This window comes from Cucumis melo, chromosome 2 (genome assembly GCF_025177605.1).
Source record: "Cucumis melo cultivar AY chromosome 2, USDA_Cmelo_AY_1.0, whole genome shotgun sequence".
Taxonomy (NCBI): Eukaryota; Viridiplantae; Streptophyta; class Magnoliopsida; order Cucurbitales; family Cucurbitaceae; genus Cucumis; species Cucumis melo.
In genome coordinates, this window is record NC_066858.1 from 21,633,353 (window position 1) to 21,705,441 (window position 72,089).

Below are 72,089 nucleotides of genomic sequence, written 5' to 3' on the forward strand. Positions count from 1 at the left end.
TCTAATATTCAACGTGTGAGAGATTGGAACCCACTCTTGAAGGGAATCAAAGGACAAAGGAAAAGGACAAGAGACCAATTCAGATTCTAGTAACATGGCTACTAAAACAAACACTCCTAAGACCAATTTCCAAAGTTTAAGATGGAAGGTATTGGAAAGTTGTGCTTAATTAGACAAGTATGTATGGGAAAAAAAATAAAAAAGAAAGAAAACCTGCTGCCAATGCTTATATAGAGATTACAAATGATGTTGTCCTCTTCCTCAGAGAATCCACCATGTTTGATATTAGGTCTCAGATAATTCAACCATCTCAATCTGCAACTTTTTCCACATCTCTTCAGCCCTTCATTTATCAACCAAAAAACAAATATATCTTTTTTAGAACCCTTCAGAGATGTAAACTTTTGAGAAAAAGAGAGATTTATAATTATATGCATATACCAATTTTTTGAGGAAGAGCAATCCAATTGCCTCCAGTTCCATGCTCTTCAATATAAGCTTTAAGCCTTGCATCTTCTTCAGGTGACCATGGTCCTTTCTTAACATTAGCTTTATCACAACAGGGAGCTCTACCCATCTCTTCAATTTTATCTTCAAATAATTCAATCTCTTGTTAGGGTTGGGTTTTTTGTTTTGAAAGAAAGTGGAGGAAGAAGACCATGGCTTTATAGGTTGAAAAAGTGGGGAAAAATCTGTTTGATATATCCATTTGTTTATTTGTGATTTTGGTAGGATTAAAAGAAAAAAAAAAAAAAAGAAAAAGAAAAAAGTCTTCACTCTCAACCTCTCCCCTTTACAACCTCTATATGAATTGTGGAGTAATTAGTCTCTCTCTTACTTTTTGGATTAGTTCGGTCATGGCTATGTTTAACAATTGATCAAGCCACACAACACAAATTAATTTTAAAACTTTCTCTTTGCTTAATTTAATTTGTATTTTTAGTATATGTTAATAACAATATTAATGCACTTTTGATTTTTCAAATCAATTAATTTAATGATATAGGGAAGGGTGAATGTAATAGAAGCTCCTTCATATCCTGTCCATTTGTCTTCATTGTCTTCGAAAATGTTCCATCATAAATTATATGTTTGAACTATGATATATTTTAAAAACAATAATTTATATTTATTTTTTAACTATAATATATTTGAAAATAATAATTTATATTTCTCTTATTTTAACTTTGAGTGCATAATAATGGGAATATTATGATTAAAGTTTGAAGGAAAAAACTCATAATTGTTCACATTGCATGGCATGGCCAGCTATATATATATATATATATATATATATATATATATATATATATATTAAGTTCTATGTTGCTAGATTGCTGCATGATCAAAAGTCTGTCAAGTTAAGGTCATTTCGCTTTGTATATTTCTTCAAATAAAAAAAACGCAGTTGGACTTCTTTGGAAGGACCTTTCTGGAGCAGCCTATTTACATGCACTTTTTATTGGAATGGTTGGGAACTCAGTGATTACAAAGCTGTTATATTTGAAAATAAGTAGTAGTTTTAATAAGTGATCTCGAGTGTTAACGCATCCTCATCAATGCCACTAGTGAGACTAGGAAAAAAGATCGAACTCATTTTAATTAACTAATTAACAAGTTTTTATTCTAGTAAAAAGCTTTAGAGTGTTTGTGATTGAAATTGAAAATTCTTTTAGGATTTTTTTTGCTCAAGTCTTGTACATGTTTTTTATTTTTATTTTCCTCACATCTTCTAAATTTATGTATAAAAGTGAGAGAGTTTCTCACTACATAGTCTTTGATCACATTTTGGCCACTAGTTTTATTTTTAAAAGAAGTGATATGTTTTTAATGTAATAAGGAGTGAAAAAGTGCGATAAGGAACGAAATATTATCAAATTTCTTGTCATGCCAATTACTACTAAACTAAAAAATAATATGAAAAAGTTTAAAAAACAAATTATGAAAGATATTATGTTCCCAAACCTTCTTCCTAAACTTCAATTAAACTCCTACGTTAGACGCAATGGTATAACCCCACAATCTTAATTAACAACTATCTTATTATTATTAAATAATTATATAGTAGTTTCGTTTCCTTAATTCCTTACTGTTTAAAAAATCAAACCCTCTTTTTACTCCAACTCCAATTTCATTGGTCCACGTGTGTCTCACTAGGATATACCATTATTAAACATAATTGCAATTTGTCATTCAATTAGAGGGAGGAAGAAGAGTTACGGCAATTAATATTATTAGAAAAGCTTTGAGAGTGATGACGTTTCTCATTGACCTTTGTTTTTCCTTTAATTTCAAAAAATATTTTATTACATTTAATTTTTATATATGTCGATGACTTTTTGGAATTAAGAAATAAGGAACCACACCTATTGAGAAATTACAAGTAGAAAACAAACAAATTACTAAATAAAAAACTATTTTCTTTTTTCAATATTTTCTTTTTTTTTTAATAATTAAGTTAACCAATTTGAGTGAGATCTTTATGGAAAATTATAACATCCTTCTGCTTGTCTTTCTCTTCAATCACAGAATCTAATTGCAATTAAATGACTTTAACCTAATTTCTGTTTCATCACCCAATTAGGACCCAGCTAATTTCAACACTTTTGAGTTTTGAGTTTTTTCTTTTCAATTTTGAGTTATTGTTTATTATATATAAAAAGGAAACAAATTGCCTTTAGATAAGATAAGGATAAGTATGAGTACTACTCCTTATTCTTCAAACAAATTAAATAAAATAGAAAAATATATCAATTTATTTCTAAAAAGAGTCCATCAATTTTAAACCAAAACTTATTAAAAATAATTAAGGCAAATATATAAACATAGCAATTTAAACTCGGTATTAACTAAACTCTAAGTTATTTATATTTTAAGATATCTAGGAACGTCAATTATCTCAAGCTAATGGTGTGTCAATTTAATTTAGATATTTAGGATCTTTTTACATTGCTTTTTTATAATTATGTGTTATTTATTATTGTAACAAATAAACCCTTAAATGTCCGAGAATCAATTTAACTCTGATTCGTCTATTTTATAAAAGGGAAAAGACTTAGGTGCATATGAGGTTTTGACAAAAATTCTTCTTATTTATTTTTTGAAATGTTTATTGAATTTATTTTTATGCATGTGATGAGAGATTGTGTTGCATAAAGATTAGTGCATCTTTAAATATAAGCCCTTTTAAACAAAAGCCGAAATGTTTAAAGCTATGGAACTACAATTATAATTTGAAAACAAATTAGATTTGCTGCTCCATAAATATACTCGAGTATTGTTCTTTTATAAAACAGACATTCGAAGAATTCTACGCATGTTTAAGAATTAACATATCGATAATATTATAAAACAGTTGTAATAAAATGTCTAAATTGATTTATGAATATTTTAGAATTCAATTGACACAAATTATAAGTTTCACACGATATACAACAAAAATTGAAAAATAGATACAATCATTAGTCTAAAGTTTTAAAATTTAGAGATATAAATCAATAATATTGGTCTAAAATAAAATAAAGCAAAGTAAGAGAAACAAGAAGAAGAGAGAAACAAGAGATATAAAGTAATTGATGTGGAATATTTGGTGGCATTATTATAATCATATATCCTAACTTTTTAAATTCTTAAGTTGATAAAAGTTGACTAATCAGGCTTAGGTTATTTCATATCCCAAGTTCAAACATCCCACATCACAACAAATTAAATCAAATTTTGTTTTAGTTTCTATATATACTTATTTATGTTATTGCCCTACCAAAGTTACCAACCCCTTCTGTTTTGCTAATAATTATGCACTGTTTGGTATAATGCGTCATCAAAGCAAGGATAATTAAGAATTAAGAAAGCTGGGTTTTTCCTTGTTTAAAATATTATGGTCAACACGTCTAATCGTGATTTCAATGACTTTTAGATGTTCCCAAGATTAATTTTAAAGATAATCAATCCCTAAACAGTACTCATATTGTCAAACAAAGAGGGATTGTTTATTTACAAATTTATATATGTATGTCGTCCCGAAGCTTCTGTAGCAATTAAGGAGTTGTTGTGTTTGAATTAAACAAACAGTCAATATATTAGTTTTGGTGCATTATTAGGATCTTTTTTTTTTTTTTGTTCAAATACAATTATATATGTGTTGGCGGGAGAAAATGCATTCGTTATTATTGTCGTGGGCCTCTTCTAGGATTATTTGCCAACCTACTTCTTCTGTTTTGATCTTACTTTCCAAATTAGCATGCATGAGAATTTTTCGTATCGGTGTTGTGTCAAGTTTATCATTCTCCTGAATTAAGTTGGTTGCGCGTACAGATTAGTCGAGTATATATAAAAATACGATTAGATGTCTTCTAGGAGATTCTTTTCTAGAGTCGTCATCGATATAAATATTTATAATATCGATCCATATGAGATGCACATGTAGTTACTTAGCTTGCAACTTCAATGATGGTTGTGGTGCGTTGTATGTTGAGCATAACTGTATAGAATATCAACTCGAAACTCTAACTTTTCTCCTTCAACGTGCTTTGTTTTCTGATTTAGCACTTTCCCTTGACTTTAATCCATCCATGGGTTTTTGGACTTTACCTGGTATAACTCTTACGCGATGCATGTACACAAATATTGATTAGTTTTCATGTGTATAGAATATGATCAAGATTAATAATTTGTTAACTTTTAAACCTGACGTAATTAATTAAAAATTAAAGTAATATAATTATTAGACGATCCATGTAGTTTAAGATTAATTAAGTCTTTTGCTGTTTTAAAGTAAGGAAGGACTAACAATTGCCAACCATTTTTTCCTGTTTGATTTGATTATCTTCAAAATTCGTTAACCAACCTAAACACTAATTTGTATCCAGAGTTCAAATATTATAAATGTTGTTGCTGTTATTCATCCTTTTTATCGTGGTAAAGTAGTTTCAATTATTTGCTATTCACAACAATTTCTCTCCATTGAATGATTACATTTTCGTTCTAATTCGAAAGATATATTTTTTTTCTTTTGTAAAAGATTATAAACATTGTTTACCAAGTTCTCAGCAGAATCGATCACAATTGAAGTGTTTAATTGTTGTCACATATATGTGTATATATATATGTGTATATATGTATATATGTGTATCCATATATATATATGTATATATAGTTTTTTCCATACTAAAACTTGTTATTAACGATGAATTTATAATGTTTGGAAGGAATAGAACAATCAACTTGTACGATAGAAAAATTATCCTTGCACTTGTGCGATATTTGGCCACCGATAACACTGATTGAAGTCATATAATAGTTTAGAGGGAGAGGAAGTTAATTTGCTATATTTAATATTTCAAATAATTAATTTGACAAAGTCCATCCCTAACTTAACGATCTATTGTTACAAATGAACTGGAAAATAGTTGACTTAATAAACAAACACACTAGCTTGGTCATGACTAACAATCATATTGGTGATCGATCTCTGCATGTACTTGTAAGATATTTTTCTTTCCTGCTCGGCACTATGAATCCATCCTTATGAAGTCCACATAATTAGAGTCGCTCTATTGCCTTCTTAACTTTGGATGGTTAGATATATTATGTTAAATTTTCTTTCATCTAATCATCTAAGTTGTTGGATCAATTGATGATTTAAGATGGTATGTCAAAACATGCAATCTATGAAGGTCTTGTGTTTAAGTTCATGTATTGTTGTTTTCTTCACCCAATTAATATTTATTTTAATTGTTGGAATTTTCACCTATCAACTTAAGCTTTTGGATTCATGCATGGTTATGTAATATGTCATTTCCTTCCCATTTAATATCAATTTCAATCACTTATTGAATAACCTTTATCATATTTCGAGCTCATAAGTAAGGGAAGGGTTGAGTGAAAGTAAATCTAATTATATATCATTCAACAACTTTCGTGATTGACTCTAAAAACTGCATTTACTTCTTGTGTTGATCTTATGACCATATAAATTGATCTGTCTTCAGATTTCATGGTTGAGCCGATCGGCCATTATCTGACTTGAAGCTAAATAAAACACACTTCTTTGAATGAGTTATTTTATCATACTTAGTTAAATATTTCTTAACCCACCGCACTGTGTCACATGGAGTATATATACTTTATCTATTGAAGAATGAAAACAAAAAGAAAACAAGAAAGAGAAGTGTAGTATTAAGGGTAGTACACGTAGTAGCAGAGGTCGTTGAAGTGGGGGATTTGTTGTCACAGAGTTCGACCCTACGAATGTAGCCAAATGAACATATGAGAATTTTGGTAATATAGTCATTCATGATATCAACCTCTCTCTCTCCAACCTAAAGTCAACTCTTTTGAAAAATAACATTAAAACTGATATAATATATGCATGCATATTCTGATATATATCAAATATTGGGGGAGACTAGGAGTGGTTGGAATAATGATAATATATACATTGCATATTCTTTTTTATTTTATTTTATTTATCAACCAAAACCAACAATGGAGTAAATCAATTTGTATTTCTTTTAGTATTATCTTCACTATTATCAAGGATGTTATTTCCCTTAAATTGAGGTTAGAGAGATAATAATGTACCCTTCTAGCTAATTCCATTTTGCCCCTTGCACCGGTATCCACTTTTTCTTTTAAAGAAAGAAGTGATAACTCATTAAAAAATTAGTAGATAATGATGAAGGGTTAAACAACATAATTGAATATAACAATTATGTCTAAAACATTAGCAAGTATAATACAATACAAAATTATAAAAAGATTTTGAATTAGAAATTTTGGAACCAATTACAAATTGCCACGTTATTTATAATTGTATGTGGGATTAATTAAAAATCAGATAAACTGGACAATTCTAATGATGTCACATGTCTTTATTATAATAATTGGATCAAATTAATTATTTTGCATCAATTAAATATTATTACAACAATTCGATCAAAATAAGCTTAATTTAGTATGGTTGATGGCTCAGACCAGATCCAAGTCCATAAAAGCCCACCAGGGAAGTCTATAAATAGAGGAGTTCTCCTCATTTGTGGGGAGGAAATTTTTTGACTCCAACAAGTCAATTCTTAGATTGAAGGTCTAGAGAGAATTCTCTCCCCTCGAAGATTGAAGCTACTTTAAAGATACAAGCTTTCTTCCAAAACTCTAATTTCAAGAACATCACGTGCTTCGCTTTCTCAAATCAAGCGTTGTTGTAATTTATGTCATAAAACTCATACTTTGTTATTTCATTCAATAAAATTTATTATTGAATGCTATAATCTTAAAACCAATAAATTTAAGGTCCCGAAGTTATTTACTAGTTTGTCATATATACTTGAGCTTTATGTAAAGACATAAACATGGATTAAGTTCAAGTTAATAAGCCCAAATGGTCTATAGTGTATAAATAATGTTGGGCGCCTTATTCTAGATAAACACTATGGATGCGGCCCGCTTCGTAGTTAGTACAAACGATGTAATCCTGAATCGTTCATGTAGAGACATGAGAGTGGGGGCGTCCTATGTAAATGGTTTGCATAAGACTGGAACCACGAAGTAGTCACTTTTAGTTATAACACCGTAAACTATAAACTGACTATTTCATTTATGATGACCTTGGTAACTTGATCTTAATCATGAGCTAACTATGAACTTCTGTTCATTCGGTAGTATCCTTAGATCTGCATAGATGAGAGCAACTCAACATCGCTAGCTCGATAAGCCTCCCATTTCAGGGGTAAGACCGAGTGGATAGCTACGGACATAAGGTGCAAGATGGAATTCACTCCTACCCACTTCTGGGATAGTGTTCCCTTAAGGACTGAATCCAAGTCTTGAACAAGGGGCCCCACCTTCTCATTGGTCCAAGAAGGATTCTGGTTTATAGGTTGGACCTTAAACCAATTGTTCAATAGTGGATCAATGGGTCTTAAGGAGGAAGATGTAATCTCGGGGGTAAAACGGTATTTTGACCCAGCCAAGATTACGAACAACCTGTGAAGGATCGACTTACCCATTATGGTTATATCAGGTGGACAGAAATATATCTATAGTGAGGGGAGTGCAACTAAGAGTCTTTAGTGGAATGACTCTTTAGTTAATGAATGTTGATTAACTTTGGTCTAAAAGAGTTTAGCCAGTTAATCTCAGATCGTTGGAACCCATGATCTATAGGTCCATTGGGTTCCCCTACTAGCTCATATGGATTCAACTAAGAACAAGTATGTTGAAGTAATTCAAATTGTTCGAATTAAGAAAAGAGAGAGAAACTGACAAATATATTAGATATAAGTTGGTAAATATGAACTTTGAGCTTTATGTTTAAATATGATTTAAATAAATATGAATATAGATTCATATTTAAAAGCTTTAAATGTTTGGAAACGGTTAAAGTTGTAAAAGTCAACAAGTTGATTTTTAACTTTGAACTTTGACCGAATTTATATTCAAATATGATTTGAATTTTAGAGAAATGAATACGGATTCATACTCAGGAGGTTAGAATTAGTCAAGACGGGAAAATTAGTAAAAAGTCAAAAAGTTGACTTTTGACTAAGAAAAATCAAAGTTTGACTTTCCCTAAAGTTGGTCAAATGACCAAAATGCCCCGTTGGTTTATTATTCTATTAATTAACGGTCAATGGGAAATGTGGCAATTAATTGTGAATTTGATGCTACTAATCCCATTGGTAATTAATGGATTAATGAGGTGTTGAACTTATATGAAATAATATTGCATGTAGATTTCATATAAAATTTCTCATTACCGGATGAGAAAATGATGAACTTTTTGCTTTTGTAACACCTAAACGATCGACTCCTATCTCTCAAACTTTACTTCGCATAATCGAGTCCAACAACTCAGTTCTTGGTCCTGAGCATAGTAGGTCAGTTTGGTGGTTGTCCTTGCTCGTGATTTTCAGGAAGAGAAAAAGTTTTGGATCAAAGAAGAAGTTGAGAGCTACAAAGGTAAGTTCACCGTTTACCTTCCTCTCACTTCGTTTAGGTTTATCGCATGGTAGTTGCATGTTAGCTTTTAAATCGTTTAGATGCATATAGAGTAAAGCATGATCTTTAACTTCCGCTGCCGCATGGCTCTGCTTGGTTTTTGTTTTTTCATTAAGCGTAAGCATCCAGATGAGAGAGAATGCGTAAGCATTCGGACGAGAGAGAATCAGATGATCAAATTCTAGAGATCGAACTACATCGTACCAAATCAACATAAATACAACATCAACACAAGCTCAACTCCACAAATCAAATTTCTCTGGAAATCTCGTGTGAACAATGATTAAGTCTAAATTTAGCTTGTAGATCTATCGATGGTAAATTATAGTGAATACTGATAAGAGCCTATTGATGATAGAATTTTATTATTAATAACCCTTAATTATTAATAAAAAAAAGTATCATTTAATGTAATTAAAAAAAATGATAGTGGCAAATATATCCATTATATTCAAAATAACTAAATATATAGCAATATAAAAACAGTTGCAAATATAACAAAACCTATCGAAACCTATAAGTGATAGAGACCATAAAAGTCTATCGCTGATAAATTTTACTATATTTATAAATTTAAAATATGTTACTATATAAATAATTACCATTCCTAAAATGGATACCTTAAAGAATTTTCATATTTGGTTTATGCAAAAATAGTATAAGCCCATAGAGGGTCAACTGTTCCCTAGAGCCCGCATTGCGAACATTTTCTTTTTTCTTGGGCTAAAGGACAATAATTTCACGTATCCATCCATTTTGCGTCATGGGCAGTATAAGTTAGTATAAATTGGCTTGAAAAAGTGCATGCTTTGAAGTTCAAAACAAAACTACCACATTCTAGCTTGAAAACCAAACAAATTTGGGGATGCTAACGATATATTCTATGAACCATCACATTTTGTAACTACAGTTTATGTTTGGTTCTCTTTAATATTTGATGTTAAATAAAATTTAAACATTTTTCTAAAAAAATTTAGAAATCAAAAGTACAACAAATCAATATGATTGTATAATAGAACATAATTAAAATACAAGCAAAGCTCTTTCATTCAGTTAGGATTTTGTATGGACTATATTTGTTTAAGTGTGTTTTGGAGGTTTTCTCAAATTATGGCTTAGAAGATATCTTACTTGAAATATACTATGCATTATTCTCTCTAGTATGCTTTTTTTTTTTAATGGTTCGTCCAAGGTGAATGAGGATATTTTTAATCTTTTCTATTAGTTTTGCTATTTAAGACAAGAAGTTGTCTTCCTAAGGTTGCTGCTTTTGCTTGGTCGTGCTATTTTTAAACTTTTGATTTACATGGTAGTTGAATGTTGCAACTCCTATATCTTAAATTATATTATCATTGATCCTAAAGTTGTTTATCTAAATGATCATTGAAATTCTCTGAGAAGAAGATCGCCTCGATCTTAAGAGGAGCTTAATTAGATATCAACATTCAAGAATGGATTCTTAAATTTAGGAGGAGCCTAAGTTCTCTCAAAGAAGGTGTGTGTTCACAAAAAAGAAGAAAGATGACGTTGAGGTGAGAGAGTGTCAAACACTTACAGAAGAACTCATGTTCTATTGACAAAGTCTCACATATAGAAAGAGCCTAGGTAATTAAATAAGTTAGGTTTTACATGCATTATTATAATCACCATTATTTTACATAAATTGCTTAACTTTTTCATATTAGTGAATTTATCTCTCCCAGTGCTCCTCATACGTACGTGGTAATATCACCTAACTAGTTTGCCAAAACTTTGTGTGTACTTCTCTTGATCTATTGTTTGTATTTTACTTGATGTCTAAATGATTGCTAGGACATATTATTTAACATTTGTGTTATGTATAACGAAATCATCTTAAATTATGACTTTCAAATACAAATTACAAAATATTAATTAACTTTCTTGATCTTAGTTATCTACGTCTTGAATATGACTTGTGAGACTATCCATGTCTCTCAATCGAAGGATTATAAGATTATAGTAGTTTCAATCTTGGCTCCATTTTGATTGTAAACAAAATTATGAATATATATATATATATATATATATATATATCCTAAACTTTTAGAAAAATAAACACTCATAAGTTGGTGACATACATTCATGTACAGAAGTCCTATTGGATCTAAATCACAAAAAGAAAGAGAATGAGATCTATTTGATTATATTTACTACAAATTATGCAATCATGATAAAAGACCTATTGATATTGCTTACTTTCAAAACCATAAAGTCATTTTTATATATCTAGTGAATTAAATTATGGTAACCTAATAAAATAAAATGGTATATGGATTGAAACTCTATATACTTATATTCAAAATTTTATATTTTAAAAAACAACTTTAATAAAAGTTAACTAATGCATAATATTTAAAACTAAAACAATAACTCAAATTTCAATTTAGAAAACATAATTTTTCTTTAAAAGAAAAACACATAATCTTCCTATAAATACATTGAAAAAAAAAAGAAAATGACGGTAAACAATAAAACTACTGAAAATATTTATAAAATATAACAAAATTTCAAAATTTATCAACGAAGAACACAATATCTTCTTATAGACTTCTATACGTGATATAATGATAAAAAAATAAAATTTTTTGTTATATTGTATAGATTTTGTCATATTAATGATAGAAACTGACTTCACTTTTAATGGCTATCATAGATAGAATTTAAAATTTTCTTATATTTAAAAACACCTCTTAAAAATATATTTTCATGCAAAATCCACTGTTATTTAATTTGGGTTTAATTTATTCTCACATTTGGGCAATAAATTATAAAAAAATTCACAAATAAGAGATAAAAGATGATTAACACAAATGTGGGAAAGAAAAAACGTGAATGTTAAGAAAATGCTAACTTTTTAATTATGGATAGTGATATAGATTATTAATAGAAATTATCAATATAGATTACAAGTGGTACTGATACTGGTCATCAACATGAATATTGTAACCACTATCGATACATAGATACTGATATTAATTATATTATCAATATAGATAACAAAGTGTGAATCATACATAAAGAAAAGGTGTGAATCGCATCTAATAATCAAAACAAAAGTAATTAGATGGATGGTTGTATCACATTTCCGAATTTTTATTTTAACATTTTGGAAATTAACGGTTCCATCTCCATCCTCCGCTTAGCAAAAAATCACTCCGAGTTCGAGCATTCAAGGATGAGGACGAGAGAGTTGGCCAACAATGTGAAGAAAAATAAGAGCTGTGGGACACACTGAGATAGCTGCTGCTTCATCTTCATTGTATATTCATCTTCCTTTCCTCTGCTTCTCATTGTTTATGGCTAACCTACTTTCACCTCTTTCCTCTGCTCCCATCTCTTTCCCTCCATCTCCCTGACTTCAACCCCACCACCATCATGCTTCGCCTCCGCCGCAACTTCCATTTCTCCCGCCACTTTCTTCTCCTCAAACCCTTCTCCACCGCCGCCCCTCCGCCTCCTCTTCACCTTCCACTCTCCCACCCCACTTACATTGTCTGGGGCTCCAATACCTCCGTTGGCAAAACCTTAGTTTCCGCTGGCCTCGCCTCCTCCTTCCTCCTCTCCGATTCTCCTTCCCATTTCCTCTTCCTCAAGCCCATCCAAACCGGCTTCCCTTCCGATTCCGATTCCCGTTTCGTCTTCCATAAGCTTTCCTCCCTATACCGACGCCGCCACGCCCGTCTCTCTCTTCTGGCCTCCGATCATGTTCTCAATGCCTCCCTCCCTGTACTAAACACCGTCTCTGGTTGCGGAGATGGGAGTGAATTGGCAATGTGCGAACTGGGTCGGTATGAAGAACAACGATTGGTGGGGGAGGAATCGGGTTTGGGTTCGAGGTTAATTTGTAAGACCATGTATGCCTGGAAGGAGGCTGTTTCTCCACATTTGGCTGCTGAGAGGGAAAGCGGGGTGGTGGACGATGCCCTTGTGATACAGTCGCTGCAGAGTTGCTTAAATTCTGGATTGGGAGTGAGTGGCGAGAGTGAGGGTGCAGAAACCAGAGCCATGTGTCTCGTCGAGACAGCCGGTGGGGTTGCTAGTCCAGGCCCATCTGGGTCCCTTCAGTGTGATTTATACAGGTTCCAATAACATTCTATCATTGTACCATGCCACGTAGTATTGATTATTCTATTAGTAGTCGGTACTGCATTACCATCTTTAATGTTTCTTTCTTTTTTTAAATTAAGGGTGGAGCACACCTTAGGAAGACTTCTACTGGTTGCAAAAATGTAAAATGCCATGGCTAATTTTGGCTTTCCGAAAGAAAATTTCACTTCTTTAGTTAGATTTCACTACCATGGGTAATCGTCAAATGTGTAACTAATCTGAATTTGTCTCGGTTGGATTCTGGATCTTTTGTAGATGTGCCAATGCCAAGTTGGAGCCTTTTGTAGATAACATTTTCTCTTAACGTGTTAGTTACTTAGTTTACCAGACCTGAGCACTCCGTTGCTTGCATTGTCTGTACACCCTGTTGGTTGTAATGAATATTCTGTATTTTCTTATCATGCAAACGACATCTTCACAGAGGTTTTTCTTATGCTATTATTTTCTGTGCCTCTAGATTTTTTCCCATTAGAAAACTTCTCTTTGAGTTTCCTTTATCTTGTAACCTCTTTTTGCGGCTGGGCATTTCAGTTAAGTTTACTGACCAGAATACGAAATGCTAAATTTATTTTGTTTTATTCTTTATATTCTATGCGACTCTGAAATCCATAGATGAACTTTAATGAGTAAGCAATCGTGATAAAGAATGAGTTGTTTATATATTTTACAATTTTCTCGGAGTGACAGTTTTAAATCATGGTTTGTACATATGTAAGTTTACTTGAGTCCCGAGTTTCAGATTTTCATTTCTTTCTATCAGGCCTTTTCGTTTACCCTGCCTTCTTGTTGGTGATGGCCGGCTGGGTGGTATTTCTGGGACAATTTCAGCATATGAGACTTTGAAACTTAGAGGCTACGATGTTGCTGCCATTATCTTCGCTGATAATGGCCTTGAAAATGAGGTGGTGCTAAGTTCTCATCTTCGAGATAGGTAAACTGAATTACTTCTTCTAATTGTTAGTGTTACTTCACAGGAGGAAAGAAAACACGCAAGTTTCCGACAACGTGTTACTCTATGGCATTAATATTTTCTTAATAGGAAATATGAGTGTATCAATTAAAAATGGGTGCAGAAGTGGAGGGGATAATACCTCACCCAAGCAAAGCCCTTAGAGGTTTAAAATATGGCCCTCAAATGGTGTTATTGAGGGGAAAAAAAGAAGTGCTAGAAAGATATCTAACACTAACATGAAGTTGAGAAACCCATAACCTCTCTCTCTCACGCCAAATATTCTATACGAGGGCTCCACATGCATTCAAATAAACATTTTAAGATTTGCTTTTTAAGTATATTGGATACTAAAATCCAGTATATTTTTTGGTATGCACTCGCAAGTTGCAACATGAAAAATAAACCAAAATTTCTTTTAACTTTAGGAAATTTAACCATTCAGATATACTTTACCACCCATATTTGAGTCCCTGTTGGTAGGGCCTATTGGTATTGCTGATAATCAACCAAGTTCTCTGTTACCACAGTTCCGCAACGTAGTGGCTGCTAGCATGACGTCGTTGTTATTTCATTTTCACTGATAAACCATATTTTTCTCCTCTACCGTTGTAATTTTTTTGCACTTCAATTTATATTTTAGATTTGAGTTGAGGCATGTTCATTTATTTTTTACTTTTAGGGTGCCAATTCTTGTGCTACCTCCCATTCCTGTTGATATAACAGACGACCTGATGGATTGGTTTGATAACTCTCAGAAAGTATTTGATTCTCTGAAGGAAATAATGTTATCAGCTTATTCTAAAAGACTTAACGGATTGCGAGAAATGCCAAAAAAGGCAAAGAATATTTTTTGGTGGCCATTCACCCAGCATAAACTTGTGCCAGATGAAGCTGTTACAGTAATTGATTCTCGCTGTGGTGAGAACTTCACTGTTTTCAAGGTGCAACTCGGAGTTTCTGTTTGCTAAATGATATATTTGCATGTTTTTTCTGCTTATAGTTTTACTCAGAGTTTCTCTTTTCGTTCTAGGTGCATATAGTTTAATTCTCCATGCATATATGTGGACTTGTAAATTTAATAATTTAATATTATTGAAATAAAATTTATCCAATAAAAATCTTATATGAGCTTACAAGTCTATATTTTGAAAATGTTAACCACTTTCCCCATTATTTTTTTGTGAAGAAATTTTAATTTGTAACATCAGTTAGGAGTTGAATTTGTCTGGCCCTGTTGAAAAAACTGTATTATTTTAACCTTTTGACTTCATTTATATTAAATGTTTTAATTTGCTGACCTTGAAACTAACATTATCTTGATTCTGCGTGCATGTATGATTTTTACACTTTTTTTTTTGTTCCTCTGAGTTAATTTTATAATTGATTGGCACGTAGCATAAAAAGTTATAGTAATATATTATGTTTGCTTTGCATGTTCCATATAGGATCAGGGTCATGAATTTATGACTCAACAATTTGATGCATGTGCCAGTTGGTGGACACAGGGTCCTGATGCTGCTCTGCAGGTTTATTCTTGATTCTTATTCCCTTCATATCTCTATGCATTTGTTGCAGTTAATGTTTTAGTTTCATTTGTTTTTCAAGCTTTGGCCATTCTCTACCACTCTCACTCCTACTGTTCCAAAGAGTTGGATTAGTATGCTTATCCCAGACCATCCATTCAACAATACAAAAAAAAAGTACTTGGAACAGCATTCGTGCTGCTATTTTATGGAAAATATGGGATAAAAGAAAAGCTAGGATTTTTAGCAACAAAGCCAAATCCACTGAAGAAGTCTTTCATTCCTCGTTTTCAATGCTTTCTTTGGGTGTAAATCTTTATCTGCACTATAAAGATGTAGTTTCTCTTTACTTGGGAAACATCTTTTGTGTTCCCTATATCATCGAAGTCTTCTGTATACATTGAATATTTTCATTCTATCAGTAAAATTGGTTCTTATCCAAAAAAGCTTTGGCTAGTCTCATCTTTAATCGAAATAATCATTATGGAAAAAAAAAGAAAAACTTATCCAGCACAAGAATGATATCCTTTTAAGAAGGTTTTATCTCTTCATCAACAAATACCGAAATCCCTGTTTCCTCATACCCTCTTTTTTGTTCTTTTTTTTTTCACAACTATGAATGTTGATAGAGTTTGTAAGGGTGTATGTAAGTAGTTACCTAGTTTGTATGTCGTAATAGGAATAATGGTTTCAAATACAGTGAATCAGGAAGGGTTTGGAGGTAACTCTAGAATGATGTTACGAGTCAACTGCCTAACTCCACAACATTTGATTATCCGAAAACTCATCAGATTTTAGTATCTTAGGGAGGTAACCATCATAGAGTTTAAACTCATTTTTTCCAAATCCATTTCAACTCAAGATGGTTAAATTTTCAAGTTACTTTTCACTAGTCATTCCTGTTATAGGTTCATAATGTCCTTTAAGGCGTTTATGTTAAAATACTTGCCCCTTTCAATATCTTTTATCATAATCTAGAAATGGTAAATACTGTGCTTCTTTTACGATCTTATGTTATATTTATTTATTTGTATATTTCTTTGTTTTACCTCCCCATGATTTTGCTTTAACGCATCTTTTGTTTAGGTGTTTTCAGACTGAGCTAGCAAGTGATATGGGTTATGCTGCTGCAAGATTTGGGCATGTGATGTTTCCAGAGAATGTGTATGAACCAGCTTTGGAATGTGCTGAGCTTTTACTTGCTGGTGTTGGAAAAGGTTGTTAACTCCTTATTTTAACCTACTTTTCCATACAGCTATGTAATGTATTTATTAAATTCTGCACACATATTTCTCCATGTTCCATATAGACCAATTATATATTAGGTTTTTCGGACTCCTAGTTACCATAGTACTCCTTAACATAAAATTTGACTCAATTGTTTGTCAAGCACCCATAATTGAAATAGTTGGCCATGGAATTCATATAAGATTAATCAGTTGTGCAGTTCAAATATTTTATGATCTCCTTAGTCAGGATAAACTTGAAGATCCTATGCCCGAAGAAAAAATCAGACTCCATATCGTAACTGTACCTTGTAAATGGACCTCTATAATTGAAAGTCAATGGATACAATAAGAAAGTAGGTAGGACTTAGGAGAAATGGAGAACGAGTAAGGCAGAGGTTGTTGAATGAGAGATAAGGTTTAGTTCTTTTATTCGATTTTATTCCTTTTTTTTTTGTTCTTTCTCCATATCTTCCTTTACTTGGGATAGGTATGTTTAGTTAGGTTATCATGTATATTATGGGCAAATAATTCTTAGAGCTTAAAAGATTATGTTATTCTCATCGGCACTTAAACTAAAAGTTATGAGTTCGAAAGATTTGAATTTAACTTATCAGAATTAGCTTCGATTCCATTAAAAGTTTCCACATCTATAATTTTTCTGGCTATGGTAATCTATTTGTTGTGCGCTTAGCACCACAACAGTGATTAATGTGTGAAATGTCAACCCATTTGCTTCTTAACTTATGGTTTGTTATATACTTTTAACTGTCTACTCCAATGATAAAAATTAAAATAAAACAGAGGTGAGAGTGGTTGAATGATGAATCATTGTTCACTAAAGAAGTGATTTGAGGTTTTTGTAATCTAGAATATGTGTTTTTTTCTTCTCAATAGAAACAACTTTCATTAAGGAAAAAAAGAAAAGAAAAATGTAATGTCGAATATGGTGATTGGTGAAGTTATCTAAGCTATAGCTGTTCCAGAGGAGGGATGTGTTGATCTTGTCCTACTTTCTAACTGTTTCAGTCCTACTTTCTAACTGTATCAAATAGTTTGTACTCCTGTACTTTACGCCAAGGTTCCATTTTTTGCAGATTGGGCTTCAAGGGTGTATTTCTCAGATAATGGATCTACAGCTATTGAAATTGCACTGAAGATGGCTTTTCGGAAGTTTTCTATTGATCATGGAATCCTTGATTCTCAAGAATGCAATGCAGAAGCACAACGTACTGAGCTTATGGTAAGTTGGTGGTAACAATTCTACGAGAGAGTTTTTGATTATCTCTGTATTAGTCATCTTGATCCAAGGAGTACAAAGAGCTCTCTTGAAATAGTGCTTACAAAAAAGTAATTGAAGATTATTATTGTTACAGACTTGACAGAAATAAAGATTGATCATAACAATAAATGGTTACATAAACTATCTCTAATGGGTACAACATATATGGCAAGTACACTTAGGCAGTGAGTGACTATGCTGCCATCATTATTGTGTTAGGACATCTAGTAGCATGCTGAAAAGCATCGGGATGGGCGCACTTTCACCCTCTATTGCCGAGATAACCTTTGTGTAAAACATTGAACTACTCTTTTCATTTGGGTGCTAGTTAGTTGTTGAGGAAAGACTTCTTCTAAAGAAGGTTGCTCTTGGTGCTAGAGTTCCTTGATTGTAGAGGAAGTTTTCCTGTGTTAGAAAAGGGAGATTATGATCGTCATTTTGTTTCTATCATATTCTATACAGAATCTTCTTGCTGTTCCTCTAGTTGACTGGGAAGTAGTCCACTCATAACAAATATCAGTAATAGATGTATTCTCAATGGTCTATTATTGCAATAAACACCCTTTTTCCTATCTCATTATTTTTCCATAATCTACATTGTCAATGAAACAGAGAATGTAAGGTATTTCGGTATTACTTCCATGGTCTTACTGCACAAGTTTATTAGTGTATTCCACCTGTAACTGACTGTCGCCGACAATTTTAATCATGCACAAAATTTTGGTGCAAGTTTTTTTTTTTTGAAAGAAATTATAATTTATTGGTGACATTATCAAGATTTACCATTCCAGGTTTTGGCTCTCAATGGATCATATCATGGTGATACATTAGGAGCTATGGAAGCACAGGCACCCTCATGTTATACAGGCTTCCTGCAGCAACCATGGTATAAACTAGACCTATGATAGCTGTTTAGCTCATTCCAAAGAGTTTCAAAATGTTTGCTTTAATTTATTTTTTGGAGAAGAAACTCCTCATTAACTATAACGAAATAAAGAAATTTGAAATAAAAGAGCAAGTATTTTCTTTTGGACATTTATTCTAGATCAGGGTTTATGAGATTGGTTACCGTTGAATCTTCTCTAATAGTATCTATTTTTAACGTAAATTTTCTTGGGTTTTGCCAGCTACAAATAATGTGACCCATCCATTAGTGATTTGCTGCCAAGCATAATTCATCCATAATGGATACCATGGAACTGGAAATGTTTAAATTTTATTAGTATTTGTAGAAAAAACTTCTATCAATCAATGGACGTTCTTACATATGATCTTAAAAAACTAGATAGCTTCTTTGGAGGGTCTATATATATATATATATATATTTTAATGCACCTGTGTTTGTGGCGTTTTGAGCTGCTGTTGTGATTGTTGGTTAATTATTTGCTATGTATTTTTACTACACTTGATGCGATCCAAGATCAAAATTATTAGTAGCAAGCAATATTTTGATCTGATTTTCTTCCGATTTATGAAATCAGGGCAAAAAACTTTGATGTTGCTTGTAGGCTTTCCAACATTGTTGATGTAGCTAGTCATTTAGTTCTCTTAGCTTAAGAAAAACAAGTACCTTGTGTACCTTGTAATTCTTATTGCATGAAAGCCTCTTCTTGTAGTTCTTCTGCTTTTAGTCTCTTTTCATGCTTTTTTTTAGCTCATGACTTGTACTTTTATTAGTTTAATGAAGGACAATAGATTATGCTCGGAAGAGGATAGTAATGAAGATCCTTGGGTACATGTTAATATCATTTTCTTCATAATCACAACAGGTATTCTGGAAGAGGTGTTTTTCTGGATCCTCCTACAGTCTATATGCACGGAGGCAAATGGTATCTTTCCTTGCCAGTTGGATTGCAACCCGAGACCTTGAGACTTGAGAATGCTTGTAAGTGAATATACTCTTGCCCATTAAAGTGTATCTTGTTTTTATTTTATTAACGTAGTGTTTTTTCTGTCAGTTTTCAATTCACGTGATGAGGTATTTGATGAGAAAAGGGACGGTTCAGATTTGGCTGAAATCTATTCAGCATATTTGTCTCAACAATTATCATATTCTTCAAAGTCCAAGTCATTACTTGGAGCACTAATTATGGAACCAGGTAACAAGATAATTACTATCATAAATCTTTTCCTTTGTCTCATTTTGAGAATGCCATTTCATTTGGGGATCTCATTAAAATAAAAATCAGAGGAATGGGTGATTTTTTTGTAAGATTACTAATATTGAAGTGCGTTGCTTATTGTCGTTTAATTTTCAATTATTTTAAGGCTAATTCAGATGGAAAAAACGTATAATTAGTTTTTGTCCCTCCTATGGGAAAGGATTTTGAAATCTGGAGTGTTTATGACTTTGGTTTCATATTCTTAACTCTTAAGTAGCTTAAGTAACGACGAATGCAGTTCCTTTAACTAATTATTTTATCATCTAACCTGAGAATTATTATACAGTAATACAAGGTGCTGGAGGAATGCATATGGTGGATCCTCTCTTCCAACGAGTACTTGTGAAAGAATGCCAAGATAAAAAGATTCCTGTCATTTTTGATGAGGTTTTTACTGGTTTTTGGCGCTTGGGTACTGAGGTATGTAGCCATTCTTCATAATAAAATTTCATTATCTCACTGGAACTAAGAGCATGAAAAGGGGTAATTCAATCTATGGGTTCCTTACAGACTGCTGCAGAGCTACTTCATTGTGTGCCTGATATAGCCTGCTTTGCAAAGCTGATGACTGGTGGAATTATTCCGTTATCTGCTACATTAGCATCAAACTCTGTATTTGAATCCTTTATTGGTGACTCTAAGGTAATTACTGCAAGGGTTGTATCATTAGCTTACAATGTCTCTTAGTTATCATCTGTCTATGAGACCGATCATAATCTTATGACAGCTTATTTTGGTTATTTGTGTTTTTCCTGAGGCAGCACTGCTAATACATTGTCGATTAGTTTTAGTAGTTCTCAATCAAAATTTATCTGCAGACTTCTGTATGGTTAATATGTAGGATTGCATTATGATCTGCTTGGGTTTCCTTCACTCTCTTATCAAAGCTGAAATAAGCTTTGCTCTTACAATTTTTGGCATCCACCAAGTGGTTAAATCCCCTTTTCATGTTATTTTTATAGCTTGCGGCCCTTCTGCATGGTCACTCGTATTCTGCTCATGCTTTGGGCTGCACTGCTGCTGCAAAGTCCATTAAATGGTTTAAAAATCCTCAAACAAACCTGAATATCAATTCCGAAGGGACATCTCTCAGGGAGGTATGTGCGATCTATTTAAAGTTGTTCTCAAGTGGCTGGTTAAACAAGTTTTCATCAATTTTTTTGGATTATAAAGTTTGGGGCTAGAAGGTTTTGGATAATATTATGCATTAGGGAAGAAGGTAGAAGAAAATGATACTCCTGAAGAGAGTTGTGATTTCATAGTATGTCATAGAATAAATTGCATTCTCGTTAGTTATGATTAATACTTGCATTTAAAGTTATGTATACATTGTAGGTCTTGCTAAAATATCTTTCTGTTGGGATTCATTTGTTTTATCAACGCCTACAGTTATGGGATGAGAATTTGGTTTACGAGATCTCGTCACATCCTGCAGTGAAGAGAGTAGTAGCATTGGGAACTCTCTTTGCTCTAGAACTTCAAGCAGATGGCTCTAATGCTGGGTATGCTCGAACCGCCTTTTCAATTTAAAAAAAAACATTTTTTTTCTATGTATTATGTGGATATTGAGCTAGCTATTTCTTGCCAGATAGAACAAACAAAAAAGGAGCCAATTGTACTTCAGGAATTCTTTAATGGATACAGTAGGAATTAGGCAATGTAGACAATGTTTCATTCTCAATCTCCACGGTGGAATGTTGACTCTGTTGCCATAGATGTCCCCAATGCACCGTCTTCGTAATCAAAGAACTAAGAAGATAAATTAAACCACACATTCTGTTTGCTGGTCAGAGTGTACCCGTTTATAGTCTTACCAAACAAATTTTCATACTTTATTAGGAATTGCGATATGTTGGCAAATAAATTCACACCAGAATTCTTTGTAAATACGATTATTTTAGAGTTGATTACTGAAGTTGGTTGGTTTTGAATAGGTATGCATCTTTATATGCAAGATCTCTTCTATTAAAGCTTAGAGAGGATGGGATTTATACGAGGCCATTGGGCAATGTCATCTACCTTATGTGTGGACCCTGCACAAAACCAGATAGCTGCAGCCAATTATTGATCAAACTCCTTAGCGGATTGGATGATTTTATCAGCGAGTCCAGGGAAAACTTGGAATCCTGTCATTCATGAAAGACAGCAATGGTTATTACTCTCAGCTGTTTTTGGTTGCTGTATTAGTGCTGTAGCAACTCATGTAACAAGCTTGATTCATAGAAATGTCTTGTTATATTTAGTTTTTTGTTCTTACATTTTTGCTTGGACATGTAAAATTTGGAACTGTTTAGGTACGTTGCGAGTGAGGGATTGCCGATAATTGTTCTGCTAAGGCTTACTTTTGCCTAATTTATGCAATTTGGTAGTCCATCAAATTTACTGTTAGAGAAATAAAATCAATATTTGATTGAGAAATATTCAAAAAGCTGATCTATTTGAAATTATTTTAATATCACACTGATAATTTGAAATTTGTAGATTCATTGTGCAATCAAACAATTTTTTAACTTAAATCATATTTAAGAAAATGTTTTTGAACAAATAGATGTTATATTAAATTATGTATATAAGAAAACGTTTGCTGTGTATGTGCTCTTGAAAAATGAAATCCCATAGAACCATATAAACATTTGATGATGTGAATTCAACCATTGATCTTTGCACGTACTGGAATGAGCTATTATAAGAAGGCAAATAGGAGAAGATTTAAGAGGCTTTCACATTGCATCTTAGTCTAAATTCATGTAAAATGAGTCACAAAGGGATTGGAGTGAAATGACACAAGAAAAATCCTATAGTTTGAAAGATGATACCAAGCTATTGGTTGGAATCATTTGTTAACATTATTTGTAAGTCTTTGCAATGATTCTAGGAGAGCCCTCTAGCTTTGCATTTATCAAACATCGTGAGCGCTTGTCAAGATGTTAGGTGTAAAGTGAGATAACAATTTATATGTTTTTCCCCTTGTATTGCCCTAGACATGAAAACGTATAAAGGGTCACCTTATCAATTTATTTCATGATAGGTAATACACTTATGAGTTTAGGCTTTCTACCTTAGTTTTGAAGGTGACAAATGTAAATGGTAACATTTAGATTGATATTTACTGTACTTGAATTTTTCTGTATACAAAGCAAACTTTTCAGGTATCCTCTTCATGGAGGAAGAAGTAGAAGTAATACTGTAGTGATACATGACCATAATATTACTAAAGCTTGAAAACATATTTTCTTTTTTCATCATTCAACATCTGTTGTTGGTCGAGCATTGATGTCTTATACATTGAGCTATTCTTAGGTTGACAAAACTGACAAGAATTCATCTATGCAAGATCACGACTAATTTTAGGCCTAATGTCTATTCCTTGTACGATTAGGCCGCTCTTAGAATAATTGCAATTAACCTCCTTAAGAAAGAACTCAACTTCATCATCTCCACCATTATTGTGAAGCTCTCCCAACTCGAGTTCAAACCATCCATCATGCCTCTCTTGTGGCTGTTTTGCCCTTGACATGCTATTCCCAAGTGGATTCCTTCTCAAACACGGTGTACGTCGACGCTTCGGTGGAGCAATGTCTAGAAAAGGGTCCAAACAAACTCTACTTGAGCAACATTCCCCATCAACAATGGCCACTGCTGCATCAGCAGCAACTATATCAAACCCATAATACCTACGTTCATCCATCTTAAACACAAAATAAGCTGCATAAGTTGTTGCAGGACTCAACATTTTGCAGCTTAACTTTCCTTTTATTTCAAGCCACCAAACGTTGAGAAGAACTGCTACCTCAGCAAACCTAATTCCCACACCAAATTAGAGAAAAAAAGTATTGGGAGTAGATGAAAAAGAAACAAGATAAAAGAATGGGATTTGAGGCAATGAAATAGAGTTAAACACCTTGACTCAGGATGAGGTTCCCAAGTCCAATAGGTAGGCATATCACTCCAAATAATTGAAAGTTCCCTTGCTCCAAGCATTATGCATTTCTTACCACTCCATTTGTCCAATGAAAAACTCTGCCAAATACAAACTGAACCCACTAAGTATATATGCATATATATAGATACTGAATGGAAGATATGGTTTTGAGCCACTTGGTTTTCTCTGTTCTTTGAGAATCAAAATGATCAAACGAAGGTGTATACAACCAAATAATCCATACTTGAGAACTTTCCTATAGGAAGATATCAAACATGAAATAGAATCCAAGAAAAGTAAAAAAAAAAACATAAACACATGAAGGAAAAAAAAATTTAACATTTAAATCAAATTCTCATGTGACAACTTTTAATTAGGTGCATTAGAGAGTTGTATAATAGATGGTTGCAACTTGATTACAACTGAGGTTTTTCATTCTCCATGTGCACCTTTCAATTAATAATTTTGAAAACTCCAAAAAAAATTCGCTTGTCAAGATTAATTCTTTTTTAAATCTCGATAGACGTAATTCTCTTATCTCCATGAATATTCATTACATACCATAATAAAAGTTTTTATGTTCTTAAATTAAATAAAAAATATGTATCAAAGTACATGCTTGTGATTGACTGATTTTGAAAGTTTAAATTTCCTTGTATCACAGCATCAGAATTGGTTGTGCAAGATTAAAAACATACTTTACATATCACAAGTAATGCCAATTTCAAATATTTATTTATTTTTATCAGAAAAGAATTTGTTTTCTAGAAAAAAAAAAATCAAAGGGTATTATTTTGTACAAAAAATTTGATATTCAAGTTAAAAATAAAATTTAAAAAATAGATATAGAGGCATAATTGAAACTTGGGAGATAATTTTATATAAATTAAGTTGTAAATTTATAATAATTAATACCATTTTAGTTCCCATATCTAGTTAAATAATATTAGTTCTTGTTATTTTCAAATGTTCAATTTTACCCCTTATCTTAATAAATCTCAAATTTGAAAAGTCAACATTTTTCTTTTGCTGCAAAAGCTATTGCGTCCGATCAGTCCACGGCCGCCAAGAACTCACGAAACGCCGGACGGCTGCAAGTCACTTCGAATTATAGAGAAATTAGGGGAATCGAAAAGTTTACCTTGTTGCCGTCGTCAATTATCAAAGGGGTATCGCAAAGGGAGAAAAAAATCTCCTTCTTCGAACTCGAAATAGGATCAAAGTTGAGGTTGCTAGGTTTCCGACGAGAAATCAAAATCTCCCAATCGGTAGGCAGGAAGCTGTCCCACACGATGTCCGACTGCGCCGCCGCAACGAAAGTCGTGGAAACCACCGACGATCTACAGGCATCCGATGGAGTGGTGAACGACAAGATTTTAGCGACGACTCCTTCTGGCAGCGAAGAGAAATCAGAAATTTCTTCACCCTTTTCTTCCTCTTCCATCAATTCAAAGACTGAAGAATAATAACACTGAATTTAAATTTAAACGTTTAGGGATAAAGGGGTAGATAATATATATCTTCTTCCTTCTCAACCTCCCCAAAATGAAGAAATGATATATATATATATATATATATATATATATATATATATATATAGTATATATATATATTTAAAGTATATTCCACTTCCACATAATTAATTTTAAATATTGGTTATTTGGCAACTTGCTTTGAAAGCGTAAGGGTGTACCAAAACATATTAATATTAGTATTTGAAACATGTATGTTAATTAGATATTTTTTATATATTGAATATGTTATTGGATGTTGTATCAATCAACCACGTTTTTATTAACTTTTATTTTGATATATGAAAATACATTTTGACATTAATTTCAAAATATTAAAGAGATAAAATGTATATTTAATTCTGCTCTACGAAATAAAATAACAGTATTGAAATATCCTTTATTTAGTCTTTTTATTTGTGTTATTGATATATTTATTATCTTTTATAATCAATATATCTATTAAACATGAAATTAAAATTTTAAATGTTAGTTGATATTAGGAACTTGAGAAGTTATTATAAATTTTTTAACATTCAAGAGTATAAAGTAAAGTTCAAATGCTAGTTATAGTATAATTATGGCTGATAAGTAAATAGGATTATTAGAGTGGATATAAGTTATAACTCCAAACTAAATTGTTAGAATAATAGACAACTTCTAACACAATCTTAAAAGCTTCTATAACTATATAAACCAAATTGAAGTTAGAGCTCAAATTGTTAGAATAATAGAGAGAAATATGTAAGTTTAACCAACCATTTTTTGTTTGCCAAAATCTCAAATCTTTACTTTCACTCTTGGAAATTCTTCGAGTTTTTCCAAACCTATCGATTTACAAAATAATGTCTTATGTTTTATATTCTTGATGGTAATACCAACAACAATGCTGTATTAAAGTCGTCTATAACACTGGTTGGTTGGACTTAGTCCTAATTTCAATACCCTCGACAACAAGGCCAACCTTATCAGTAGAGCCCTTCGCCTCCATAAGAGTCAATCTCAACTTCATCATCTCCATCACCAATTTCAAACTCTCCCAATTCAATTTCAAACCACCCATCATTTTTTGCCTCTTTAACCTTGATAAGCTTTCATAACGTTGACTTATTATTGTCCACGATACATGACAGTGTCAGAAATTGTCCAAATAGGGATCCAAACAAATAATTTTTGGATGGTTTTTAGTGCCAAGAATTCCCACTATTGCATCAACAGGATCAATATTGAACCCATAGTAACTAGTTTCCCTCATTTTGAATACAAAGTAAACTGCATAAGTTGTTTTAGGGACAACATTGTGTAACTTATTCTTCCATGTATTGTAACCTACTACACATAGAGTAGCACAATTGCCTTTGCAAACGTTCATAACAACCAGATCCTCTTAACAAAATTGGTTAACACCTATGCCATCAGCTGAGAGAGCAGCAGGCAAAACACCATTCTTCACATCATACTCCGATAGCTCGGGGACTACAACATTTACTTTATTCGCCTTAGCAACGCACGACCGTCCACTTCATTGTCACTACTCGCAACTGACTCATCATCAAAAAGCGTTGTAGTAGGACTTCTTTTCTTCCTTTTTAGGAAATTTGGACACTCTGCTTGATAATGCCATGAATGCCTCACACTCTCAGCATCTGAAACTTCTATCCACCTTGGGATGACTGCTGCTCATACTCTTTTCACTCTCCCTTCGTCTACTTGGAGAATTCGTGACAAAGTTAGCACTACTATAGTTGCAATGATCTTTGTTATATTGACCCGCATAGTTACTAGAACGTTTATTAAAATGTCGTGCAACCTTCATGAACTGTTTTGTCAGCAAGGCAATAAAGTCCGCTAAATTTTCATCAACATACTTATCTTTACCCTGATGAAGTTCTTTGTCACTCATAGAGTGAAAAGCCAAACCTTTGTCTTTCTTGTCACTCTTATTGTCAACTATATTAATTCAAATGTGCATAGAGGTCCGAACAACTCATCCAATTTTAAGGTGCCGATATCATTCACTTCTTCAATTGCAGTAACCTTCATGTCAAATCATCTCGACAAAGAGCGCAATACCTTCTTACCTAGCTTTGGTTCTGCAATCTTTTTGCTGAGAGCAAACAACTCATTTGCAATATCTAAGACTCGTACGTTGTATTAAGCACAGTCTCAGCATCCATAAAAAATGATAGATTTAAATTTAGATGTAAGAACTTGGAGACGTGATGTCTTCATCTTAGATGTTCCTTTGTAGGCTTCCCTCACTATTCCCCATACTTCTCTAGAGTATTCTCCATTTTACGCTTTTCATTTTAAGGGTTCAACTGTTTAATTGGCAACAATTTTGTTAACTAATTATGGGTTGAGGAGAATTCTAATAGAGGTCTTATATGGCTTGTGAACATTAATATTAATATTAATAATGACTAAAAGAGTAAATGGAATGGGAAGAGATTACCATAAGACATTTTTATTAAATACTTTTCATAAAAATGAAAATTCTCTAACGTTTCATAAGAGTAATAAGACCTAAAAATTAAGGGTAATTATAATAGGTAGCAATTTTTAGAATAATTATTAAGTATGTAGCAATATTTTAAAAAAATTGCAAATATAGCAAAATCTATCAGTGATACACTTCTATCGTTGATAGACTCTTATGGTTTTAACTCTATCAACGATAGACCAACATTTGCTACATGGTCTATCGGTGATACACTCTTATCATTGATAGATTTTGACAGATTTTGCTATATTTGCAATTTTTTTAAAATGTTGCTATATACTTAACTATTTTGAATATAATTGCTAAATTTGCAAATATCCCAAAAATTAATTAGGTCGGTAGGAAAGAAAACCTAACATAAACTCCATGTACATTTTATTTCCTAATTTTTTTTTTCTTTTCATGATTGGACTAACCGACATTTTATATTATGATTTTCTGTTTTTGACAAAACTGGGGAGGTGAGATTGAATAATCATAACGTGTCTTAAAGATGGCCGAGCGAAAATGAAATTGCTTAGATGGTTTGAGTTTTGGTTAGTGCAATTCAAGTTTTAAATTTGAGTGTTGGTAAAATATTATCCTAAATATATTATTTCTCTTCTTCAGATGTGAGAAATGTAGAGTATGACTTTGATTTAATTTAATCTTTTTAACTGCATAACATCTGTTTAATTGTTATATTAACTTGTATTTGAAATTATTGAGATTATAAAATTATCTAATAATAACAAAACGGGTGTTAATGAGAAATTTGATTGGCCAAATTCAAGCATCTTATTCAATTTATATAAATCTCACTCAAATGTCACGGGCATGTGGATCGCACGTGTTCTTAACTAATAAAAAACAAATAGCAACAATCAGACTAAAATCTACTGTAGAGTTTCTTTTAACTTCTCTACATACAAAATAAAACAACGTTTTTGGATGTCCTGTCATGACACTAAAAGTCCTAACATGAGTTTGAAGAAGTTTACTCGAGTTCATCTATTCTGGGTTGATTTTAGGCCTAATCTCAATACCTTGAAAAACGAAGCTGTTCTTGGAAAAAGTACACCTAACCTTCTTGAGAATGATTTCAACTTCATCATCTCCACCTTTATTATCAAACTCTCCCAACACAATTTCAAACCAACCATCATGTCTCCCCCTTGGCCCTTCCAACCTTGACATGTTATTCGTTGGTAGATGATTGCTCCCTGCTCGTGATACATGTTGGAACATAATAACGTCATCCATATAAGAATCCAAACAAACAGTCTTCACAGAGTGTTCACTACCAACAATTCCCACCATGGCATCAACAAAATCTATATGGAACCCAAAGTATTTACGTTCCCTCATCTTGAACACAATGTAAGTTGCATACGTTGTAGTAGGAGACAACATTCCACTGCTTATCTTTCTACGTATTTCAAGCCAACATCCCCTTACAATAACAACTACTTCTCCAAACCTGATTCTCACACCCACATCAAAAGGAAAAGTATCAGACTTTTCAGGAAAAGAAACAGAAGAGAAAGAATGGGACTTGAGCCAATTGTTTAGAGTTAAAACCTTGACTCAGGATGAGATTCCCAGGTCCAATAGACAGATGTATCATCCCAAACAATTGAAAGATCCCTCGCTCCAAGCATTATGCATTTCTTACCACTCTGCTTGTCCAATGATAAACTCTACTACATACCAACGATTGAATCCACTCAATTTATTAATACAAAGAGAAAGTACAGAGCGGCTACACCGATTCAACAGCTGACTTTATATGCATATGAACATAATGGCTTTTTATATAGAATTGGTAATCAAATTATCACAAATGTGTATATAGACCTATAAATGATTTATACTTCAAAACTCAGTCATCTAAAATCGGAGCCACCAGATTACTATTTCTTGCCCATTCAAGCTTAATAAGTCAAAGTTGGGAGCAAGTTAAAGGCATATAGAAACTGAAGAAGAAATTTAACCTCAGAATATATAATATACAAGTGATATTTAAATGGATTGCAATTTACAAACTTTCTAGACATCAAAAGTTTAACAACCCCTTTTTCCCTTGTACAAATTTCATATTCTACTTGATTTGTTGTCAATTATTGATGGAAAGTGAAACTCTGGTATAGAAGAATCCAAAATGATACACATGCACTCGATAAGTTTCTCAAACTCCATTGAAATACAAGCACTTCTACATATAATTTCAAAAGTTTCTGTATGAATCCGGGCATAGGTACGCTATAGTAAAAGAGGAATTATAATAAAATTAGCTTTAATGTTTATGGAATTTGGTAGAAATGTATTTTATGACCCTAACCATTCGGGAAAGTATTTATTTTGTTACAATATAAGGAAGGGCTTACTACGATCACTCATCCAACTCCACTCACCATCAATTTAGAAATCGAGGGAATCGGAAAGCTTACCTTCTTGGCGTCATCAATGAGCAGCGGGCTATTGCAAAGGGAGAAAAAGATCTCTTTCTTAGAACACGTAATTGGATCAAAATTCAGGCCACCAGGTTTGCTCCGACAAATGAAATCGTCCAAATCGTTAGGCAGGAATCTGTCCCATACAATATCGGACTGCGCCGCCGCATGGAAAGCCCGGGAAACAGCCGACGACCTGCAGGCATCTAACGGAGTCGTGAGTGACAAAATGTTAGCTATTACTCCTTCCGGCAGAAAGGAGAAATCTGTTCTTCCTTCATAACCCTCCATGGTTTTTCCGGTGGCAAGGGATAGTTTTATTTTAGGGTAGAAATAGGCTGGAGTAATTAGAATCGATACCAATTTTTAGAATAATTGTTAACTAGGTAGCACTATCTTAAAAAAATTGCAAATATAGCAAAATCTATATTTCTATTATTGATAGACTCTTATGGTTGTTGGTCTAGTGATAGACTCCTATGATTCATAAATTTGGACAAATTTTGCTATATTTGCAATATTTTTAAAATATTGTTATATACTTAATTATTTTGAATATAATTGCTACTTTTATAACTATACCAATACGTAGAAGAATTAAAACGAACGTTCCAACAAAAATAAAGTCAAAGTCAATGTCATTGCCCACATTTTCAATCCATTTCATATCAATATGAAATGGATTATTTCATATTCTTTATAGAAGTCTTTTCAAAAATATAAAAAAACGACAAAGTATTTACACTATATAGAACAATTCGAAAATGAAAAAAGCCCAGAGGTCCAACGTGTAAAATACCAAAAATGCCCTGTCAACAATCCGCGTAATATATTTGGTAATGCGATTTGGTACACGATCGTTTATATTTGACTAATTTATTACACGATCGTTTAATTAATTGGGTTACACGATTGTTTAGATTTGGCTACAAGATCGTTTAGATTTGACTACCTTAAACCATTTTTTTTTCAAAATTTGGTATATGATCGTTTAGATTTGGTTACACGATCTTTTAAATTTGGAACCCTAAATCTAAATGATTTTTTTTTAAAATTTGGTATATGATCGTTTAGATTTGGCTACGCGATCATTTATATTTGGCTACACGATCGTTTAGATTTGGGTTCCAAATTTAAACGATTTTTTTTTCCAAAATTTGGTATACGATCGTTTTTTTTTTCAAAATTTGGTATAAATGATTTTTTTGAATATTTTTTATACACAATCTTTTAGTTTTGGTTACTCTAATTTGGGCAAACTGGGGATATAACATTGGACTCTAAATTAATTAAGAATATAGCAAAAATTTTAAAAATTTGCAAATATGGCAAATTTTAACAACAAAGACGAAAATGCCCCCACATTTACACTTTAAACTTCTGCCACTTCGTATTCCGATTTCAAGCAAACTTCTTCACGTTTTCCTTCCATTTTCTACTTTCTTCTTCTTTCTTCATATTCCGATTTGGTTTTTGGTGCTGATACTGGTGCCTTCCGCTGCGCTACGTTCTCCACTTCATCTTACAGACTTCTTTGCTTTGCGTTATTCACTTCGCTACGTTCTCCACTTCGCTATGTTCTTCGCTTCGCTATGTTCTCCACTCCACCTGTACAATCATAAGTTATTTGCTTTTCGTTTGAAATAATAAGTTACTTTCGTAAGATATCTTTGTTTTCGTTTGGTCATAACCTGTTTGAAGTAGATTTTCTTCTTTTTCTATTTGTTTGAAATTGATTCCTTCATTCTCTGTTTGGTTGTGCTCTGTTTTTCAATTTGTGTGTTGTTACTTAGGGTTAAGGTCTATCAATAATATGTTTATATATCACTGATCTATTTAATTGGTTTATGTTGGGATGTTTAACTTGTTTCTTTGGCATGTTGATCTATTTAAGGTTTGTGTATTGCTTAGGGTTAGGGTCTATCGGTGATATGTTTGTATCACTGATAGTCTTGATGGATATTTAGTTTGTTTGCATTGGGATGTTAGTAGATAATTTAGTTTAATGTATATTTTTATGTGATGTTATTTATGTTCTATCAATGATATGCTTCTATCAACTTGAAGGATGTTTTACTTGTTTATGTTTGATTGTTATTAGATATTTTAGTTTAATGTGCACTTTTTATATGTTGTTGCATAGGGTCTACCGATGATATGTTTCAATCCTTGATAGTCTTGGAAGATGTTTAGCCCGTTTGACTTGGGAAGTTAGTAGAAGCTCTAGTTTAATTTGGATTTTGTGTGTTATGTTGCTTAGGGTCTATCAGTGATATGTTTCTATCACTGATTGACAAATTTGGAGGATGTTTAACTGGCTTATGTTGGGATGTTTAACTTGTTTGTTTGGCATGCTAATCTGTTTTAGGTTTGCGTGTTAGTGCTTAAGGTTAGAGTCTATGAGTGATATGTTTGTATCATTGATAGTCTTGAGGGGTGTTTAGTTTGTTTGCATTGGGATATTAGTAGATAATTTAGTTTAATGTATTTTTTTATGTGATGTTGTTTATGTTCTATCAATGATATGTTTCTATCAACTTGAAGAATGTTTTACTTGTTTGTGTTGGATTGTTATTAGATGTTTTAGTTTAATATGCACTTTTTATAAAGTCTAATTCAATATTATCATTTCAGGTTGTTTAAGAAAAGAAACGAAGTGAAAACTATGGAAATAGCGAAGAATGTTAAAAATGTTAGGCCGAAGAAATAACTTAACCGATAAAAAAAAATGTTGGAGAACGCAAAAGACTAGAATATTGCAAGAGACCAATTGATTTGTCCCTAGTTTTGATTTGTAACTCTCTCATTGAGTAAATTTATATTGTACTATATTAGTTTTGTGGATATCTCATAATTGAAAAGATCAATGATAGACTTCACATTTTATTTGATTTTGTTCTATTGATATAGAAAAGTGTTGGACCACAGGTTGAATATTGCAAATTATTCTCATTTATATTCTTAAATAGTCGTGACTCTTCAATGTATGTTGAAGTTTATTAATGATAACAGTGAAAAACTTCATAGTGACATTACCTCTTCACATTTAGTTATGTGCTTTTGTGTTTCCATTGAGAAATTAGTATTATACATGTTGAATAATTGCAAATTAGATTAATTGGTGCATTTTATTGAGAAAAAAGTTTTGTTAATATACATATAAAGTCTATCATTGATAGAAGCTATCAACAATGGTTGACTAATATCAAATGATAGAGCTATCAATGATAAACTTTATAATAAAGTCAATATTCGATAAAAACTATCAGCTAAAAATTAAACTCCATTATGACAAATTAAACTCCACTATGACATTTACTGTTACACTTATAACATTGATTAATCATAATTCTGAATTACTGCAAAAGAAAAATATACAATTATCATCCTAGTGTTACACTCATAGTATTGATAGAAGATAGAGTCTATCACTGATTGACTCATATTAGTGATGGACTAGGATACGAGTCTATCATTGATAGACTACTATTAGTGATAAACTAGGATTAATACAAGTCTATCACCGATGATAGACTCATATCAGTGATAAACTAGGATTAATACAAGTTTATTACCGATAGACTAATATCACTATGCTCATAGTAACTATATTCTATCAGTGATAGATTTCAGAAAAGAAAAAAAGAACTCAATTTCTTTTAACCTAAAAACATAAAATTGATAGAAAAGTTCATAATATGCTCAATTTCGACGAAGTCCCAAGTAAAATAAACACATTTTTTTCTCTAAAATTCCAGTAAAATCATCAAATTGAATTGAACAAAATCAACCTACAAAGATGAAAATCAAATTGTAAAAATGGGATGAAGTCAAATGAAAAATTTAGGGACAAATCACATTTGAAAACAAATATCAAACTGAGATGAACATAAATTGTATGAAAAAACTAGGAAAGAAATCTAAGTTTTTTTAAAAGAAAATTTGATTACATACCAATAAAATTGATATCAAAACCCTAACATTGACCTAAAGTAGAAGCAAATGAAAAATTGTTGAATGTCGAAAATTGCTGAACGCCGAAAATTGTTGAACGTAAGACGAATGGTTGGAGGAGAGAATTGAATGAAAAATCGACTAGACGGAGGTGGAGACAAAATCACAAAAGGAAAAGAGAGAGGACGAATCATGAAAAAAAGAAAAAAATTGTTTAGGTTTGAGAGAATGAAGAAGAGATATTAGAGATTGAGGAGAAGATCGTACAGAAAAAAAACTATAGTAGAAAATGAAGAAGAGCATCGTCAAAAGGGAGAAAATCGTGCGATGTATTTTCATCTAAATTAAGGGCATTTTAGGAATATATAAAAAAGAAATAAAAAATTTGCTATATTTGCAAATTGTTTAAGAAGTTGCTATAACCCTGATATGTTATGCCAAAAAAGTCATCCATTATAAAAACTCTAATTTAAATGCCTAACCAATTTTTTCAAGATTCTTATACATCATCAGATTTGGTTACTAAAAAAAGAAAAGAAGAAAGACGATACAATGCATGCAGTGAATGAAAAAAAAGGAAAAAGAAGAAAGAGGAAGAAAGACATGCTAGCATCTAAAAAAGACAAAAAAAAGGCGATAGAAAGAAATAGATTTGGTTACCAAATCTAAAAACAATACAAAAAAAAAAAAAAGAAGAAATCCCAGATAAAAAAGAAGAATACAGAGGGAGGAAGACTATTAATACAGAGGAAGACGATTAAAAATCGTAAGGAGGAGAAAAGGATGGAAGGGCAAACTTGGAATATTTAAAAAATGGCTAGCTTTATGGGTTTTGTTACACGGTCGTAAATATTTCACTAGTTTGTTATATTTAGGAAGGTTTTCCTTCTTTATATCTTTTAGTTGATTGAGACTTATTCTCACGTGTATAATAAGTATAACAAGTCTTGAATGAGAGGTATCTCAAGAAATAAGAAATAAAATTAAAAAGGAATTTCTAAAAATCATAAGTAAATAAATATAGCTTCGTATTATCTGTGTCAATAATTACTTTATTCTTATTTAGTCAAGCAAAACGAAAAAATAACATGCCAGTACGTGTTATGAACTAGTCTATACTATATACAAAAGTCCCTTTATGAAGAATTTTTTTCTCCCTATATTATACTTCTTTTACAAGTATTTCTATAATTAATTTGATGGATAATTTTGTCATTTTTTAAATTAAATGTAATATTGCTAATTAAATTACTTGAATAACCTTTTAAAAGCTAACTCACACCACTATCCACGTTTGTTTTGCAATTCTTTTCTATTTTTTTCCTTTCTTTTATCATTTACCTTTTGTTTGAGTTTTATTAATAAAAGTAATTATTAATTATTAATTATAATTAAATGTTATCAAATGTGAAAAATAATGTAGAATATGAAATGTCTTTGTCATTAATTTATAGAAAGAAAACCATCGCAGAATTTATGGCTCTACCTTTAGTTATAATTAAATTGGTTTCATAACGTTTTGAAATTTTAGTAGTTTTGCAATATCATTTTTGTTACTATAAAAGGAGCATTTTTCACTACATTTTCTAAAACTTGTCTTCTCTTGGTTTCTTTTGTACACAACTCAATTTCTTTCAAAATTCATTTTTTTAATTTAAAGAATGATAGATAAGAGCATTTTTTTTGTTCCTTCGACTACACAGTTTCCTCTAGCAGATTCTATTTTGTATGATTGATAGACAAAGACAAAAAAATTATTAAGGATTTTCGTCACACTCCAAGGGTTTTTAATAATTATGTAGCTCTTCCAACTCATGCTAGCAAATGTTTGTGGAATGAATTTGGCTAGATTATTCTTGGGTCTTTGAGACCATCAATATGATCTTTTATTATGATGTTTTCATTGTTGACTTGGTTCATTTTTTTGTACTAAAAAAGACAAAACACACTATACTATAAACATAATTACTTGGTAACTACAAATATGTGTTTTATGTTTTTTTCATTTTTTTAAATTGATATACCCTTATTCTTGCTACAATAATAATAAATAGGGTAATTTTCATAAATGTAGCAAAACACCAAACTATTTACGGCTCGTGTAACAAAACCCATGAAGTTAGCCATTTTTTAAATATTTCAGGTTTGCCCTTCCGTCTTTCTTCTCTTCCTCGCTGCGATTTTTTTCATCATTTTCCTCCTCTCTGCGATTTCTTTATTTCCATCGTCTTTCTTCTTTTCCTCTTTTTTTTTTTTCCGCTGTGATTTCTTTCCATTGTCTTTCTTCTTTTCCTCTTCTTTTTTTTTCGCTGTGATTTCTTTCCATCGTCTTTCTTCTTTTCCTCTTCTTTTTTTACGTCGTTTAAATTTTTGTAACTAAATCTAAACGAACATGTATAAAAAATAGCAAAATCTAAAAGATCGTATGTAAAGAATCTTGAAAAAATTATTTAGGTTGGAGTAGCTAAATATAAACGATCGTGTAAAAAAAAAATCATCGTGTAGATAAATCTAAACGATCGTGTAAAAAAAATAAACGATCATGTAGCAAAAGAATTAAAAAAAATCATTTAGCCAAATCTAAACGATCGTGTACCAAATTTAAAAAAAAAAATCGTTTAAATCTGGGTCCAAATCTAAACGATCAAATCTAAACAATCGTGTAACAAAATTAAACGATAGAATTGAAAAAAATAAATTGTAGCCATATCTAAACAACCAAATCTAAATGATCGCGTATCAAACAATAGCCAAATCTAAACGATCGTGTACCAAATATATTACGCACGCATTGTTGACGGTATGGTTGACGAGGCATTTTTGGTATTTTCCATGGTGGGCCTGTGAGCTTTTTTCGTTTTCAAAATTATTCTATACAGCGTAAATACTTTGCCGTTTTGTTATATTTTTGAAAAGACCCCTAATAAATAATGTGAAGTAGTTCTTTGATTTGTGATATACTTTGCCTTTTAAAGAAAAATATTTGTTATAATTTAAGAAATGTTGTATTAATTACAACATTAAACTTGAATATCTTAGCTTTCAAATACAAAAACCTTAACATTCTCACATTTCCCCTTTTCCCTTTTAATTTAATTTTTTCATTTCAATGTTTATTAATTTGTAGTAGAAATTTTTTAGTTTATAATATGACGTATTTTCAAACTAATTAAAATTCTCACTGCTATATTTAGTTATTTTATATATATATATATATATATATATATATATATATATATATATATATATATATATATCTAACAACTATGTTTTGTTTCTTTTTCTTTATTTTAAAGTTTATGTTTATTTTTTTCCTCTTTGTATTTTTTATTCTATATTAAATGATAGAAATAAATCTTTAATAATTAATCTACCATTTTTATAACCATTATATTATTTTAGCAAATTTTTTATTTCTTAATTTTTTAGCATAAAATTTCAAAGAGAATCTAAAAATAAATAAATAAATAAACATTCAAGTATTAATGTGACAGATCTGTTGGAATTTATGTCATAAAACTCATATTTTGTTATTTAATTCAATAAAGTTTATTATTGAATGCTATAATCTTAAAACCAATAAATTAAGATCCCGAGGCTATTTTTACTGAGTTTGTCAATACACTTGAACTTTATGTAGAGACATAAACATGAATTAAGTTCAAGTTAATAGCCCAAATAGTCTATAGTGTATGAATAAGGTTGAGCGCCTTATTCTGGAAAAACACTATGGATGCGGCTCGCTCTGTAGTTAGTAAAAACGATGTAATCCTGAATCGTTCATGAAGAGACATGGGAGTGGGGGCATCCTATGTAAATGGTTTGCATAAGACTGGAACCCCAAAATAGTCACTTTTAGTTATAACACCGTAAATTATAAACTGACTATTTCAATTTTGATGACCTAGGTAACTTGATCTTAATCCTGAGCTAACTATGAACTTCTGTTCATTTGTTAGTATCCTTAGATCTGCATAGGTAAGGGCAGCTCTTCATCGTTGACCCAATAAGCCTCCTATTTCAGGGATAAGACCGAGTGGATAGCTAGGGACATAAGGTGTATGATGGAATTCGCTCCTACCCACTTCTAGGATAGTAGATAAGTTGTTCTCTTAAGGACTGAATCCAAGTCTTGAACAAGGGGCCCCACCTTCTTATTGGCCCGAGAAGGATTTAGGTTTATAGGTTGGACCTTAAACCAATTGTTCAATAGTGGACCAGTAGGTCTTAAGGAGCAAGATGTAATCTCGGGGGTAACATGGTATTTTGACCCAGCCAAGATTACGAACAACTTGTGAAGGATCAACTTACTCATCATGGTTATATCAGGTGGACAGAAATATATCTATAGTGAGGGGAGTGCAACTAAGAGTCTTTAGTGGAATGACCCTTTAGTTAACGAATGTTGATTAAGCTTGGTCTAAAAGAGCTTAGCTAGTTAATCTCGAATCGTTGGAGCCCATGATCTATAGGTCCATTAGGTTTCCCTACTAGCTCATATGGATTCAACTAAGAACAATATGTTGAAGTAACTCGAATTGTTCGAATTAGGAAAAGAGAGAGAAACCGACAAGTATATATGATATAATTCGGTAATTATAAACTTTAAGCTTTATATTCAAATATGATTTGAATTTTAGGCGGATTCATGCTCAGAAGGTTAGAATTAGTCATGACGGGTAAAATAGCTAAAAGTAAAAAAGTTGACTTTCGACTAAGAAAAGTCAAAGTTTGACTTTGACTTAAATTGGTTAAAAGACCAAATTGCCCTTTGACTAATTTCTTCATTAACTAAATGTTAGTAGGAAATGTGACAGATTATTATGAATTAGAAGCCACTAATTCCATTAAATAGTTAATGAATTAATTAGGTGTTGAGATTATATGAAATAATTTGCATGCATTTTGCATGTAATTTTTGATATAAACTTCTCATTACAGAATGAGAAGAGGATGATGATTTCTCATAAAATCTTTAAACGATACACATTCTTCCCTTCATATCTCTAAAAATTTACATCACATAACGAGTCCCACAACTCAATTTTTGGTCCTGAGATTAGTAGGTCAACATAGTGGTTGTCCTTTCCTCGTGATCTTCAGGTAGAGAAGAAGCTTTTGATCGAAGAAGAAGTTGAGAACTACAAAAGGTAAGCTCATCGTTTACCTTTTACATTCTTCGTTTAGGTCCATCATTTAGTAGTTGCATATTAATTTCTAAATCGTTTAGATGCAAATAGAGTAAAGCGTGATCTTTTTCTTCCGCAGTGCATGCCATCTCTAATGTTTTTGTTTTATCAAGATCATGATATAAAAAACGGTTTGAAATATCACGGGCATCACACACGTTAAACGAAAGAGCAGTTCCAAATGAAGGAAACTCTTAGTCGAGCCTCAACTCCTATGGAGCCTCTTTGAATTTTGAGGAATGTACGGATGCACGCTCTTAATATGAATCGCGAAATGGAAATGCATCAAGCTTTAAAAAAGAAAATTTATCTCGACTATCAAATTGAGAATCACGTGAGAACTCGAGATGGAAGAAGGTAAGAGACTGCAACTACAACGAAATGTGGTAATTCCTACTGCTACTCTCTCAGTCTGGGCCCTGTCTCAGTCACAGTGCCAGAAGAGGTATGATCCTAGGCTTGAATTCATGTTCTTGGTTTCACATCAGTCATATTTCATTGATCTAGATTGAACTTTCTTTTCTTAATGGTATACCCGTGACTAAGGTTAGGATTGAGAAATTCTTCATCAAAGATTCCATATTCTCGTTAGTCCCAGTTTCGGAAGCAAGGTAACTACATAATATCTAAGGAGGAAACATAAGAGAAAGCAGAAGCTAGATGAGGTAGCGTGAACAAGAAATCTTGGGTTAGACCCCATTGTAGCTTAGAAAGCATCTTGAGTCGGTAATCGGAAAGCCCTTCCCTTGTTCATTGAGGCGGGAGTGGAGTGGTTTGAGTCTAAAAGAGGGACTAGCATTAAGCAATAGCTCAACCGAGTCCATAAAATAGAGGGCCTAACCGGCGTGGAAGTTAGCTGTCCTTCGTGAAGTAGCAAAGCTTAGATTTTCATCTCTTTAATTCACTCAATTCATTCTATAAAGAAGAAAGCAAACAAAGATTCCCAATGAACTATGTAGCTCATCCGTCGAATAAGATGGAAGATCATGAGTTGGATCCACTCTAATACAATGAACTCATATGCCCCATTATATCATAGATAGAGGTCTTCTACGGCCAAGCAACCCCACCTCTTTCATCCCTTGAAGTTCTTCCATTCATTACCCCACGGAGCAGTAACTGAAAGCAAGAAGAGTTCACGATACGGGAGTCCTGCTGAATCGCTCTTCTTTCGTTATGCTTCATAAAGGACTCAGAAGAACTCTAAAGGATATGCTTCACCATCAATTCATAAGTGAAGTAGGCTACGCTATGACGGAGAGAAGTCACCGCCTCGTGGGACGCTAGTTATAAGGAGAGATTAATAAGGATAGGAAGCTGTATGGCTCCGTTCAAGGCTCAAAGATGGCATGGATCCCGTAAAAGAGGAGAGTGGCCGAGTCATTAAAAGAGTTAGCGATCAATGAATAAATTCAGAGAAAGAGAGTTGGACCAAGGGCGAACTATGATGATTCTGATTTAGTTGGGTCCTTCGTTGCAGGAGTAGCAGTCAGTTGAAGTTGATGAGGGTTGATGTAATTGACGAATCCAATAAAAAGTTTGAGGCTAAAAGAATTTGAGTTTCAGTTGAGATAAGAAAAAATAGAGCAAAAGTGCAAAGTAGCTGGAGAGGAGAGGGGCGAAGTGAATGGAAGATCAATCCTCAATTCCTAGGCCCCCATAGAGCGATCTCAGTTCTGAGATAATTCTTTGATCCTCTCATTTGAAGTCGAGTTATTTCTAAATATAAGGACTCCTTCTAAGAATAATAAGGGATAATTCCTTATTTTTTATTGAGGGCTTTGACCCTCTCATCATTTGGAGTCGAGTTAATTTATAATGCACTTCTACCTAAGAATAATAAGGGATAATGCTTATTCAATGAGCTTCTCAAATTCTTTGATCCTCTATTTTGAGTCGAGTATTTCATAATGCACTCCTTCTAAGAATAAGAAATTCAGTTTTCCCCTCTCCTTCCTAACCTTAGTTGAATGGCTTTGCCTCTCTCCTTATTTTCTTGAGGTCTCCATCTAAGAACCTTTTCAGTCACTTTGCCTCTCTCCCCCCTTCTTAGTCGAGTTTCTTTGAACTACCCCGTGGGAGTTGAGTTATTTTATAACCTCCAGACAGGTTCATATGCATTTCTGACTTCTTCTACGCATCTGGACCCCTCACAAATTCTTTGCACCTTCTTCATCTTTTTTTTATTCCTTCAAATTCAATAAAATTCATCCGGACTCCAGCATTCCTCTTAAGTTGCTTCGCTAGGCTTTCTCTTTCTGACGTTTCATTCCGCCTCAATGAACAAGGATCAAAGAATTTGAGAGGAGTTGAATGAGCTTTCTTCTTTATTACCTCTTGTCTTCTTTATTTTCTTTTAGAGTTGATAAGTTTGAGTTTCATGAATGAGTCCGTATCCACTTCAAGTAGCGAGGAGCCTTGTCTCATTGCTTTCGTCTTCTTATATCTTCTTCTCTGGATTTAGTAGAATTCGAATAAGACCAACAACAAGGCTCAAAGAATTTGAGAGGAAGGATCAATGAAATATGATTGATGTAGTTCAATTCCATAAATCAGTCCAAGAAATTGAAAGTGGAAGGATCATATTCTTTTTTTATGCCTTTGGACGATTCTCAGTTGAAGCAGATGAAGAGGAAAAAGGCTCGACACCAGTAGTTGCAGTTGCTGGAGAGGCAGGAGCCCTTTCTCTAGCTTTTCTTTCTTCGTCAATGGTTGCAATAGCTCCTTTTCTTTCTGCAGAGCCTGCCTTCTTGATTTCATTGACCTTCTTCTCGTCCGGAGGACTACCATAAAAAAGAGATTAAGAGAAGGCCATAAAAAGATAAGGGACCTCAATGAACAAAGGGCCCACTTCGCGAACTTTCTTCCGCCGCTTTCGAAGGAGTAATCTTCAAACCTTTGCCTTTATTCTTCTTCTGACTGAACTTTCCTTTCATTTCACTCTTCCTTATTAAAAACCTACTAAAAAAATGAAAGCCTATAATTAGAATTTCATTTTCACTTTCTTCCCATTCGGAGGACTTCCATAAAGAAGAGATTAGGAGAAGGCTAACAAAGTCGAAACTGAAAGAACTCTCCTATAGGTCTCCTTCCACCTCTTCTTCTAAGATAATGCTGATAGAGATTAAATGAGTGGGGCGAAAGAAAGACCGAAATTCTACCCTAATTACAATTAATTAACAAAAAAACCTTAAATCGAAATAAAGTTAAAATTAGGGTTTTTTAGGAAAACCTTACGTTCGAAGCTCCAATTGATGCTTGAACCACCACTAGGGTTGACCTACTATCCTCTAAACTCAGAAGCGGGTTGTGGGACCCGTTGGATGAAGGAAACTGGGAGAGAGAGAGAAAAAAGATGGAAAATAAAATATGAAAAAATGGGTTTTTAGGTTTTAAAATCAACAGCCCAATTTTTTGTTCTTTAGAAAAATAACCAACCTTTTTACTTAAGGCCCTAAGAGTCCAATTTGTAGAGACTTTGCATGCAAGGTTGCATGTGCAGGCAAAAACATGGGCCAACAACATATAACCCACTAACCATTAGTGGGCTTAATGTCTTCATAGTTTGCTAACACCTAGCCCACTATAGTTAGTGATTTTATCCAACAAAATGTTGGATTTTCCCACTAACTTTGGTTAAAGGGTAAAATTGTCATTTGGTCAGTCAAACTTTGACTTTTCAAACAAAAAAGTCAAAATTTTGACTTTTTACAATTTCATCTGTCTTGACTAATTTTGACCTTCCGAGCATGAATCCATATTTATTTTCTCAAGATTCAAATCACATTTGAATATATTTTCGGTTAAAGTTTGAATTTTCAAAAGTCAAAAATCAACATTTTGACTTTTTACAACTTTTACTATTTCCATCTTTTCCGAGCTTTCGAGTATGAATCCACATTCATATCTTTAATATTTAAATTCTATTTAAGCATAAAGCTCTATTAGTAATTTAACACCAACGACTATATCACATATACTTGTCGGTTTCTCTCTCCTCTCTTGTTTCAAACAATTTGACTCATTCCATCATACTGTTCTAAGTTTATTCCATATGAGCTAGTAGAGGAACCTAATGGACCTATAGATCACGGGCTCCAATGATCTGAGATTAACAGGCTAAAGTCTTTTATACCGAGCTAATCAACATTCATTAACTAACGTATCATTCCACTAAAGTCCCGTAGTTGCACTCCCCTCACTATAGATATATTTGTGTCCATTTGATATAACCATGATCAGTAAGTTAATCCTTCACAGGTTATTCGTAAGCTTGGCTGGATCGAAAAGTATCGTTTTACCCCTAAGACTACATCTTTCTTCTTAAGTCCTACTGATCCACTATTGAACAATTGGTTTTAAGGTACAACCTATAAACCAAATCCCTCTTGGGCCAATGAGAGGGTGGGGCTCCATTGTTCAATACTTGGATTCAGTCCTTAAGGGAATAACCTATCTACTAACCCTAAAGCGGGTAGGAGTGAATTCCGTCTTTCACCCTATGTTCCCAACTATCCACCCGATCTTACCTCTAAAATGGAAGGCTTATTGGGCCAACGCTAATGAGTTGCGCTCACCTATGTAGATCTAAGGATAATCTCGTGTGAATAGGAGTTCACAGTTAGCTCAGGATTAAGATTAAGTTACCTAGGTAATCAACAATCGAGATAGTCAATTTTAAACAGCAAACGATGTTATAACGTAAAAGTGACTATTTCATGGTTCTGTTTTATGTAAACCTTTTACATAGAATGCCCCCACTTTCATGGCTCTACATGAACGATTCAGGATTACATCATTTATATTAACTATAAAGTGGGCTGAATCTATAGTATCTTTGAATAAGGTGTCCAACCTTTATTTATATACTATAGACTATTTAGGCTATTTACTCAAACTTAATCCATATTTATGTCTCTACATAAAGTTCAAGTTTACTCAAATTAGCCTTGGGATCTTAGTTTATTGGATTTAAGATTATAGTATTCAATTTCTCAATAACGACTTTATTGAATAGAATATGATTACAAACTACGAGTTTTGGGACATAAATTCCAACAAAACTCCCACTAGGACTAAAACTCCTAGTGGGATGAAAATGTTTGAATTAAACCATAATACAAATGAGTACAATAAACATATGAATATAATAAACTAGAGACATGCCCAATAAGTTTCCCACTTGTCCTAGTTTACAAACATCGTAGACCTAAATTTTGTAGGTGCTCAAACACTTTAGTCGTAAGGGCTTTTGTAAAAGGATCAACAATGTTTTGCTCAGAAGAAATCTGGGTCACTACAATATCACCACGATGTACAATTTTCCTAATAAGATGGTACTTGCATTCGATATGCTTTCCCCGTTTATGGCTTCTAGGTTCTCGTGAATTTGCAACTGCATCACTGTTGTCACAGTATAAAGTGATTGACAGATGCATATTTGGAACACTGTCCAGATCTGTCAAGAATTTCCTTAGCCATACCGCTTCTTTTGCTGCTTTTCAAGCTACTACATATTCAGCTTCCATTGTGGAGTCGGCTATACAGGTTTGTTTTACGCTTCTCCATACTACTGCTCCTCCGTTTAAAGTGAATACTGATCCTGATGTAGACTTTCTAGCATCTTTATCCGTTTGGAAATCAGAATCAGTGTATCCTTAGTACCATATACGAGCATGTAGTCTTTTGTTCTTCTAAGATATTTTAGAATATTCTTAAAGGCTGACGAGTGATCACGTCCAGGATTGGACTGATACCTACTGACCATCCCTAATGAAAAACAAATGTCAGGTCTAGTACACAACATTGCGTACATCAAACTTCCAACAGCGAAAGCATAGGGAATTTTTCTCATATCCTCAACTTCTTGAGGTGTCTTAGGACATTGTTCCTTTGACAAATGAATTCCATATCTGTACGGCAGCAGACCCTTTTTGGAATTCTGCATTTTATACCTAGACAACATTTTGTCAATATAAGATGCTCGAGACATGGCTAGTGTTCTATTTTTACGATTTCGAACAATTTGGATTCCAAGAACGTATTGTGTATCCCCAAAATCTTTTATTTGAAATTGCGTAGCTAGCCATTTCTTGATATCAGTAAGATAACCTACGTCATTCCCAACGAGTAGAATATCATCTACATATAATACTAAGAATGCTACAATGGAATTGACGACCTTTTTGTAAACACAAGGTTCGTCAACATTTTGTTCAAAGCCATAAGACTTGATTGCAGTATCAAATCTTATATTCCAGGATCTAGATGCTTGCTTCAAACCATAAATGGATTTTTGAAACTTACAAATCTTTTGTTCTTGACCCTTTTTTATAAACCCCTCTGGTTGAGCCATATAGATACTCTCCTAAAGATTTCCATTCAAAAAAGCTGTCTTGACATCTATCTGCTAAATTTCATAATCATAAAAAGTGGCGATGGATAAGAGTATTCTAATCGACTTAAGCATGGCAACAAGAGAGAATGTTTCTTCATAGTCCTTTCATTCTCTTTGAATATAACCCTTTGCTACAAGTCGAGCCTTAAAAGTCTGTACTTTATCGGCTTGGTCTCGTTTTCTCTTGTAGATCCATTTACAACCAATAGGTTTTACGTCATTTAGTTGATCTACTAGAGCCCAGATAGAATTAAAGAACAAGGTAGGAGTAGCACGATCAATTGCTTTGAAGAAAGTGGGTTATTCAAGGAGCCCATGTAGCAGGATTGTAAGCTTGGGATTACAATGAGATACTAGGAATTTTATGTCGTTCATCGAGCCTCCACTTTCTTGTACTAGCTGACTAAAGGCAAGCTACTTTTTCTAGAATTCTCTAATTCACTAAGCTCTTTTTCCCAAGATGGAGTTCCCCCTATGACAGAAATGCTTGCCCTTGAATGTGAATCTATTGGATTTTTCTTTGTCTTTCACTCTTTCATAATTCTTTCCTATTAGGGAGCTAGTGAAGTACCTTTTAGCTTAGGAAATGAATCTCAAATTCTTCTATTAATCTAAGGGCTCCTTTCCATAAATTCTTTGCGCCTCTCCTCTCCTTCTTAATCGAGCTACTTCGCATTCTATTATTTTGAGTTGAGTTATTTCTAATCTTAAAGGCTCCTTAAACAGTCCCTTTGCCCCTCTCCTTTTCTTCTTAGTCGAGCTTCTTTGAACCCTATCTTTTTGAGTTGAGTTATTTCATAATGTACTTCTTTGAATTTGAAGAATAGTGAAGTCCTCATAAATTCTTTCCCCCTCTCCTTATCATTTTCAGTTGTGTTATTTCAAAAAAGAAAGGGCTCCTTTGAATTTGAAGAATAATGAAGTCCTCTCAAATTCTTTGCCCCTCTTCTTATCATTTTGAGTTGAGTTATTTCAAATTTGAACGACTCCTTTGATTTGATAATGAAGGAGTTTTCGCTCTCAAATTCTTTGACCCTTTCCTTTGGTTTTAGAGTCGAGCTATTTCGTAATGCACTTATAATCCTTCTAATTTGAGGATAATGACTTTTGCTCTCAAATTCTTCTCAAATTGTTTGATCCTCTATTTTGAGTCGAGTTATTTCTTAATGCACTCCTTTTAGATAACGAGTTTTGCTCTTAAATTCTTCTTAAATTCTTTGATCCTCTATTTTGAGTTGAGTTATTTCATAATGCACTGCTTTTAAGAAGACAATGAGTTTCGCTTTGCCTCTCTCCTCTATTTTGAGTCGAGTTATTTCATAATGCAATCCTTCATAGTCGTTTCGTTTCGCGCCTACTCCGCCTTGTTCATTGATTCAGCTTAAATCTTAGACTCCTTTTAGTCGAGCCTTCGCTGCATGAATATAGATAAAAACAAGTCCTTTGCGTACTACAATCAGTTCCATTCACAAGTCCCACAATAAGAGATTAAAATGAAGGAATGGGCATCTGCACTCCGTCCTCTTGACTCATTTTCTCTTCTTTTCTTAGATAAATGCCTCTCATCTCCTTCTTAGTTGAGCTGCTTCGCACCTTTCAATCTCACATTCGTCTATTATAATCAGTTCCATTAACAAGTCCAAAGGACCGTAGAAGGCTCAAAGAATGTTCGTCCTTTTTTCTAGGCAGTGTGATTTAGATTTTCTTTGTAGAGCAAGGTAGCTAGAGCCTGACAGTTTTTTCACTAAATAGGCATCAGAGTATTTTCACTACAGAAAAGTAGTGTTGAGAACTAGTCAGAATTGGGCCAGCCATCCAATTCGTGACTTAGATGATCGACCGAATCCATTACTGACTTAACCACGATTGATTAGGTTCAAGGGTTCTGCAAAGTTTCCTTCTTCATTGAGGCAACATGGTTATAGTAGTCTGAATTGGGCCAGCCATCCAATTCCTACTTCATGGATAAATTCCTCTACAACTCTGGTAGAAAGATAACTGAAAGAGGAAGGGGAATTAGTCCCAATATGATGAAATAAGAAGTGCTATTCATGGATCTCAACATCAATCAAAATAAATGGAGACTACTCATCAAATTCAAATCAAAGAAATTGAATACTAGCACATATGGCTATGGATGCTGCAAAGAGGCTTTCTGCAATTGTTGCCGAAATGGGGCAACTGAAAAATGAGATGAGGCCATAGAGTGCTAAACCTCTTTTTGAGTAACTCCGTAGGAGTTGATCCTGCCAAGAAAAAAGGATACACTCGTGCTGCCAGAGAGCGTATCAAGAATTTGGAAGGAAGGAGAAAAGTGGCTTTTGCTATTCTTAAGTGCCTGAATTGCCCTGGAGAGGAATCCCACGGGGCGGTCGCCTATCTTATTTTCCAAGAGAAGATTGATTGCCAACACCACATCTAACTCTTCATCTATTGGAATGGAAGGAGGATGAAGGAGCTCTAAGGCCTTTTGCTTTAGTTCTTTGCCCCGAGCCTCAAAAAGGTAAATTTTCCCTTCCACCCCCGATACTCCTTGGAAGAGATTAGCCGACAAAAGGCCTTATTATATGGATTCCTCTTTGTTCAACCTTTTCTGAGGTTGAGCCCAACCGGGCAAATGATCTGTAGGAGGCTTTACGAGAAGCTGCTGCACGACCTCTGGCCCAACTATCTTAGTACAGGGATCGGTCCTAGTGGGTGCACGAGAGAGCAAAGGAAAAAGAAAAAGAGAATGGACTAATTCGCTTTCCTTCCTGACCTAAGCTTATCGATGGGTCTTGTATTAGATACATATAAAAAGCATTTTCTTTAACTCATGCCTTGGAGAAGAAGCTTCTTTCTTTAAGTTTGAAGTCCTTACCTTGTAAAGGGCTTAAAGGAAACTTAAGAAAGATTTAGATAAAGGATAGGCATGAATCTTTTTAGTAGGTTTGGAAGCCTCCGTTTGAGTCTTATTCCTTAGTTTCTTCTGGAGTTCTCTTGTCTTCTTTTTCTTCCTCTCAAATTCGTTAATATTCTTTCGGGTATTTTTTAGTCTTATTGATAAGGACATATTCATATTTCATTTCTCTCTTTATTCAATGAGCTTTAATTCTTCTATGTCTAAAATCCATATGAATTAAGACCATATTAATCTATGGAGAAACAAAGGTTTAGGTGACTAATATATATTCCAGAAGACTACTCGTCCTCCAAAGTTGAATCTAAGAATGCCTTGTTGGGACAAATTCCCTTTTATTGTATTCTATAAAGGCCCTCTTCTCCCCGACACCTTTCCCTTGCTTCTTAGTTCAGTGATTGATGAAAGATCTCATTCCTTTGTCTGGTTGTTAGTTCTAATCTACTCTACTAGGGAATAGTGATAGCTTGACTCAGCTGCTTCGCTCTCCAACACTGCTGCCTCAACTGCTCCTAACCCTATTTGAATGAAGCTTCCTATTTCGTTATACCCTCTTCTCTTCTCTCCAACTCTCAAGAGCTACTTTCTTCCTCTTCGAGTCTCATAATATGAACACTGGTCCTTTCTAATGGAGCTTAATGAAATCTACCCTATCTACAGAGTTGGAACAGGGCCCAAACCAGGTCTAACTTTTCCTCTTTAGCTTCTAACCTACACTGATCGAGAAAGCTTCCTATGTATCTTACCTCTCAAACTAGGTAAAGCCTGCTTCATACCGCTACATGGGCTTCTAGTCTAGGAACTGAGTTGAATTCTTAGACTATCTCTTATCTCCACTTCTTCTTGGGATTCCGAAGTATGTCCTTCAATATGAGATGTTAACCATATCAGGCATATTCACTAGTTCTACTTTCATCCTATATATTAGTCGACCTCTTACTTCTTCCTTTCACTTTGATCCTATGAAATTGAGACTGAAACAGGGCACCAAGGAAGGAAATCCACTTCCACTCTATTCTAAATTAGGGCTAGTCCTCCTTTCCCTGGTGAGATCCTAGGCTTTCTCGCTTCGTGGTGTATTCTCGAAACTAAAAGATCACGATTAAGGACATCGTTGTAAACATGCATCAATTGATAGGTTGTTTCTAAAGCCTAGAGTTCGAGGTCTTAGGGGATTGTCGGAAAATAGTGTCTCAGCCTATCGTCAATAACTGGGTGGAGACTTGGTTCTAATGGCATGCTGATGAAAGTGACGGTGGCTCCATACCCCTAAGATAAGAGAAGATACTTTTAGTTTCTCTCTTTGCTTTCAACATCTGGACCTTTGTTTTTGGTTCTACGTAGCTTAATTAGTCTGAAGGACACTCAAATCCGGAGGATTGTCTAAAGGACTAGTCTTTAAGTGGCTTTCCCAAATTCTTTGCTCCTAGTGGAAGGGTCTAGGTGAGGTTCATATTCCATTTCTGTACTTATTCTCCTAAAAAGGACCAAAGAATTTACGGGCCCCTCTCCTTCCTAAACTCAGTCGAATGGCTTCGTCCCTCTTCTTTCAGATGAATATTGAATTTCATGACTCCTTTGGAGCACTCCGTAGGAGTTGAGAAGAATGATAGAAGTGACTTGATTTTGAATTTAAGGCGAGACTGAATCAATGAACACGGATTGAGACATGAGTGCAACTAAAGAGGAGTAGTCTGAAGGACTCATGAAATTCCATAAAAGCTGTCGCTTTCCATTTGATCCACAGGTCTCATTGATAAGGATTGGATATAAACAAGTCAAGAGGATCAAAGAATTTGAGACTGTCAAGAGAGGAGCCTCTATTAGGAGTCTAAAGACTCAGATGTAGAAGCAAAAACAAAGGTCCTCAATTCACAAGGTTTGAGAAGCAACTGAAAATTCGCCTTTGAATAGGTCTGCAGGTATGAAGTGAATGACTGTGAAGGAGCCTTTATATTTAGAAATAACTATACTTAAAACAATAGGGTTTGAAGAAACTCGACTAAGAAAGAGAAGAGAGGGGCGAAGTGACTGAAAAGGTTCTTAGAATGAGCCCTCAAGAAAATAAGGAGAGGGGCGAAGACACTCAATTGAGGTTAGGAAGGAGTGGGTGAAGCGAATTCCTTATTCTTAGAAGGAGCCCTTTCTTGTTAGAAACAACTCGACTCCAAATGATAAGGAAAGGCTCCATAAGACAGGGATATTGTTTGAATAAGGACTTTATTATCAAATCAAATGAGCTGTTCAAATTAGAAATAACTCGACTTCAAATGATAAGGATCAAAGAATTTGAGAAGCTCATTAAATTAGGAATTACCCCTGATTATTCTTAGAAGGAGCTCTTTCTTTTTTTTAAATAACTCAACTCAAAGCGATAGGGTGCGAAGTAGCTCGACTAAGAAGGAAAGGAGAGGCTCTATAGGAGTTTAAAGTGAAAGTCCTTATCCTCATTCTTAAAAGGCTCAAAGAACGATCGAAGTCTTAATTTTTGAATTTGGATTTCTCAAATTCTTTGATAAGGAATTTGCTTCGCCCCTCTCCTTTATTTGAAGTTGAGTTATTTTATAATACACTCCTTAACAGTCGTTTCGCTTCGTGCCTTCGGACGGACTCTTAATTTAATCCATATTATCTGAAAAGAGAGGCTCCGTAGGAGTTGAGTTGAATAAAGAGAAGGGTGAAAGCGGCTCAAATGTAAGGAGAGGGTCAAAGCCCTCAACAAAAAAGGAAAACTTATCCTTTAAAGGAGTGCAACTAATTTCCTGGGACTTCTTCTACGCAAATTCTGTGTGCCTTTGTTTTTTTTATCAGACCATTCCGTTAAGAGTCTAAAAGAGATGACTCATTCATTCCACGAGTGAGTTTGGACCTTTCCTCCGGACTTGTGAATTCCACTAATATTTGATGGAGGGTTCATTCATAGGTTAATATGGATTTCTAAGTCCTTTGGATGAAGGACCCATCAAAAGTGAATATGGTAGATTTTAGAGTCCCGCAACAAGAGTAATTTAGTTGACTTTATTCAATGAACTTTGAGCCTTTATTTTCTAAGTCAAATATTGAACTAGAAGAATATTGACAAATGTTTAAAGTTCGGAGGACCTCTTTGATCCACTAAGTCAAAGTATGAAAGTTTAAAAATAAGAAAAGAGAACTACTCTGCAGAGGTCCAGAGGCACGAAACAAAATGACTGTTAAGGAGTGCAAGTCAGAACCATGAATTTCTTTGGCCTACATAGTCGTCCGAAGTAGCTTAATATACTTTCGACTATCCGATGATGAAAGTGGAATAAAGAAAGCCTATCCAACAATAAGAAAATTTAGGATTCAAGGAAGATAGGCTTGACGATAAATAGAAGAATAATCGTATATAAGAAGGTTCAAGGCATAGGAAGATGAAGAAGACAAGTGTACTTTACGGAGTGGGCTTAGTAGTAATGTTGAAGTTTCCGCTCTGCTGAGCCATAGGCTTGAATCTTCTTAATATGTTTCAAGTCCAAAGCTATGTGAAATTCTAATCAGTCCAAGGATTGAGTTCCATAAATCAGTCCAAGGCTATATTCCATAAATTAGTCAGAATATATGAGGGCTTTCAAGCCCACGAAGCGGGTCAAAAGCGGGGTAGAGGAATTGGTTGACTCATCAGGCCCATGACCTGAAGACAGCAGGTTCAAATCCTATCCCTGCCAAAGAACTTGAGATGCATTTTTTGTATCGGTGGTATATGACAAGGAGAGAATAATGTCTTTCTTCTTTCTACCTTTCTTTTGCTTTCACTGAAAAAGGCCTTCTCTTGATGAATGGGCTCAGTTTTTCTTCTTAGAAAGTCTCATCTCCCTATGCCCATTCATCAAGAGAAGGTGTGCGAGTACGTACTTCTGTTGCATAGAAAATGAGGTCTTGCAAATTTTTATTGGTCTATGTTAGAGGGTAGGGGTAAATTAGATTTGTACCAATTGGCTGAAATTCCCCCTATTCTTCCGACCTATGAACAATGTTCTAATTCGAGAAAGCAATTCTTTAAGTTCAGTTAAATCTTTCTTCTCTGATTTCATATATTATGAGAGATGAAATCCTAAGACTGGGCCATACCTAAACTACTAAACTAAACCAAAGATAAGGAGTCTCATTTCATTCTTCTTGTTCCGAAAGGGGAAATCTAGGCTTATAGTATACTTCTGTCCGAGGAGAAAGACAAAGAATTCTCCTTCTAGTTCATCATTTGTGAGAGTGTGTACGGATGGAAGGGAGTTAATCCTAAAGTCAAAGATCAAGACCGTAGAGTGGGACATCTTTTTTCTTTTCTTTCGCCTTTTTAAGCTCTTTCAAGCAACTATATAGGAACTCTTCCCCAATCCTACTTCACATTAGTACTACACAACCCACAGAGCCTTCCTTACTGTTGTGTATTAGTTGTAACAATAGCTTTAGCTAGAGCAGATATCCCAACCCTGGGAAATGACAAATCTCCGAATCGTCTCATTCCTTATATATAGAATCAGTTCTCTTTCGTAAGTGGAAAAAGGTAAGGGATCCAGGTTCAAAGAATATTTCATGTAGATGTAGAAAAGATGGTCAAAGATTCCATTAATATGTTCGGGAGAGTTAAGGAAGTGAAAGTCTGAGTTTTTGCTTTTGTAGTTGTCGTAGTAGCTTTTTTTGTTGCTTAGATTATTAATCTCATTCATAATCCCTCAATGAGAAATTCAGCCTCATATGACCCTAGTTCGCAGCTTGGATCGAGGTAGAAGGCTAGACAGGAAGATCTTTAGCAACTCTACCTCTTGAATAGAAAGTAGTGGTTAGGTCACTATTGCAGAAAGAGAAGTTGCGTTCCTCCTTGGCATCAAGGGCAAAGGCAGTTTATGCTGCTGTCTCTGTCCCTATTAAAGGAGGATCTAGGGAGTTAGAAGGGAAACCCTTTTAGGGGAATTCAATAGCTTTAGTTCTTACTGTAGAAGTTTTCGTTTCAGCTCTTGGATGATAAAAGGTATCGCTCTAAATCCATACTTTCGATACAAAATAACATAGTAGTGGTTCTTCAATGAGAGACTACTACTAATTATCTACTACCTTATAAATAGTACCTTGAGGTAGCCACCGCTCCATCTTTCTTATTTATTGTTCATGTTAGGTGCTTAGCAATTCGAACCCTTTGCTAGACAGCAACAGAAAAAGTAGCTTCAGAAAAAGCTTTTCAGATTCTTCTCAAATTATTTACACCTTGCTGCTTAGTTGTAGAGTCGCTTGGCAGTTAGGGTTTTGAGATCTTCCTTCCAGTAAAGACATTTCTTTCTATCTTATGATTCTATTCGAAGCTTTTGCTTTCCTTGATCAAAATATCATAAAAAATGAGTAAGGAAAAGAGCTAGCCGATTTCATATCAATATTTCCTCTTCAAGAACAATGGCTTTCTATCTAACCTCTGTCCCTATCCAACTCTATTGCCTCAGCTCCTTTCAGTGGATAGTCGAACCATAAGTTTGAGTTCCATGAATGAGTCCGACCTATCCTTCGTCTTATTGATAAGGACACTAGTTCCAGAGGAGCAAAAGGGGCTCGCATTAAGCTAATGATTGGAGCGAAAGTAGCTTGACCCGACTAATTTTAAAGAGCAAAAGTAGCGATAAGTGCTTAGCCACTAGAAACCCAGCCTCGAAAGAAGGTTGGAATGTGCAATCTCAGTTACTTGGCATTCATCTTTTTCTTTGTCAAACAGTACATCCCTTTTCTTGTAGTACGAGATAGAGAGCTTGAATATCCTATTTTAGAGGGTATGGCCGAGTCCTATTCCCCGAGAGACGGATAAAGCCTCTTCATTTCGTAAGAGTTGAGTAAGCGTAAGTTGAATCTTCCGTTCATATTTAAGTCAGTAAGCGAAGGCAAAGAAATGCTGAAGGTCAGGATCAAAGAGTGGGTTAAGCGCGCCTTTTCCCTATAGAAAAAAGACTTAAGAAAAGCCTGACGGTCTATAACATTACCCAACTTTCAACTCTTTCGACTACTTGTGCTCAACCTGAGTATGAGTCATCTGGTAGCAGTTGCTTTTCTTATTCGAGAAGTCACAAATAGCGTGATTGATGAATTAATCAAACTTAACAAAGTCAAAGAATTTATGGAGTAGCTTCATTCCCCATATGAACCTGAAAGGTAAGAAGCAGCTCGACTAAGAAGGAGAGGAGAGGGACAAAGTGACTTAAAAGGAGTGCAAGTTGACCTACTAAAATCAAATAAAAGACGGAAAATGAATAAAGAAAGAGCTTATTCCTCGACTAGGCTTTCCCAAGATAAAGAACAGAAGAAAGAAGTTTCAGAGTAGAGCTTTATCAAAATTGATCTTTATCTTATGTTTTCAAAGTAATAGGTTGAATAGTCCAGAGGTCTCGACTAAAAGAAGAGAGCGTAGGCAGAGTCTGAAATCTACAAGCCCGTTTTAAGAACGATAAAATAAAGCTCCAGATGCACCTCTTCTTTGTTGGAAATGCATTTTTAGTTTTTTTTATGCATGAAAGACGTTCGCCACTTTTTGGAAGCATCGTTCATCTTTTCGACCGTTTTGGCATGTACTAGTCCTACCTCCAACGAGCACGTCTCTCATTCTATACATTAGGTAAATGTTTAAGGGACCATGCTAGGAACGTAGACTCAAGTTTTTGGAGTTTAAATCCCTAAGCTAGAAATGCTTATGACAAAGACAAAACAAAGAAACCGTTGACGGACCACTTTAGACCCCTAAAAAAACTGAGTCTAGGGCATTGTTGTTGGCCTTTTTTTGGTACGAACACCACGAGTTCTTTAACTTGGAACCTTTCTTTGTTGCAAATGAATTTCCAATTTTTTTTACGCTTGACAGACGCTCGCCAATTTTTGGAAGCAACGTCCATCTTTTCGACCATTTTCATATGTACCATAGTCCTACCTCAAACGAGTGCGTCTTCTGTCTTAGACTTTGGGTAAATGTCCAAGGGACCATGCTAGGAACGTAGACTCAAGTCTTTAGAGTTTAAATCCATATGCTAGAAATGTTTATCAGCCAAACAAAACAAAGAAACCATTGACGAACCACTTTTGACCTATAAAAACAACTGAGTCCAGAGCATTATTGTTGGTTTTTTTTGAGACAAACACCACAAGTTCTTTAACTTGGCACCTTTTCTTTCCTGAAAAATCAATTCCAATTTTTTTGACGCTTGATAGACGTTTTCCACTTTTTGAAAGCATTATCCATCTTTTCGACCATTTTGGTATGCACCATAGTCCTACCTCCAACGAGAGTGTTCCCATCCTATACTTTGGGTAAATATCTAAGGGACTATGCAAGGAATGTGGACTTAAGTCTTTGGAGATTAAATCCCTAAGCTAGAAATGCTTATGATATAGACAAAACAAAGAAACTTTTGATGGACCACTTTGGACCCCTAAAAAAACTAAATCTCGCGCATTGTCGTTGACCTTTTTTTGGGACGAACACTAGGAGTTCTTTAACTTTGTCCATTTTCTTTGTTGGAAATGCATTTTTAGTTTTTCTATGATTGACAGACAGTCACAACTTCTTGGAAGCATCGTTCATCTTTTCGACCGTTTTTGTAAGCACCATAAATCTACCTCCAACGAGCGCATTTCCTGTCTTATACTTTATGTAAATGTCTAAGTGACAATGACATGAATGTAAACTCAAGTCTTTGAAGTTTAAATCCCTAAGCTAGAAATGCTTATGACCGTAAAAAAGATTGAGTTTGGGGCATTGTCGTTGGACATTTTTTTTAGGAACACTAGGAGTTCTTCAACTTTTTTGATTTTCTAGAAATGAATTTCCAGTTGTTTTTTATGATTGATAGACGTTTGCTACCTTTTGGAAGCATCGTCCATCTTTTCAACTGTTTTGTTATGCACCCTATTCCTACCTCCAACGAGTGCGTTAACTGTCCTGTGCTTTGGGTATATGTCTAAGCGACCATGCTAGGAATTTAGACTCAAGTATTTGGAGTTTAAATTCGTAAGCTAGAAATGCTTATGACCAAGACAAAATAAAGAAACCGTTGATAGACCACTTTGGACGCTTAAAAAAACTGAGTCTGGGCATTGTTTTTGTCATTTTTTTGAGACCAACACCAACTTGGCCCCTTCTATTTGTTGGATTTCATTTCCAGATGTTTTTATGATTGAAAAACGTTTGCCTCTTTTTGGAAGCATCGTCCATCTTTTCGACCGTTTTGGATTGCACCTTAGTCCTACCTCAAACGAGCGCGTTTCGTGTTCTATACTTTATGTAAATGTCATGCGACCATGTAATAAACATAGACTAAGTCTTTGGAGTTTAATTCCCTCAAGTAGACAAAGACAAAGATGAAATAGAGAAACCATTGACGGAAAACTTTTGAGCCCTAAAAAGACTGAGTCTAGGGCATTGTCGTTGGCTTTTTTTTTGGAACGAACACCAGAAGCTCTTCAACTTGGCCCTTTTTTTTTTTTTTATGGAAATGCATTTTCAGATGTTTTTTACGATTGACAGACGTTCGCCACTCTTTGGAAGCTTCATCCATCTTTTCGACTGTTTTGTTATGCACTGTAGTCCTACCTTCAACGAGCGCGTTTCCCGTCCTATATTTTGGTTAAATGTCTAAGGGACCATATTAAGAACGTAGACTCAAGTCTTTGGAGTTTAAATCCCTAAGCTAGGAATGCTTATGACCAAAACAAAATAAGAAACCATTGTCGGACCACTTTGGACCCTTAAAACAACTGAGTTCGAGGCATTGTTGGCCTTTTTTGGGATGAACACCATGAGTTCTTCAACTTGGCCCCTTTTCTTTTTGAGAAATACATATCTATTTTTTTTTATGCTTGATAGACATTCACCACTTTTTGGATACATAGTCCATCTTTTCGATCGTTTTGTTATACACCCTAGTGCTATCTCTAAGGAGCGCATTTCCCGTCTTATACGTTGGATAATTGTGTAAGCGACCATGCCAAGAACGATGAATCAAGTCTTTGGAGTTTAAATCCCTAAGCTAGAAATGCTTATGACCAAGACAAAAAAAGAAATCGTTGACGGTCCACTTTGGACACTTAAAAAATTGAGTACGGGGCATTGTCGTTGGCTTTTTTTTGGGACGAACACCAGGAGTTCTTTAACTTGGTCACTTTTCTTAGCTTGAAATGCATTTCCAGATGTTTTTGATGCTTGACAGACGTTGTTACTTTTTGGAAGCATCGTCCATATTTTCGTCCGTTTTGTTATGCACCTTAGTCCTACCTCCAATGAGCACGTTTTGGGTCCTATAGTTTGGGTAAATGTCTAAAGGACCATGCTAGAAACATAGACTCAAGCCTTTGGAGTTTAAATCCCCAATCTAGAAATGCTTATGACCAAGAAAAAATAAAGAAATTGTTGACGGACCACTTTTGAGCCTTAAACAAAACTGAGTATAAGGCATTGTCGTTGGCCTTTTTTTGGACAAACACCAAGAGTTCTTCAACTTGGCCTCTTTTTTTTTTGCTAAAATGAATTTCCATATATTTTTTATGGTTGACAAACAATCCCATTTTTTGGAAGCATCGTCCATCTTTTCAACTATGTTATGCACCTTAGTCCTACCTCCAGCGTGTTTCCCATCCTACACTTTTGGTAAATGTCTAAGGGACCATGCAAGGAACATAGACTCAAGTCTTTGGAGTTTAACTCCTTAAGCTAGAAATGCTTATGACCAAGACAAAATAATAAAACTGTTGTCGGACCATTTTTTACCCTTAGAAAAACTGAGTTTGGGGCATTGTCGTTGGCCTCTATTTTGGACGAACACTAGGAGTTCTTCAACTTGGCCCTTTTATTTGCTTGAAATACATTTCTAGATGTTTTCTATGCTTGACAGACGTTTTCCACTTTTTGGAAGCATCATCCATCTTTCCGTCTATTTTGTTATGCACCTTAGTCCTACCTCCAATAAGCACGTCCTATACATTGGGTGAATGTCTAAGGGACCATGCCAAGAACAAAGACTCAATTCTTTGGAGTTTAAATCCCTAAGCTAGAAAAGCTTATGATCAAAACAAATTAAAGAAACCATTGATGGACCACTTTGTACTCTTAAAAAAACTTACTTCAGGGCATTGTCGTTGGCCTTTTTTTATGATGAACACCATGAGTTCTTCAACTTTGCCCATTTTCTTTGCTGGGAATGCATTACTAGTTGGTTTTTATGCTTGAGAGACGTTCGTCACTTTTTGGAAACATAGTCCATCTTTTCGACCATTTTGTTATACACCCTAGTCCTACCTTCAATGAGCACATTTCCCGTCCTATAATTTGGGTACTTGTCTAAGAGACCATGCTAGGTACATAGAATCAAGTCTTTGGAATTTAACTCCTTAAGCTAAAAATGCTTATGACCAAGACAAAATAAAGAAATTGTTGATGGACCACTTTTGAGCCCTAAATAAAATTGAGTCCGGGGCATTGTTGTTGGTCCTTTTTTTAGACGAACACCAGAAGTTCTTCAATTTGGCCCCTTTTCTTTGCTTGAAATACATTTTTAGATGTTCTTTAGGCTTGATAGACGTTCGCCACTTTTTGGAAGCATCATCCATCTTTTCTTCTTTTTTGTTATGCACCTTAGTCATACCTCTAACGAGCGTGTTTTCTATCCTATACTATGGGTAAATGTCTAAAGGACCATGCAAAAAATGTAGACTCAAGTCTTTGTAGTTTAAATCCCTAAGCTAGAAATGCTTATGACCAAGACAAAATAAAGAAGCCGTTGTCGAACCATTTTGGACCCTTAAAAAAACTGAGTTCGGGGAATTGTCGTTGGCCTCTTTTTGGGACGAACACCATGAGTTCTTCAACTTGGCCCTTTTCTTTGCTGGAAATGCATTTTTAGATGTTTTTGATGCTTGACAAACGTTCGCCACTTTTTGAAAGCATCGTCCATCTTTTCCACCATTTTGTTATGCACCTTAGTTCTACCTCCAACGAGCGTGTTTCCCATACTATGCTTTGAGTAAATGTCAAAGGGACCATACCAGGAACGTAGACTCAAGTCTTTTGAGTTTAAATCCCTAATCTAGAAATGCTTATGACCAAACAAAAAATAAAGAAACTGTTGACAAACCACTTTGTACTCTTAAAAATACTTAGTATGGGGCATTGTCGTTGGCCTTTTTAAATGACGAACACCACGAGTTCTTCAACTTTGCCCTTTTTCTTTGCTGGAAATGCATTTCTAGTTGGTTTTTGTGCTTGAGAGACGTTCGCCATTTTTTAGAAACATAGTCCATCTTTTTTATCGTTTTGTTACACACCTTAGTCTTACCTCTAACGAGCGCATTTCTCGTCCTATACGTTGGGTAAATGTCTAAGGGATCATGCCAGAAATGTAGAATCAAGTCTTTGGAGTTTAAATCCCTAAGCTAGAAAAGCTTATAACCAAGATAAAAGAAAGAAACTATTGACGATCCACCTTTGAACCCTAAATAAAACTGAGTTCGGGGCATTGTCGTTGGCTTTTTTTTGGGATGAACACTAGAAGTTCTTTAACTTGGCCTCTTTTCTTTGCTAGAAATTCATTTCTAAATGTTTTTTATGGTTGATATGCGTTCGCCACTTTTTGGAAGCATCGTCCATCTTTTCGACCGTTTTGTTATGCACCTTACTCCTACCTTCAACAAGCGCGTTTTCTTTCCTATACTTTTGGTAAATGTATAAGGGACCATGCCAAAAACGAAGACTCAAGTCTTTGGAGTTTAAATCCTTAAGCTAGAAATGCTTATGACCAAGACAAAATAAAGAAACCATTGATGGACAACTTTTGAGCCCTAAATAAAACTGAGTCTAGGGCATTGTCGTTATCCTTTTTTTAGACGAACACCAGGAGTTCTTCAACTCGACCCCTTTTCTTTGCTTGAAATGCGTTTCCAGATGTTTTTTATGCCTGATAGACGTTCGTCACTTGTTGGAAGCATCATACATCTTTTCTTCATTTTTCTTATGCACCTTAGACCTACCTACAACATGTGCGTTTTCTGTCTTATAATATGGGTAAATGTCTAAGGGACCATGCCAGAAACGTAGACTTAAGTCTTTGGAGTTTAAATGCTTAAGCTAGAAATGCTTATAACCAAGACAAAATAAAGAAACCGTTAACGGTCCACTTTTGAGTCCTAAATAAAATTGGGTCTAGGGCATTTCGTTGGTCTTGTTTTCGAACAAACACCAAGAGTTCTTCAACTTGACCCCTTTTCTTTGCTGGAAATGCATTTTCAGATGTTTTTTATGGTTGACAGACGTTTGCCACTTTGTAGAAGCATCGTCAATCTATTCGACCTATTTGTTATGCACCTTAGTCCTACCTATAACGAGCGTATTTACGGTCTTACACTTTGGGTAAATGTCTGAGGGACCATGCCAGGAGCATAGACTCAAGTATTTGGAGTTTAACTCCCAAAGCTAGAAATAGTTATGACCAAAACAAAATAAAGAAACCATGGGCCGACCAATTTGGACCCTTAAAAAAACTTAGTCCGAGACATTGTCGTTGGCCTTTTTTAATGACGAACACCAGGAGTTCTTCAAATTGGTCCCTTTTCTTTGCTTGAAATGCATTTCTAGATGTTTTTTATGCTTGACAGACGTTCTGCACTTTTTGGAAGCATCGTCCATCTTTTCATCCATTTTGTTATGCATCTTAGTCCTACCTCCAACGAGCGTGTTTCCTGTCCTATACTTTGGGTAAATATCTAAAGGACCATGCCAGGAACGTAGACTCAAGGCTTTGGAGTTTAAATCTCTAAGCTAGAAATGCTTATGGCAAAGACAAAATAAAGAAACTGTTGACGAACCACTTTGGACCTTTAATAAAACTGAGTCTGAGGCATTGTCGATGACCTTTTTTGGGATGAACACCATGAATTCTTAAACATGGCCCCTTTTCTTTGCTGGTAATGCATTTTCAGTTATTTTTTACGCTTTATAGACGTTCGCAACTTTTTGGAATCATAGTCCATCTTTATCGATCGTTTTCTTATACAACCTAGTCTTACCTCAAACGAGCGCATTTCCCATCCTATACTTTGGGTAAATGTCTAAGCGACCATGCCAGAAATGATGACTCAAGTCTTTAGAGTTTAAATCCCTATGCTCGAAATGCTTATGACCAAGACAAAATAAAGAAACCGTTGACTGACCACTTTGGACCCTTAAAAAATTTGAGTCAAGGCATTGTCGTTGGCCTTTTTCTGGGATGAACACCAAGAGTTTTTCAACTTGGGCCCTTTTCTTTGCTTGAAATGCATTTCCAGATTTTTTTGACGAATGACAAACATTTGCCACTTTTTGGAAGCATCGTCCATCTTTTCGTCAATTTTCTTATGCATCATAGTCTTACCTCCAACGAGCGTGTTTCCCTTCTTATACTTTGGGTAAATGTCTAAGGGACCATGCCAGGAACGTAGACTCAAGTCTTTGGAGTTTAAATCCCTATGCTAGAAATGCTTATGACCAAGACAAATTAAAGAAACCATTAACGGACCACTTTGGACCCTTAAAGAAACTGAGTCTGATGCATTGTCGTTGGCCTTTTTTTCGGGATGAACACTAGGAGTTCTTCAACTTGGCCCCTTTTCTCTGCTGGAAATGCATTTCTTGTTGTTTTTTACGCTTGAGAGACGTTTGCCACTTTTTGGAAACATAGTCCAAGTTTGCAATCTTTTTGTTATACACCCTAGTCCTACCTCCTACGAGTGCATTTCCCGTCCTATACTTTGGGTAAATGTGTAAGCGACCATGCTAGGAACGATGAATTAAGCCTTTTTAGTTTAAATCCCTATGCTAGAAGTGCTTATGACTAAGACAAAATAAATAAACCGTTGATGGACCACTTTAGACCCTTAAAAAAACGTCTAGGGCATTGTCGTTGGCCTTTTTTTGGAACGAACACCAGGAGTTCTTCAACTTGGCCCATTTTCTTCCCTGGAAATGCATTGTTAGTTGTTTTTTATGCTTGACAGACCTTCGTCACTTTTTGAAAATATAGTCCATCTTTTCAAACGTTTTGTTATACACCCTAGCCCTACCTCCAACGTGCACATTTCCCGTCCTATACTTTGGATAAATGTCTAGGTGACCATGCAAGGAACAATGACTCAAGTCTTCGGAGTTTATAGTTTTAAATTAAGTCATTCACTTAGCTTTATAACTTACCCTTTCGAAATGTTTTACCCACTTTCCAGGTAGAGATCGAGTTCCTGGTGCCTGATAGACTGCATTAGTCTGCTGAAACTCCAATATCGATTGCCAGTACATGGTTAGAGTTGTACATAGGGTCTATTGTGTTATGATGTATAGGTCTTTGTATGATATATTATACTCTACAATCTGTGTAAGCTTTAGGAGTTGCGGTTGTGTAAATGATTAGTCTAGGTCCCGATGTGTTGTGTTGCATTTATAATAGTTTATATACTAGATAACATATTTATCATGTTCAAGAGTTTAGCAGAGTTGACAGATATCGTTAGAAGAGAGCGATGTTGGTTGGCTTTACACCGCTTTCGGGCTAAGCTAGCAGGTAGTTGGAGCGGGGTGTGACACCTATAGCCTGAGCACCCACCTATTCAGCCACGATATATTCTACTACTTAATTCTTGTGAAAATTTCTTGCTTTCCCTTTAATGGGACAAGGGGCGAAGGGGAGAGTCTTCAGATTTCTCAACAGGTAAGGAGATCCCCTCTCGATTAGTTATTCTATTGATGAAAGAAATGGATGGAACCTCCTTTAATTTTATGGGTTCCCACTTGGTCTCACCTTTTCAGTCTCGTCTTCTCCCAAAACTACGAATTTTGATGAAAAGAGTACTAATACTAAAGAAAGCTCTATCCATGAATTTTAGGCGGATGAATGAAGAAAAACCAAAGAGCGGAGTGATTGAATACTCGTACAAGCACAATCAATGAACATCCATAAATCATGAGAGGAATGAAATCAAGAGTCCAACTGTCTACTGAAGAAAGTAGGCAAGAAAGAAATATGCTTCAAAGTCAGAACCTACTTCAGTGAACAAGGCACCGTAAGAGTTGAATGCCACTTCGCTTCTTTACTGGAGTCCTTCTGTTAAGGAGTGTAGAATTTGATGGTCCGGAGTAGCTTAATTAGTTAGAAAAATCAGACGTGGGTGTCAAACTTCTCAAGGTAGAGAAGAGATGTTTTCATTTGCATTTCTTCTGATGTTCATCCAACAAGAACGTGAGCAAGTTTCTATTTTGATGCCTTCGATTCCAATAACTCATCCTTTTATCACTAGTTTGAAAAGAGGGTTCACCCTTATATATATAGTGTTTTTCTAATGATCGATTAGCCTATCCTGGCTATCTTGTGCTTGTACTAGAGATGCCAAGCGTAGGATATTTGTGATAGGGAATTACAAAAACTAGAGGTTACTCAGTACACAAATGGTTAGCTAGTGTCCTCTGTCTCATCCGATGGTACGTTTGAAAAGCTGACTCCTCCCCAAACCACTCATAAAATAATCTAAAATACAATAAACTAACACATATGATTTCTTATTGTATTATTTTTTGTTGGTTGTTTGCTTCCTTTGAACCTCTCGATCAGACGTTTATTTTATGGATTGAAAGAGATAGGTGGCCCCTTTATCTATCTAATTTATCAACTGATGGGTCTCGTTAATTTTGCTTTAGCAACTCGTATATTCTCAGTCTCCTTCGTCTAGAAAAAAGAGAAAGTGATCTAGTTGACTCTGTCAGGAACGGATAATGAAAGAGGGACAGTTAAATGTATAGATTTCAAGGATTTCTCCTTTCTCATTTTAAGATAGAAAACCCTCACGAATAAGGCATGAAAGAGCTTCTCATTAAAGGGATTTCTCATCCGAAACTGAAACAAGAACTACAACTGAATTGATTAAGAGAAAAGATACGAACAAGGTCGTTCTACCTCCCGATCCGAAAGTATCCTACTTGAAAAGTGTTCCCTGCCTCAAGAGCCTAGCTTCCTCTCATAGATTAGTCTATGAACCTTATGGTTGAGGCCTTTGCCCTTATGGTGGGAGTTGGCTTTGTCTCTGTTAGTTCATCCCTCTCCTTAATAAAGGATGAAAGAAGAGGATATGAACAATAAATAAAGAAAAGAGAGCAACTAATACGACTAAGAAAGAAGATATTAAAAAGATATAAGTTGATAAGAAAGCTAATCATCTCGGAAGAAAAGAACTAACAAAAAAAGCAAGGGGAAATTGCCAAAAATAGGTTAAAAAAGGAGGGTTACATGACTTTTGGGATAGTTTTTGAAAATGAAGAGTTTTAGGACAATTTAAGGGTGAATAGACAAAAATGCCCTTCATTAAATTTCTCTTTCTCTTTCCCTTTCCCTTCTTTTCCACGTAAATAGTTTTCCCTTTCCTTTCTCTTTCGTGTAGAACACTTGAAGTAAAAAATAAATCGCATTTTGTTGGCTTTTAAAATTTTCCGCTCTACTCCGATACTTTGCTTTAGTGCCGTTCGAAGATACTTCGGCCGTTCATCGCTTGCTGTTCGTCGGTCCTCTAGTACATTTCGTCGCTTCTCCTTTTCGAACCATTCAATCAACTTTGAGCGTTTTCTCTTATTTCAGTGAGTTTCATCTCTAACCCATTTTCAATTTATTTGCTATAAATGTTTGGTTTAGGTATTTGTTGTGAGTTTCATCCGTAAATGTCTGGTTTAGACTATTTTGGAATTGACTTATTTTCTGTAAATTAGTTTAGTCAAAGTTTGGTTTAGGTTCTTAGAAGTTAAATGGGTAGTGAAATGAATTGAAGTAGAGGGTTTAGTTGGGTCAAATAGAGGAGTAAGCAATAGTAATAGAGGGTTCAAGAGGAGAAATTGGTTTGGTCTATACTTGGATAAAGAATTATTCACTATTTACATTATTTACACGATTGAATGAGGTAAGATGACTTCGATTAACTTAACATAGGAAATGATTGAGGTGATCTTTTGAAGATAAGTGCGATTGAAGCTCCTTTATTATGATTTCTTTGGAACTTTCTTCTAACTCCAGTTTTGTCATCCGATTTGTCACATGGGTGTAAGCATCTGACTTTTGCATTATAGTTGGCATTTTGCTCCTTTTTCTTTCCCTTCTTTAACTTCAAATTGGCTGCCTCTTAGAAGTGCAATTGAAGCTCCTTTATTCAGCAGTGAGTTTTTTTTATCTACATTGCTTTTTATCTATTATGTATTGTCTTATATTGTGAGCAATTTTTCATGCCGCTATGGATGCTTCTCAAACCACTCTGGCTTTCTCTTTGATCACTTTCTATCACCTGCACTTTTGTTGGGTTTCTCTGTAACTTCAAATTTTGAAATACTATGAATGATTTAATGATCCATATAGCTCATGAGCATAATAAAAGGTCTAAAGAAGTGCTCTATTTAATTTGAGGTAGTTTGTTTGTAAGAAGAAAGGAGAATGATGGTGAGTTGATAATTTTAGATTACATACAAATAAGGATGGTCACGTTTAGAATTTAGGTTTGAAGAGGTAAGGGAATAAAATAATGAATATGAAGAAGTGTTAGGTCATAAATTGGAGTAGAAGAGAGAGGTGATGATATACATAACGGAAGGGATATGCATTAGTTTGGATTGTTTTAAAAGTTAATTACATTTTTTAAATGAAGCACTAACTGCTTTTGTCCAAAGTATCCATTTGTTTTCAACTTTATTTATTCATTAGTTTGGATTGTTTTTATGCTTGTTTAGTAAGTCTTTTAGACTCTTATATTTTATCTTGTACACATCTCGCACGCATCTCGCACATTCCCAAACTTTATGCATTAGTTTGAATTTTTTTATGCATGTTTAGTAAGTCTCTTAGGCCCTCATGGTTTATTTCGCACGCATCTCGCACATTCCAAACTTTCGCTATTTATTTTGAAATCAAATTGGTGCTCCACCTAATCAATTATGAGTGATTCTATGCATGTGTAGTAAGTCTCATATGCCCTCATGGTTTATCTCGCACGTATCTCGCACATATCTCGCACAAATCTCGCATACGTCTCGCACATTCCAGACTTTCACTATTTATTTCGAAGTGAAATTGGTACCCCTCCTAATCCATTTGGAGTGATTCTATGCATGTTTAGTAAGTCTCTTAGGCTCTCATGGTTTATCTCGCACGTATCTTGCACCTTCCAAACTTTCACTATTTATTTCAAAATCAAAATGGTACACCTCCTAATCCATTTAAAGTGATTCTTTTCATGTTTAGTAAGTCTCTTAGGCCCTCATGATTTATCTCGCACGTATCTCACACACATCTCACACACATCTCGCACATATCTCGCACATTTCAAACTTTCACTATTTATTTTGAAATGAAATTAGTACCCCTGCCAATCCATTTGGAGTGATTCTATGCATGTTTAGTAAGTCTTTTAGGTCCTCATGATTTATTTCGCACACATCTCGCACATATCTTGCACATTCCAAGTGCACTCTTGCGATCCTGTGCTGCAGTAATGACATGTGAGCATGGTAGTTGCTCAGCTTGAAACTCCTTGCAAGTGCACTCTTGAGTGTGAAGATTTACGACCTCCTTCTTATCTAAATCTTTGACATGAAATTGGTAACAATCAATTGGGTTGACCTTCATTGTCAAAGCTCGTTCTTGTTTCTTTTGTAGAACTAACTCTGCCCATTTAGTCAATGTAGACATTACTTTAGTGCCTTCTTCTTGACGCTCCTAAAACCAACGTTGTAGCAAAGCTCGAACATGTTCAAGCTGGAATAAAGCAATATGCAAATCTCTAGGTTTTTTAAGTATAGAATTCATGGACTCTGTTATATTTGTTGTCATCATGTTATATCGTCTTTCTGGGCAATGAACACGAGACCACCTGCTATTCCAACGTCATTTAAATATTTCCCTGAACCATTAGGAAATGCAAAAATATTTCTCCATGCTTCTAGAAACGTTGATTCATGATATGTTCTCGATGCATTATAAAACAAAGTAGCAACCGTGTCATTCTTATATTTATCATGTAAAATTTAAGTCAAATGTTGGACACAAAGGTCGTGGAATACAGAGGGGAAAACCTATGAAATACCCTTGGAGAATCATGTTTTCCGATCTGTCACGAAGCCTGGATTAGGCACCTCCCCTATTGCACCTTTCAATTTTTCTAAGAACCACTGTATTGAGTCATCTGTTTCTTTATCAACTACTCAAAGGCTAGAGGATAAATCTGATTATTACCATATAAGAAAACGGAAACTATCAACTGACCTCGATATTTGTTCTTAGAAATGTTCCATCCATGACTATGATCGATCTAATGCAATTTAAGAATCCTCTGACACATGGACCAACAACCGTAAAAAGATATTTGAAGAAACGATCATCTTCGAGTTCCATGTGAAATATTGTACCTGGATTTGTAAGTTTGAGTGCTTCACCATATCTACGCAATAGATTATATGACTCTTCAAGAGACCCTCACACTCGTTCATATGCATTTTCTCTAGCACGCCATGCTTTTTTATCACTCATATTTATGCCATAGTCTTGCCCCATGTCTTCTATGATATCACGTGGTTTGTATAGGCGCCTGACTCCATTGAATTTGGACTTTATTAATTCTCCAACAAACCAAGATTTTGCTTGCCTGTGGTCACGATTCAAAAACTCAAGAGAACACGAATGAACTTTGACATACTTTTTAATCTTAAATATATTTGAATCCTTCAAGCTCACCGCTCGCAATCTCCAACCACACTTGTAGTCGATGCATCTAACAAAAAGAACCTCTTTTGTAGATTTTTTTTACTACAAACTGAAATTTTTTTATGGAAAGCATATGAACACAGTGGAAAACAAGATCGGATTTTTACCCTAATTGCAACTAAACTTAATTTAGTGATGATATGCATACTAAACACAACCCTAATTACATTAAATTAGGGTTAAAAGAAATACTTACTTTTGTAGCTTTCCGAGCTCCAAATCTTCTCCTGAACTCGAACCAGACCACCAGTAGAGTTTAGCCGCTATTCTTCAAGCTTGAAACTGAGTTGTGGGACCCGTTAAAAGTAGGAAAATTGAGAAAGAGATTGAATTTGGAAGTGGATTTTGGTGTGAGATTTGGGAGAGAAAAATGTTTACTTTTTGTAATTCAAAATTACAAAAATGGCAAAAAAAATCTTCAAAATGAAAGATACCCCTTAAATAGACTAATTACATGCAAAAATTGAATGTAATTGGATCACCAAAGGTCAACACCTTACAATCCACTATCCATTAGTGGATTGATTCACCATTCCATTTTCTCTTAGTGGACTTGGTGTCATCACCATAAGCTTCCACATAGCCCACTAAGAGTTAGTGGAATTATCCTACAAAATGTTGGATTTTCTCACTAACTTTAGTCAAGGGGCAAAATGGTCATTTGACCATTCTAGTCAAAGTCAAACTTTGACTTTTCAAGTCAAAAGTCAAAATTTTGACTTTTTACCATTTTGTCCATCTTGACTAATTTCGACCTCTCGAGCATAAATTCACATTCATTTTCTTGAAATTCAAATCACATTTGAATATAAAGCCAGTCAAAGTTTGACTTTTTAAAGTCAAAAGTCAACATTTTGACTTTTCACAACTTTGACCATTTTCATCAATTTCGAGCTTTCAAATATGAATCCATATTCATATTTTCAACATTTAAATCGTATTTAAACATAAAATCTTATAACCAACGACTATATCACATATATTCGTCAATTTCTCTCTCCTTACCTAATTCGAACAATTCAAACTATTCCAACATATTGTTCTAAGTCAATCCCGTATGAGCTACATGGGAACCTAATGGACCTATAGATCATGGGCTCCAACATCTGAGATTAACTGGCTAAACCCTTTTAGATCGAGCTAATCAACATTCGTTAACTAACGGGTCATTCCACTAAAGTCTCGTAGTTGCACTCCCCTCACTATATATATATTTGTATCCATTTGATATAACCATGATCAGTAAGTTAATCCTTCACAGGTTGTTCGTAACCTCGGCTAGGTCAAAATACCGTTTTACTCCCAAGACTACATATTGTTCCTTAAGTTCCACTGATCTTCTATTGAACATTTGGTTTAAGGTCCAACCTATAAACCGAATCCCTCTCGGGCCAATGAGAGGGCAGGATCCCTTGTTCAAGAATTGGATTCAGTCCTTAAGGAAACAACTTATCTACTAACCCTAAAATGGGTAGAAGTGAGTTTCATCTTGCACCCTATGTCCCTAGCCATCCACCTAGTTTTACCTCTGAAATGGAAGGCTTGTTGGGTCAGCGACAATTGAGCTGCCCTCACCTATGCAGATCTAAGGATAATATGGTTTGAACATAAGTTCATAGTTAGCTCAGGATTAAGACTAAGTCATCTAGGTCAACATAAACGAAATAGTCAGTTTATATAATTAACGGTTTTATAACTTAAAAGTGACTATTTCATGGTTCCAGTCGCATGTAAACTCTTTACATAGGATGCCTCCACTTCCATGTCTCTACATGAACGTTTTAGGATCACTTCATTTGTATTAACTACAAAGCGGACCGCATCCATAGCAATTCCAAAATAAGGCGTCCAACCTTATTCATTTACTATAGACCGTTTGGGCTATATACTCGAACTTGATCCAAGTTTATGTCTCTACATAAAGTTCAAGTCTACACTAGATAACCTCTAGAGCTTAGTTTATTGGCTTCAAGATTATAATATTTTATTTTCACTAATAAGTCCTCAATAACCACTTTATTGAGTAGAATATAGTTTTAAACTACAAACTACGAGTTTTAGGACATAAATTCCAACATTTTTTTCATTGCCAATACACTTAATCTCATTGACAAATCTCTCTTGCAAAAAAAATATTTGTCCTACATCCAGCTCCTCACTTATAGAGCTTTCTTTGGACCAATCACTTCTTTTTGTCTTTAACTTTCGACTAGAGGAGCTGTAGTAAACTTTATATTTTCCTTTGCAATCTTTTGTAGGAGCATCTCTTTGTTTTGGGATGTCAAACAATTCATTGTTCATCTCAACTGACTCCCGTGTAAAAGTATCATTTTTTGAATCATAATGAATCATACGATTCCCATATAGCCGAAGTGGTCCCTATCATGTTGTCATACAAGCCAACCTGAACTTCACCAATATCAACTTCATTCTCATTTAATGTATCCATTGCAATTGGAGGATGAGGGTTTAAATTATGAACTTGGTTGTTCCCAGATACTGAATTGTAATATTTGTTTAACACTTTCTTATTTTGATTGCTTCTAGGCTCAAATGATACGTATAGGGGGACCTCCAATGGATTTTCACTAAGAATATAAAACTTCAAATCATGGTCATTGCTTAACTCAAATGGAGGAACTTCATTTTCCACTTTTATCTCATATATGCATCTTATCTTTATGTCGAACTCTGTAGGGTCAACTTTTGCAAGGTTATATAATTCATCCTGTAAATCTTTTTGTGTTATTTCTTTACTGACATCAATGCCTTTTAACACGCCTCCTTCATATTTTCTTCGTCCCTCATCCCATGCACCACCATAATGCACTAAAATCCGAACATGGACATCCATAAACCACCTTAAGTTTTTTAGTTCCTGCAAAAATTGATTTGAACATAGAAGTTGACATATCACATAAAAAAAAGTGTATGACTTATTTGCTAGACTAAAAAACAATAGCTAAAAGCACCCTAAATCACATAAGCACAAATATATAATTTATCTGAGATCAAGCATTTGAACTTAAGAACATGCGAGATGTCTGCGAGATGTTTGCGAGATGTAAAGAAATAATAAAAATAACTTGTTGACATGCTTTGAAACATCTCTTAAACAACCCTAAATCAATTTGAAACAATTAAAAATTATATTATGGTTTTACATTTAACATTCCAATGTTACACCAACAAAAGAGGAAAAAAAGCTATAACACAACACAGTTT

The 72,089-nt window shown here is 34.3% G+C and overlaps 4 protein-coding genes across 7 annotated transcripts in view; 1 reads left to right on the forward strand and 3 right to left on the reverse strand.

Moving 5' to 3' along the window:
• LOC103494290 (transcription factor MYB36-like) overlaps positions 1-641 on the reverse strand; it is a 1,892-nt gene extending 1,251 nt beyond the window's left edge. The window contains exons 1-2 of the mRNA XM_008455413.3: positions 442-641; positions 214-343 (exon numbers count right to left, since the gene is read on the reverse strand). Of these exons, the coding sequence (XP_008453635.1) occupies positions 214-343; positions 442-577 (266 nt within the window). The 5' untranslated portion in view covers positions 578-641. The remainder of the gene's footprint in view (positions 1-213; positions 344-441) is intronic.
• An 11,517-nt stretch (positions 642-12,158) lies between these two features.
• LOC103494289 (bifunctional dethiobiotin synthetase/7,8-diamino-pelargonic acid aminotransferase, mitochondrial) lies at positions 12,159-22,688 on the forward strand. 4 transcript variants are annotated; one of them, XM_017045871.2, is made up of 14 exons: positions 12,159-13,097; positions 13,886-14,056; positions 14,757-15,018; positions 15,523-15,603; positions 16,697-16,817; positions 17,924-18,069; positions 18,900-18,994; positions 19,878-19,993; positions 20,067-20,207; positions 20,557-20,690; positions 20,781-20,912; positions 21,233-21,367; positions 21,606-21,772; positions 21,859-22,688. In XM_017045871.2, exons 1-14 carry the CDS (start codon positions 12,394-12,396, stop codon positions 21,860-21,862), a joined length of 2,409 nt encoding a protein of 802 aa, XP_016901360.1. In that variant the 5' UTR covers positions 12,159-12,393; the 3' UTR covers positions 21,863-22,688. The 4 variants fall into 4 exon arrangements, with proteins under 4 accessions (XP_016901360.1, XP_050936910.1, XP_008453633.1 ...); XM_051080953.1 differs by having other exon boundaries at positions 12,161-13,097; positions 21,660-21,772; XM_008455411.3 differs by having other exon boundaries at positions 12,162-13,097; positions 22,205-22,688.
• Positions 22,689-23,351: 663 nt separating this feature from the next.
• On the reverse strand, positions 23,352-25,857 carry LOC103494288 (F-box protein PP2-B10-like). The gene is made up of 3 exons (XM_008455409.2): positions 25,334-25,857; positions 24,172-24,290; positions 23,352-24,070 (listed from the first exon to the last, which is right to left on the reverse strand). Exons 1-3 carry the CDS (start codon positions 25,634-25,636, stop codon positions 23,596-23,598), a joined length of 897 nt encoding a protein of 298 aa, XP_008453631.1. The 5' UTR covers positions 25,637-25,857; the 3' UTR covers positions 23,352-23,595.
• Positions 25,858-28,959: 3,102 nt separating this feature from the next.
• Positions 28,960-30,988, reverse strand: LOC103494287 (F-box protein PP2-B10-like). The gene is made up of 3 exons (XM_008455408.3): positions 30,636-30,988; positions 29,767-29,885; positions 28,960-29,665 (listed from the first exon to the last, which is right to left on the reverse strand). The coding sequence occupies exons 1-3, from the start codon at positions 30,927-30,929 to the stop codon at positions 29,197-29,199; spliced, it is 882 nt and encodes a 293-aa protein (XP_008453630.1). The 5' UTR covers positions 30,930-30,988; the 3' UTR covers positions 28,960-29,196.
• Positions 30,989-72,089: the final 41,101 nt, after the last annotated feature.

Bases quoted from the DNA above. Each gene is read 5' to 3' on its own strand.
- LOC103494288 (XM_008455409.2), bottom strand. From the start codon at position 25,636: ATGGAAGAGGAAGAAAAGGGTGAAGAAATTTCTGATTTCTCTTCGCTG. The intron at 24,291-25,333 runs GTAAACTTTTCG...TGTATTTGGCAG, and splicing joins TAATTGACGACGGCAACAAG to AGTTTTTCATTGGACAAATG. The intron at 24,071-24,171 runs GTGTTTAACTCT...TGTGGGAATTAG, and splicing joins GAACCTCATCCTGAGTCAAG to GTTTGCTGAGGTAGCAGTTC.
- LOC103494289 (XM_008455411.3), top strand. From the start codon at position 12,394: ATGCTTCGCCTCCGCCGCAACTTCCATTTCTCCCGCCACTTTCTTCTC. The intron at 15,604-16,696 runs GTTTATTCTTGA...AGGTGTTTTCAG, and splicing joins GTCCTGATGCTGCTCTGCAG to ACTGAGCTAGCAAGTGATAT. The intron at 20,208-20,556 runs GTAACAAGATAA...ATTATTATACAG, and splicing joins AGCACTAATTATGGAACCAG to TAATACAAGGTGCTGGAGGA.
- LOC103494287 (XM_008455408.3), bottom strand. From the start codon at position 30,929: ATGGAGGGTTATGAAGGAAGAACAGATTTCTCCTTTCTGCCGGAAGGA. The intron at 29,886-30,635 runs GTAAGCTTTCCG...GGTATGTAGTAG, and splicing joins TCATTGATGACGCCAAGAAG to AGTTTATCATTGGACAAGCA. The intron at 29,666-29,766 runs GTTTTAACTCTA...TGTGAGAATCAG, and splicing joins GAATCTCATCCTGAGTCAAG to GTTTGGAGAAGTAGTTGTTA.